Source organism: Ambystoma mexicanum, chromosome 13, assembly GCF_040938575.1.
Source record: "Ambystoma mexicanum isolate Mex_15411 chromosome 13, UKY_AmexF1_1, whole genome shotgun sequence".
Lineage (NCBI taxonomy): Eukaryota > Metazoa > Chordata > Amphibia > Caudata > Ambystomatidae > Ambystoma > Ambystoma mexicanum.
In genome coordinates, this window is record NC_090938.1 from 244197845 (window position 1) to 244269933 (window position 72089).

Here is a 72089-nt window from a genome sequence, read left to right on the forward strand (position 1 = left end):
CAAAAGATATGAGGTTGTACCAAAGCTATTGGGGGTCACAGGTTATTTTAGTTGAAGTGCTGTCAATTCTTGAGAGATTGTGAAGAGTTTTTTAATAGAGTTGTCTGCCTCGCCCACGCAGGTTTTAGCCATATTGTTGTAAGCTGTTACAAGCTATTTACAGGCATGCCTATATCTAACATACATACACACCCCTCACTCCAAGTTGATGTGCTGTGGCACCCTGGGTGTGCCCATGCAACTTTACTTCTCTGTATGCACCCATGCCCACACTTATCTGATATGAATGTTACAAGGCTGAGAAGACAGATTCCTCTGCATGCCCACTTCCACTTGTGGCAGAACAAAGTGACAGCATTCCCAGGTCCGACGCAATCCACACCACAATGAGAGTTTTGCTACAGGTTTTCCAACAGGATTCCAGACGCAATGAGTGGGACATTAAACTATATTTGCTATCTTATATGTCGTAGGTTTTGATGAGCTACTTACATGCATGCATATATTTAAGATGACTGAAAAGAGAACAGCATAGAATGTTTAGGCTTGTGTCTGTTCTCCCTTTAAGGAAAAGGTACATCACATTTGGATAAGGGGGCACTCATTGACATTCAGTTTCTCCAAGTTGCTCTTTCACTTTCGTGCTTATCCCTTAGCATGTACATGCTTTCCAGACATTAAAGTGTAGATATTAGCATGTGTTATCATTTCATATCATAAGTAGGCAGTTGCCATCTGATAGGCATGTTGGGTTTTCTATATCATTTGGCATCCTTCCATAATTAGTTGGGAAAGACTTTTAAAATAATGTTTGTGCTGAGCTTTTGAATTACTTCCATCTTTTCTATTGAAACTTCACATTTAAAATGTTATCGGCTACGGCTACTTTTGAAATAAGGTTCTGTGTTTGGCATACAAGTTCGCTTTCACATATCAACAAATAGTAAACTTGGTTGTGAAACTGTGAGCAACTTTGGAAAGCTGCAGTTTCTTTGTGCATATTTCTTCCACTAAAAGTAGTTAGAAAACAAAATGTTCGTTTATATTTAAATTACATTTTGAACTATTAAGTAATACTTGTACTATGAGAATGGAGACCAGGAGTTAATCTTGACAAACTGTTATTTGACCTCACTCACCCCCTCAGTTCCCCCTATTTATTAATCTCACCAGGAATACACATGCATATTTTTTTTTTTAAATGAGAGATGTCAATGGTTCAGAACACCAAATTTCAATATGAAAATGGAGCCACCTGGACCCCAAGGACGAAAGAATCCTTAATGCTTGTCTATTCGTAGATCAATCAGCTTCCTTGTGATCAGTGTCCTGAGGCCCCTCTTCACTTCTTGGTTTCTCAGGCTGTAGATTAGGGGGTTGAGCAGTGGGGTTCCCACACAGTAAAGGAGTGAGAGAAGCTTCCCACTGGATCCTGCTCCACCCCTCAGGGTCCCCAAGTACACCACCATGCTGGAGCCGTAGAATAGGACCACCGAGGTCAGGTGGGACCCGCAGGTGGAGAAGACCTTGTGCCGCCCCACCGAAGACTTCATCCTTAGGATGATGGAGAGTATGTTTACATAGGAGAAAAGGATCAATAAGAACGGGAGCAGGATTACAAAGACACCGTTGATGAAAAGTGAGATCTCATTAACATGCGTGTCCCCACAGGCCAACTGCAGCACAGGTGTAAAGTCACAAAAGAAATGGTTAATTTTGTCATTGGCACAATAGGTCACACTAAATGTTAGCAGAATCTGCTCCAAAGCCAGGACAAAGCCGATTGACCATGTGCATGTCACCATCACCACGCAGGTCCGCTGGGTCATGATGGATGTATAGCGCAGCGGGTTACAGATAGCAACGTATCGATCACAGGCCATTACCCCAAGGAGGAAGCACTCCGTTACCCCAAGAGAGGAGAAGAGGAACATCTGTGTTGCGCAAGCAATGAGAGAGATTCTTTGGCCCGGTGGCGTGAAAGTGGTAAGCAGTTTTGGGACAGTCACTGTGGAGAAGATGCATTCGAGGAATGACAGGTTCCTGATGAGGAAGTACATTGGCGTATTCAGGCGGAGATCTGACATTGTGATACTGATGATGAGGGCATTCCCTGCAAGGGTGCACAGATAGGCCATTGTGAAGAGCAGGAAGAGGAATCCCTGGAGTGGTGGTGATAGGTCTGAGAATCCCACCAAGGTGAACGTCATCACTGAGGTCTGATTGCTCGTGGGTGCGATGCTGCTGAAGCTCATCTGAGAGGGGAAAGAGAGCATATAAGTCACAAAGTCACAGGTACATCATGCCAACAGTACGCCAGAGCAAGAAGATCCACAAAGCATTTGACGCAGTGTACAGATATAGTCTGCAAAGGCAGAGAAAAATATTCATGGATGAGTAGATGAGAAGGGTCTGTAAGCTACTGTGCAGTGTCATTGTTTGCTCTTTGCAAATATTAAAAACAATAGTTATTCATCAACAATTTGTATTTTTATCAATTGGTTGTAATGTTCTCCTAATCATTAATGGAAATAATTTAACAGAAAAAAACAATAGTACAACAGACACATGTTGGAGGCTGGGTGAATGGGTGTACGGGCGAATGGATGAAAGGACCAGAGCAGGGCAGAGAGCAGTGGTGAAGAAGCACCAGGACCAGAAATGAATTGCTGGCCAGACATCTGCCTGGATGCACTCTTTTCTGGTAGGTAGGGTGTAACATATAAAGCTGGGTGGCTATAATTCAAAGAGGACCTATATCATCTGCTGAGCACCTCAGAGCTGCACCCTATCCTCTTTGCAGTTCTCACTGATTGCTTGTAAAAGCCGAATGAGCAAGCATGATTTAGTAAAGGGACTTGGCAGCAGCTTTTGTTAGAACCATCCCAAGAGCTTCACAACACGGACCTTTCACATCACAGCTCTCATCGCATTCAGATGATCACTCAGTCACCATTCTGAAATCAGATGCCCCACCCATGAAAATGAACTAAATGCATTCTAACCACCACATATGTTCCCCCTTGGCAATTAAGACCATTTCTATTCTGATACACCTGGAAGCCGAGCTCCTATCTAGACATTTCAACATTTCAAAGCTGAACAACTGCACATCTCTAAAAGCACCTGCTCTCTCAATGACCTATTGCCTTTGTTGTTTATATCACTTAGACCTTCTCTGTAGATCAGGGATCTGCACCCTTTGGCTCTCCATATGTGTTTGATTACAGTTCCCATGATACCTTACTATTAACTATGCTGGCTAGGAATAATGGGAGTAGTAGTCCAGAACTTCTGGGGGGCCAAAGGTTCCAGACACCCTGCTGTCGATTTTCTTTAGCTAAAATGGCTGCCAACACACACAAATCAACCTATCAGCTCTGTTGCAGTTCCTGCCGCCCCTCCCAGCACTTATTCCAACTTATCTTCAAACTATCACTGTTTATTTTTCTCTCTTACAGCCAAATGAGTTCAGAGTACTTTGACATTCCCTTACTTACATAAACTCTCAAATCTTTTCTTTGCGCTTTTTCCAACACCAATGCTATAAACATTTACGCCCCTCTTGTGATCTGTATATACCATATATATATATATATATATATATATATATATATATATATATATATATATATATATCTCATATTCCATCATTAAAGGCTCCTTTCACCTAATCCAAACAGATGTACATTTTTCTATTGTCCAAATAAATACAATGTATAAGCATGGATGAAAGCGTTCCACACAGAAGTTCGAAAAAACAAACAAGCCCATTTGTATTGTTGGCTGACATGTAATGTACCATATGCAGCAATGTGATAGCAAGGGCCTGATTCACACAGCGTTTTCCAATGGAACTGCGCCCTTATAAAATGATGCTATGCATTAGGCCCCATGAGTCTCAATGGACTGCCTCCCACCCACTTTTACCCCACCTCTGATACACTACAAGAACATTTACTGCATTTCAACACTCTCTCCATGATATGGCACCAGAGTTATAATTGCCCTGCCAATGTGCAAGGTGTTAGCCATACCTAACATGCCAGGTTAACGTCTGTCTCACAGAGCAGTCACTCAGTGCTATGCTCATGATGATGCCAGGTGTGCAGTGACATGCCACGCTGTGCTGCAAGTTATGGATTATGCTATGCGCCTCATGAGTACGACCTTAGTAATAGACTCTCAACTTCAGAGAAGAAGGGACGTGGCATTGGAAGCTGTGGTGGGACAAACCGCTACTCAAACCTCACAAGGGTGTCTCTCTACTGCTGCCCGACAATGCTGTCAACAAAAGCTTTTCTCCTGAGCCAGAGACCCCCATCTAGCTATTTGAGGAAGGATGTAGCGGACATTTGGATATTAAACCACTGGGCAAGTTGAACAGCCATCTAAGTATCATTCCTTTCAAAAGGAAGACCGGCTGGTGTGCGTCAAACGCTCCACAGCACCTGCAAAGATGCTTGAAAGTTTGCCAGAAGTGGCATTGTGCTGATTTCAATGTTTACTGGGCATGTTCATTGGATCAAGTCCTCTGAGTCTACATTGCATATGAAGAACGACCAGACTAAATGTGACCGTGTCTTGCCTTTCGAACTTCACCTCTACACTGCATCAGAGGGGTCTCAAGAGCAAATACACAATGTGAAAGGGACTTAGTTTCCTTTTAATTAACATTTAAGATGTTTTATCTTTGTCCCTCAATATTAATCCCAGGGACCAATACAGCATGGCCCTTTCAACGTGTTTATTGATAATCTGCCTAGTTACTGGGTTTTTTGTTAATGTTTTTCCCTCATGAATCATTTGTGTTGTTTTCTCAATTGTCTGCCACATTACTCTAAAGAGCATTGTTCTTATTATTTATTTATTTTGACATTTATAGAGCGCACCAAACCCAGGGGCATCTGGGTGCTAGTTTACATAAGGTTTGCTAATGGGCGAAGAAAGTCAATTCCTAATTAGGAAACATCCTGTTACTCCAACTGTGTATTTCTTACCCAAAATTCATAAAGGTTTTGAACTATTACCTGAGGTACACCCTATCATCAGTGGTATAGGATGGGCCACAAAAGGGCTTTCAGAATATATTGACACAGCGATTAAGCAGAGAGTTCCACTATTGACTTCATACTTGAGCGATTCAACCCAGGTTTTACCAATATTGCATGAGTTCAAAATGGATTTGCAGTTTTTATTAGCAACACTGGATGTTAAATCCCTTTACACTTCCATTGAACAAAGCCTTGCTATTCAAACTGTAGACTTCACTTATCAGAATTTTTCGGCTTCAAATATTGAGCATGTAAATATGCTCAAATAATTTCTTGACTTTACGAATGAAAGCTATTATGCACAAAACAGGGGTGTAGCCATGGGGGCTATGTATGCACCCCCATTAGACAATCTATTCATGGGCTATTTGGAGCATAACTATATATTTAATGACAAAGAATGTCATAGTGAGAATCAGCTCTGGAAAAGGTATAATGACGATGTACTGCTAGTGTGCAATGGAACTTTGGAGAGATTTAACAGATCGATTGAGTATTTGAATGAGAACATGTTTGGGATCCAATTCACAGGACACGTTGATAGTACCTCCATAGACTTTCTTGACCTTACGATTTATGTGTCAGCAGGACTTTTGGAAACTAAAACTTTCAGGAAACAAACTGAAGTGAATTCTACACTATTCGCCAGTAGTTGCCATAAAAGATCAACGATTGCTAATATTCCCATAGGAGAATTCTTTAGAGCAAAAAGGAATTGTAGCAGGGCAGAGACCTATGAACAAGACTGTGATCTGCTAACTAATAGATTTGTAGCAAGGGGGTACTCTAAAGAATGTGTGCGTCAAGCCTGAGAGAAGGCTAAGAGGGAGGTTATGATTAAGCCAAAAAGCAAAAGTATAGCCTTGCGAGAAACAGGGGTTATTTTCATTAACAGATATTCACATGTACCAGATGGTGCTATAAAATTGGCACCTATTGCTGATGGACATGGATTTGACGCACAACATTGAGGACAAACCTAGATTTGTATACACTCGTGCTACGACACTGTAACGCTCACCTGATTCCCACAGAGGCGCTGACCCAAACTGGACTGCTACAGTTGCTTCTATGACTATGATGAGGCGTAGAACTCGGAAGACGCTCTGGGCAGGACCTCCAAATATTGACTGTCTGGCTTGTAAGGTGAGTTTTCTGCAGGTGGAAGAAAAAGGGGTAATTACAAGCTGGTTGGATAAGTTCTCCCACCAATCTTCTGCTTTTCCCACTTCTTGGTTCTCGACTGGTCTCCACGAACTCTCACCTTTGGCTTAGTAAAGCCGAGCTCTCCATCCTGCTTCTGGTGCAGGGGCGCGTGGAATCCAGTTACGTCACTGGATGATTTCAGTGTTTAGGCTCAGTGTCCTTTTGTGGATTGTAATAGTCCTTCAGGTGCCGAGGAGCTGTTGGCGACACCACCCCTGCTGTGCAAGAAGAGGCTCGTGAGTATAGAAGATCTGAGGCCGCTTCTGAAGGAGCACCCTTTTATAATGTCCTTTTCTGTCTCTCAGGTGCCGAGATGCTGTGGGCGATGCCGCCGCTGTTGCACGTGCGGTGGCACGTAAGTATAACTGAATTGTGGCCGTTTCCAAATGGGCGCCTCTGATAATGTCTTTTCCTTCCTTTCAGGTGCCGAAATGCTGAGGGCGATGCTGCCGCTGCTGCGCGTGAAGAAGCGCATAAGTATTACTGAATTGTGGCCACTTCAAAATGGGCACCTCTAATAATGTCTTTTCCTTTCTTTCAGATGCCGAAATGCTGAGGGCGATGCTGCCGCTGCTGCGCGTGAAGAAGCGCGTAAGTATAACTGAGTTGCGAACCCTTCGGCTCAGACACCACTAACAATGTCTTTTGTCTTCCAGGTGCTGGGATGCTGCCGAAGCGAAGGCCGCGGTGAACTCTGGTGTGATCACGGATGGATAAGGTAAGCGAGCGCAGCTGCGAGCGTGTTGCCCGTTTTCTAACCTTATGTCTTTATTTGCAGGTTGTCGGAGACTGAACTCTTGTGGCTGAATTCTGTTGAGTAGATGTTCCTGTGCCTTTTCTTCATCCACAGGTGGCTGCTCGAGAAGCTGAGGGTGTGTCTGGACCTGGAATGCAGGAGCCGACTCGGTGAGCGTCCTGCTGCTGTTGCAGAATAACGCGAAGCACGTGAATTCTATCGGGCGTGGTTTAAATAGTGGAGAAGTGCTTTGGTGCGTATTCTTCCTCCAGCCTCACCCAGGGAAGAAAAGAGTTCCAGTGTCAGAGGATTAGCATCAGCCCCACCCAGGTAAGAAAAGAGTTCCTGTAACAGAGGATTGGTCCCTCCCAGCCAGTGGCTGGGACTTCACCCAGCTTGGATTGTTCTAGGTGAGTATGCAGCATGGTCTGCCACAGGTAAGTCCACCCAATCACTACTGCACACTTTAAGAATATGAGCCCGGCGCCCATGGCGCCGGGACTGTGGTTCCTTATGAGCCTGGCGCCAGAGGCGCCAGGACATGGTCCAAAGGGCCCCTGTAGAGGTCTGCTGGAACCGGGGGTGTGGATGATGAGCCTGCTTCCGGGGACGCTGGGCCAGTCTTGGCTCCTCGGGAGTAGCGCTCATGACAGACACTCAAAAATAGACTATGGGGGTGATTCCGAGTCGGGCGGGAGGGGATACCGGGCACCGGTAAGGAGACCGGTGGCGGTAATCCCCTACTGTCATGATGCCTACCTCCAAGGAGCCAGGCCCAGCCCAGCAACCCCAGAGGCAGACATCATTTTCCCCAAGGACGTCTCAGCGGGCCCAAGTTGGGGCCTTTTGGACGCAGTCCTGGCGCCTTTGGCGCCAGGCTCATTCTGGACCCCAGTCCTGGCGCCTTAGGCGCCAGGCTCATAAAGCAAGACATGTGTGTAAGTGTTTTAATGTGCACTTACCTGAAGCAGACCGTGCTGCTACATCCAGGCCCTCTTGAGGACTGAATGGGACTACTTTATCTTTTGGACTACTTTATCACTCGGGTGTGGCCTGAGGAAGAATACATACCTGAGTGGAAGGATACATACCTTGAACTACTTTACAGGCTATTTAAACCACACCCGAAGAGCAGCACATGCTTCGCATTGTTCTGCATCTAGCAGCTGGACGCTCACCGTGTTTGCTCCTGCATTCGACTTCTGCCACGCCTGCCAGCATCCTGATCACCTACAAAGGAAGAGAAAGAGAGAATAGGAGAAGGAAAAGACTTTACCTGCAAGATCTGCATTCCGGAGTCAGCTCGCCGACGATCCTGCAAAGGAAGACGCTTAATTTAAAAGCACATCGCATCGACCACCGCAGCGCCGCATTCCACTCACCTTCACAGGGCGCCTCCATGTTCAGCAGCGATCACCCGGATTCGCAGCCACGCTTCCACGCCTAGGGAGAAAAAGGCAAGAGCAAAGGTGAGAGAGAGAAGGGAATGAGGAAACCTAAACCTCCATGTTAAGACTTACCTGTTGGGTCATTCCCTCTTCATTTCGGGTCCGCGCCGCATCCAGGTGTTTCCGGACCCCGGCCCCTATGGGGAAAAAGACATTAGCGTCAATGAGCGAATGAAAAGACATTACCCAAAAACGCTCTTCAAGACTTACCTGATTTCTACAGGGATTGCATCTCGGGTCGGTGCCTTTTCCCCGGCATTCCGTACCCCGGCCCCTATGGGGAAAAAGACATTGATATTAGCATATTGATGCAAGGACAAAAGGGGAACCTTTCAAGGAACTTACCTGGAAGCCAAGCAAGTTTGGTTCTCATAAAACCAAGAATCCAGTGAAGTAACTGGATACCAACGCGCCCCTGCATCAGAAGCAGGAAGGAGAGCTCGCCCTTCAAGACCCTAAGGTGAGACACCACGGGAAGCACTGAAGGGTTTCGAGGAGGGTGAGAGGGGAAAGGGGGAGGCTGGTAGCATTCCCCGCAGACAGTTAATACCTTATTCTCGCCTACAGAAGGATACTTTTGCAAGCCTGACAAGCAGGAGTTGGGAGTCCGGTCCAGTCCATCTTCTGAGCCCCGCGCAACACCTTAGAAGAGGTCACAGCAGCACGATCCTGGCCAGCGCCTCCGTGGGAGTCAGGTGAGCGTAACAGAACGTGAAGCCTACCCACAATTTCCCACCCGGGCGCTATGGAGACTTCTGAGACAGACCAGCTGGCCCAGCTGTTGGGGGAATTAAGGGCAGAGGTACACTCAGCTCGCAAAGAGACTAATGCCCTCAAAAGAGAACTCATTCTCTCCAAGGAACAAACTGATGACCTGGCCAAACGATTGCTACAGAGTCAGGCTGGACAAATTCCTTTACCTAGTCCCGGGGGAATTTCCACTTCGTTGGGTTCGAGTAACCCTGTTAAGATCAATCTGCCGGGATCCATGCCTTTAGCACCGCCTGAACGTTTTGCGGGGGACCCAAAGAAATATGCCATTTTTATGAACCAATGTCGCTTACATTTTATATGCAGACCAGGAGCCTTCCCTGATGATGGGACCAAAGTGGCCTTCGTGTTATCGTACCTAAGTGGCTGTGCTGCCGATTGGTCTGTTCCCTTGGTGAACCAGAACGATCCAATTCTCCAGGATTTTCAGGGCTTTCAGGCCATCATGGAAAGGTTGTTCGCTCGACACTCGCAGGGACAGGCCCTTGACAACGAACTGCTATCTCTACAACAAGGTAGTCAAGATCTTTTGTCTTATATAGCCTCCTTTAACAGACTGGTGGTGGAAACCGGATGGCCTGAAAATAAAAGGATCACTTTATTTCACCGGGGCCTGCGCGGAGAGCTAAAAGACATTCTGGCCCAAGTAGTGAATCCACCCCAAGGCTGCGCAGAATATATTGACTTTGTGGTACAACTGGATCACAGACTTCAGAATAGGAAAGCAGATCGGTCCAAGTTTGAAACCCGAGTACCGATCAGAACCCTCATAAACCCCAGGAATACCGAAGCTTCGGAACCTATGCAAATAGGGGAAGTTAAGGGGCCGTTAACTCAGAAGGAACGTGAGAGAAGGCGACAAAAGCAACTATGCCTCTATTGCGGGGCTTCCAGTCACTTTCTTCGTGATTGTCCAGTAAAACCACCTAGGAAGGTGGTTGGTGCCTCTGACAACAACTTAATGGAACCTGTTTCGGGAAACGACCTGGCTCGACAAGCGTAGAGGTCCGCTTGCCGAGCTTGAAAACAAACTCTCTGACCTCGCATTTTGTCTTGCCAATGGTGCTCGTGGATCCAAAAAAGCCCCAACGGTTGCATGCCATCAAAGCATACGTCGACAGCGGAGCTATCGGAAACTACGTGGACCGCGAATTGGTCTCCAGGATGAACCTTCCTCTCCACCCAAAAATAAACCAGGATGTCATTACTACGGTTGATGGTACCGAAATAGCCTCTGGGCCGGTAACGCATTCCACCACAGAAGTGACACTTGTGAGTCAGGATGGACATCGGGAAGCAATAGTGTTTGATATAATCAAGGCTCCACAATTTCAAGTAATCCTCGGAATTCCTTGGTTAGAAACACACAATCCTCGAATAGACTGGCGAGCAAAGAGAATAACTTTTCCAGATTGTGGTCCCACTTGTTATCCTAGAAATCCAGCTATTGGTTTAGCCACAGTAACCCCCGCCACTGTTCAACTACCGGCAGAATACCTTGAATACCAGGACGTTTTTCAGAAAGAACAGGCTAACACGCTACCCCCTCATCGTTCTTACGATTGCCAGATCGATCTAGTTCCCAATGCTCAACCGCCGTGTAGTAGGATTTACGCTCTCACTGAACCTGAAAACCAGCATTTGCGTCAGTATTTGGATCAGTACCTTGCCAATGGCTTTATTCGCCCATCAAAGTCCCCGGTCTCTTCCGCTTTGTTCTTCGTGCCTAAAAAAGAAGGAGACCTTAGAACTTGTATTGACTACCGCGCTTTAAATCAGATAACGATAAAGAATCGTTATCCCCTGCCTCTGATCCCTGAACTTCTTGATCAAGTAAAAGATGCTCGTATATACACCAAGTTAGATCTCCGGGGAGCTTATCACCTAGTGCGTATAAAAGAAGGTGACGAGTGGAAGACAGCTTTCCGCACCAAATACGGGCTCTTCGAATATCAGGTTATGCCCTTCGGTTTGTGCAACGCGCCTGCAGCTTTTCAATTCTTCATGAATGATGTTCTGCGAGAACTTATCGATGTTTGTGTCATCCTATACATCGACGACATCCTGATGTACTCATCTTCTGAGTCAGATCATCGAAAACATGTTCGAGCAGTTCTAGAGAAATTGCGCCAGCACAAACTATCTGCCAAGCTGGAAAAGTGTGTCTTTCATACCACTGAGGTTGAATTCCTCGGATTTGTTCTGACTCCTAAAGGAATTCGAATAAATTCACGAAAGGTGGACGCCATCCTCAAATGGCCATCTCTCGGTTCAGTGAAAGGGGTTCAGAGTATGCTTGGCTTTGCCAACTTCTATCGAAGATTCATCCCGGAGTTTTCACGAATAGTCCAACCCATTACTGCTCTTTTACGTAAGAATAAACATTTTGAATGGACTCCAGAGGCCGAACAAGCCTTTCAAGACCTAAAGACCAAATTCACTTCTGCACCTGTGTTGAAGCACCCGCGTCCTGATCTCTCGTATATTGTTGAAACTGACGCATCCAGTTTAGCCATGGGAGCTGTCCTGTCGCAAAGGGATCCGAAAACTAACCAGCTACACCCTGTAGCCTTTTGGTCCAGGAAATTCTCAGCTCCTGAAATTAATTATGCAATTACCGACAAAGAGTTGCTGGCCATTAAATCTGCTTTTAAGGCTTGGCGTCATTACCTCCTCGGTGCAAGACACACCATCACTGTAATTACGGATCACAGAAATTTGCAGTATTTAAAGACGGCCAAAGCCCAATCTTCACGACAACTCCGATGGGCTTTATTCTTTGCAGAATTTGATTTTGTAATTACCTATCGCCCTGGCTGCAAGAATGGCAAAGCGGACGCCTTATCCCGAATTAGCATGGAAGAACCCAATTCGTGTTTAGAACCTGTGCCGATAATACCTGAACAAAGAATCTTAGGTTTGACTTCATTGCAAACCATCGAGGACGTTGAAACTCGAGTCAAACTACTTTTTGACCCTTCAGCCTTACTGGAATGGACTCAAAAGGGTCCCCACTTAACCGTTAAGGATAACTTACCGTACTTCCAAGAGCGGTTATTTCTGCCAAGTAAGGAATTGCAAGAACTAGTTATTGCTCATTATCATGAATCGCTAATGGAAGGACACCCTGGTATCGCTAAAACGGAAGAAAAGATCAAACGCCAATTCTGGTGGCCTTCTTGGAGAAAAGCCATAAAGTCTTTTGTGATGTCTTGCGGAGTTTGCGCCCAAAATAAAGGTCAAAGGAACAGGCCAGCCGGCCTACTTCAACCCTTGAAGATTCCACCGGCACCTTGGCACACCTTGTCTATGGACTTCATTACGGACCTGCCTCCGTGTGGTGGTTACAACACTATCCTAGTAATCGTGGATCTGTTCTCCAAAATGGCCCACTTTATCCCTCTAAAAGGATTGCCTTCAGCTTCCATCCTGGCCAAGGAATTCCTGGAGAATATAGTTCGAATACATGGTTTCCCTTCCGTACTAGTCTCAGATCGCGGAAGTCAATTCATTTCCCATTTTTGGAGGAAGTGTTGCCAACTAGCACAAATAGATATGCGATTATCCACCAGCCACCACCCCCAGACTGACGGACAAACCGAGAGGACAAATCAGACTCTCGAGCAATATCTTCGGTGCATGTTGCACCAATCCGAGTACAATTGGAAAGACATTCTTTGGATCGCAGAATATGCATACAACAATTCTATGCATTCTGGAACCGGTCAAACTCCTTTTTATACTTTGTATGGTCACCATCCTCGAACCTCTGACCTAGATCCACCTCTGACCCTGGAAATGCCCGCAGTAAATCATCTGCATTCCACAATAACCCGAGCCTTCAAAGAAGCTACAACTCATTTACAGCAAGCCAAGAAAAAGTACAAAGAAAACGCTGATTTGCACCGAAGTAAAACACCTCCTTACCAAGTAGGAGACCAGGTTTGGCTAGCAACTAGACATTTATCTCTCAAGGGCCCACGAACTTTCAATCCCAGATTCATTGGGCCTTACCCCATCAAAGCCATAATCAACCCAGTGGCCTTTAAACTGGATTTGCCTTCCAACATGCGTATTCATCCCGTTTTTCACGCATCACTTTTGAAACCGGTACAACCAGGAACCCGACTGTCCAAGCCTCCAGATCCTATTCAAATTGATGGGGAATTAGAATTCGAAGTGAAAGACATTTTAGACTCCAAAATGTTAAAGTCAAAACTCTTCTATCTTGTTGACTGGAAGGGTTATGGACCTGAGAGATCGTGGGAGATCGTGGGAGCCTAGTAACCATATTCATGCACCTCGATTAATACGAAGGTTCCACCGTAGATTCCCGAACAAGCCAAAACCCCCGGAGGAAACAACCTTGGGAGGGGCCTTGTGGGGGGGTACTGTCATGATGCCTACCTCCAAGGAGCCAGGCCCAGCCCAGCAACCCCAGAGGCAGACATCATTTTCCCCAAGGACGTCTCAGCGGGCCCAAGTTGGGGCCTTTTGGACGCAGTCCTGGTGCCTTTGGTGCCAGGCTCATTCTGGACCCCAGTCCTCGCGCCTTAGGCGCCAGGCTCATAAAGCAAGACATGTGTGTAAGTGTTTTAATGTGCACTTACCTGAAGCAGACCGTGCTGCTACATCCAGGCCCTCTTGAGGACTGAATGGGACTACTTTATCTTTTGGACTACTTTATCACTCGGGTGTGGCCTGAGGAAGAATACATACCTGAGTGGAAGGATACATACCTTGAACTACTTTACAGGCTATTTAAACCACACCCGAAGAGCAGCACATGCTTCGCGTTGTTCTGCATCTAGCAGCTGGACGCTCACCGTGTTTGCTCCTGCATTCGGACTTCTGCCACGCCTGCCAGCATCCTGATCACCTACAAAGGAAGAGAAAGAGAGAATAGGAGAAGGAAAAGACTTTACCTGCAAGATCTGCATTCCGGAGTCAGCTCGCCGACGATCCTGCAAAGGAAGACGCTTAATTTAAAAGCACATCGCATCGACCACCGCAGCGCCGCATTCCACTCACCTTCACAGGGCGCCTCCATGTTCAGCAGCGATCACCCGGATTCGCAGCCACGCTTCCACGCCTAGGGAGAAAAAGGCAAGAGCAAAGGTGAGAGAGAGAAGGGAATGAGGAAACCTAAACCTCCATGTTAAGACTTACCTGTTGGGTCATTCCCTCTTCATTTCGGGTCCGCGCCGCATCCAGGTGTTTCCGGACCCCGGCCCCTATGGGGAAAAAGACATTAGCGTCAATGAGCGAATGAAAAGACATTACCCAAAAACGCTCTTCAAGACTTACCTGATTTCTACAGGGATTGCATCTCGGGTCGGTGCCTTTTCCCCGGCATTCCGTACCCCGGCCCCTATGGGGAAAAAGACATTGACATTAGCATATTGACGCAAGGACAAAAGGGGAACCTTTCAAGGAACTTACCTGGAAGCCAAGCAAGTTTGGTTCTCATAAAACCAAGAATCCAGTGAAGTAACTGGATACCAACGCGCCCCTGCATCAGAAGCAGGAAGGAGAGCTCGCCCTTCAAGACCCTAAGGTGAGACGCCACGGGAAGCACTGAAGGGTTTCGAGGAGGGTGAGAGGGGAAAGGGGGAGGCTGGTAGCATTCCCTGCAGACAGTTAATACCTTATTCTCGCCTACAGAAGGATACTTTTGCAAGCCGGACAAGCAGGAGTTGGGAGTCCGGTCCAGTCCATCTTCTGAGCCCCGCGCAACACCTTAGAAGAGGTCACAGCAGCACGATCCTGGCCAGCGCCTCCGTGGGAGTCAGGTGAGCGTAACACCTACTGCCCGATTCCGAGGTCCCCTAACGGGACCCGTAAGGTATGTTTGGTCGGACCAAACGTACCTTACGGGTCCCGTTAGGCGACCAGGGTGCAAATAACGGGCTTGCCAATCACGAGCCCGTTATTTGCGCCCTCCCCATTCCCATTGAGCCCTATGGGGGCTCAAATGGGAATGGGGAATGGTTTGGTCAATGGGGACTTACCGGTCCCTCCAGGGTCGGAATGGACCGGTAAGTCCCCATTGAACCAAACCGGAGTCGATACCAGTATGGGAGGCAGCCATGGAGCTAATTGCTCCATGGGTACCACCATACTCGGAATGACCCCCTATATCCATCTTTCTTGAAACCAATCATTGAAATTGAGAGTGGTAGTGATTGGTTAAGATCCCTGCCGAGCGGTTTTCATAAATGTGGAATGTGCAGCGTATGTAGGTATGCATTATGCAACACCACAACGTTTATATGTCACAGAGGAATCAAACAGAGATACAAGACTTTATCAATTGCAGATCCAAATACATAGTGTATGCGATTCTTTGTGTCTGTAATAAGGTGTACATCGGTAGTACTATCCGCGAACTGTGCATACGAATAAGAGAGCACTGGTACAGTCTGGGGATTCAAGATCCGAAACTGCTGTTAGCAGAACATTCTATGGTGAGACAGGAAGCAAGCATTATGCTTTTCTTCTTTATTACTGCTCCCAAAGCAATTCAAAATATAAAAACATTTCTCTTTTTTTAAAACTTGGTAACATTTTTTGTTTCATTCCAGAACATCTGGAAGTAGAACACAAACAGGGTATCATAGTTTGAAACCTTGCAGGAAAATGTCTCCAAAAACTACCAGTCCCCACAATCCTCTCTGCTCTTAGTTCTGGTCTGCTCTCTTTACCCAATAATGCTCTATATATATCTATAAGAGAGGCCCCCTATGAGACCAACTCCTCTTTCTTTGTTGCTGTCCCACAGATGACTACCTTTCTATTGTTTATCACGATTTTGTTGTGGTAGTTATAGAGGGATACAAGATGTTATGCACGTATAGATTAAAGCGCTAGTGCATGTTTTAATACTGTATACAGCGCACGCATATATATTTGCAGGTATTGCGGGTTATTGCCCGTTTTCAGTATAACACGGAGGTCTTTACCTCAGAGGGTTCAAGCGGTCATACCTCGTCAGATCAGGCACGCCCCGCAGAGCATCCACCTTCCGTCTTTCGTTTGCAGCCACACGTTCGTTTCCACTGCATTGTCAGCATAGGAGCCGGGGCCGGAGCTGCGGGCGAACACGCTCACGTGAGGCAAACGGCCTGCCTCCTCATATGAGCACAGCAACGCTTTCTCGGCAGGGCGTTAGGACCCTGTGGATATGGCTCAGGAAAGAGCTCGCCCCATTAGCCACTGCGCCATTGCGACCCACGTTTTCAATGTTGGAGGCTACAACGGCGCAGCACGGCTCGATCAGAGGCCCTTATTGCAAGATTTACATATTAAAAAAACAGAGCAGATAGTGTGGGTGACATCAAACCACTATCCAGACCTCGTGGCTGTATAAAAAGTCAGCCCAGGGGGTCCAGAAGCATATTACCTGAGTGGAGCTCAGAAGAGTGGGCAGAGGAGCCCACAGGAGAGGAACAAGACCCCTCACTCAGCTTTAAGAGGGTCCTGGGGGACTCACTAACACAAGCTGTCTCTGAAGGAGTTTTACCACTCACTCAAAGACTAGACCAATTAGAAGCCATGCTAAACAAGCAGAAGGCTGAGAATGAAAAGTCCAAGAAGAGGAGGGCACTAAGCCCCGGCGAGGGAACCTCAGATTGACACCACGAACCCGGGGTTGGACAACAGAGCTGTAAGAAGGCTCGGAAGAGTAAGAAATCTATGACGCCCCAGAGCCTGCCAGAAAGGGTAGGTTTGAGACCCCAAGAGCCAGTCGATCCGGTGAGCAGGCTAAAAGAAGCCTTTTTGAGTAGGGTGACAGTGACAGGCTCTCGACCCCCTGCCCCAGGGGTGTACAATACAGGGGATAGAGAGGATGCCGGTTATACTCCGCATGATGAGAGCGGGGAGGAGGAGGAAATCCTTCTACAACCTGATAGATCAGAGCAACCTTCAGATATGATATGATATGATAGGTTATTTATAGCGCGCTTAATACCCAGAGGTTTCTAAGCGTGGACCCGGGGATGGAACCTGTGTTGCTCTGTGTCGTCTTGCTTCCAAAGTGAGCACGTTGCCCCTGAGCTATCCTCCCGAGACTATCAGGAGGGTCTTGGAGATATGTTTGACCCGGAGGCAATACGACATCCTAGGTCCAAAGACTGGGTGCCTTCCTCCAGAGTGGCTCAATACATGACGCACCACATAAAGAAGCCTCTGGACGGAGAAATAAGGTCCAAAATGAGGGTGGAGTGTCCCAAACCTGAACTCCCAGGTAAAGAGACCAACACCCCAGACCTCGACCCAAAAATGGTGACCTTTGTCACAAAGTCATCTAAGGATGTGCGGAAAGGGTGGACCGAGCATGGCGAGGCTGCCAAGATAAACTTTTGGACCTCACAGGCCCGCTCGCCAAGATTATGGATTTGGCAGCGAGGGCCATGGACACGAATATGCCAGTAGGCCCACAAGCCCTGGCGAACTGGGTCCAACTCGCAGTTTGCTTGTTAGGAAACGCAAATCGCGCTCTATCCTCAGAGATGAGGAGAGGCATGCTGTTTAAGTTTGACAGCAAGTTGAGCGACCTCTCGTCGTACGAAGCAGGGGAAGGCGCAAAAGGTCTATTATTTGGAGACGCCTTTGCCAAAGAAATGAATCAATTCATAGGCACATACTCTGCACTGGATAAAGCCCAAAGTACTATAAGGAGAATATTTCCCAGCCAGGTTTTTCCGGGTCCGGACGACAAAGGGGTTGAACGTCCGGTCAATTTAATACACACAGAAGACCCCAAGGGCCCAGAGTGCAGTACTGGGAGAACCGCCAGCAAGATAAATTCTTCCCAGCGTGAGCCTGTTTCCCTAGGAACAGGAGAGGGAGAGGTGCCTACAGTCAACAAAACACACCGGGCAGTGAGTACAGTTCCTTCAACTTCCAGAGCAGGGGGCCGGAAGGCCCCATTTTCTCAAGCTTGGCGCGAATTGTCCAGCGATGCTTGGGTATTGCAAGCAGTGTCCGGCATAAGACTAGAATTTATAGGTACCCCCTCTCAAGTGCAAGCGCCATCCTCGATTTTCATGCCGCAGAGCTAGCAAGCACTACTCAACAGCAAATTACGCAATCTAGCAGCCAACAGCGCAATAGTTTGGAAGGGTCAGGACGATCCAGGGTTCATCAGCAACATGTTCCTGGTCCACAGAGGAGAAAAGGTTCGAACAGTGATAAATCTGAAAAGTCTGAATGAATGGGTCATTTACAGACACTTCAAGATGGAGGGTATCCACCTTCTCCGAGATCTACTCAGGACAGAGGATTGGCTTGTCCGACTAGACCTCAAAGACACATACTTGACTATCCCGATAGCGGCAGAGCATCAAAGGTATCTTCGTTTTAGGTGGGGCAGGGAAGTGTGGAAGTTCACATGACTCCCCTTCGGCCTAGTGTCCGCGCCATGGGCCTCCACCAAGATTATTCACCCAGTGACAGCAGCCATTCACGAGAGAGGGATAAGGATAATAATTTATCTAGACGATATCCTCATTTTAGGACAGAGCGCAGATCAGCTAAGGAGCAACGCCCAATGGGTAGCAAATCTAGTATCCTCCATCGGTTTCGTCATAAACGCAGACAAGTCGGACCTTCGACCCATCCAAAAAATTGAGTTCCGAGGGTTCGTGATAGACACGAAGAGAGCCACGCTGGAATTGCTGGAAAAAAGATCGATAAAAAATTGAGTTCCTAGGGTTCGTGATAGACACGAAGAGAGCCACGCTGGAATTGCTGGAAAAAAGATCGATAAAAAAGGAGCTAAGAGCGGTGATAGCAAAGAAAGTTATTTTGCTTCGCAATCTAGCTCGGATAGTGGGTCTTTTAGCAGCCTCCATACAAGCAATTTTCCCGGGGCCGTTGCACTACATAGCTCTTCAGAGGTTGAAGATCAGGCATCTCAGAGGGGGAATTGGCTATCACCAATTCATCAACTTAGATCAAGAAGCCATTGCAGAGTTGCAATGGTGGCTCCACAATATGGTAGCCTGGAACGGCAGAGCCATATTTGGGGACATTCCAGAGCTAGTGATAGAGTCTGATGCCAGCAGGGCAGGATGGGGGGCTTGATGCAGAAGCCTAGAAACAGGAGGCAAGTAGTCAGAGCAAGAGCTACGTCTTCATATAAACTGTCTAGAACTCTTAGCAGGTCCGTTCGCGGTCAAAGCATTCATCAGCGACCGCGCCAGCTGTTGCGTCCTTCTCAAGATGGACAACATCTCAGCCGTCCGATATATCAACAAGCTGGGGAGGACATCCTCCAGGATGTTGGCGGAGTTGGCAAAAGACTTTTGGCATCATTGCCTGCATCAACAGATATCAGTATCAGCAGAATATTTACCAGGCGCTCAAAACTTGGTTGCGGACTGGAATTTGCGATATCTGGTAGACTCCAGCGAATGGAGGCTTCTCCTCTTCGCTCAGATCGAACAACTTTGGGGGGTCATGGATATCGACCTATTTGCTTCCCGACTCAACGCCCAAACCTCCAAGTTCTTCAATTGGAGGATAGACCCAGAAGCAGCAGGGACGGACGCATTCCTGCAAAAGTGGACAGGAGCAGTGCACTATGCGTTCCTGCCGTTCGTCATATTGACCAGAGTGTTAGCGAAACTTCAGAGAGAGGGAGCGGAGCTAGTGCTCATAGTTCCGCTGTGTAGGTCCCAGCCGTGGTTTCCAGTAGTGATGGAACTTTCTACGGATTTCCCGAAAGTGCTCCCTCACAGGGAGAACATTCTCCAGGACCCGAACGGGCAGTTTCAACCGCTAGTAGGAGAGGGAACCCTACGCCTGATGGCTTGCAGGGTTTCAGGCAACAATGGCACTTGCCAGGCATTTCGCAACTCGCTGCCGACTGTATTAGGGATTCCTGGGCGCCTTCCACCATCAGGAGCTATGGTGGCGCGTGGGGGCGCTGGGCCGCCTACTGAACAGGATTCAGTAATAATCCCATTTCAGCCCCTTTAGTGCATATATTGAACTTTCTAGCCCAGAGGTTTAGCGAATGCTGCACCTACAGAACAATAGGTGTCTACAGATCTGCGATTTTGGCGGGTCATGACAAGTTAGAAGGAAAGCCAGTAGGAGAACACCCAGCAGTGATACGCCTTCTGAAAGGAGTGAAGATGCGTAAGCTCCCCAAGCCCAAATATTCAGTGCTCTGGGACGTACGACTCGTGTTTCAACTATTTCTGGCCTGGCCCGACAACAAACACCTGTCGCGATCCCAATTATCAGGGAAACTGGCCATGCTGTTGTGCCTGGTAGCGTGCAGGAGAGTTTCTGACGTAAAAGCTCTAGAAATTGATAGGAAGATTTTCTGCCCGGAAGGTGTAGCCTTTAACGTAGCGAACTGAACTAAATCCGACTCTACGATTATTTCTTATCCATAGTTTCCAAGTAATCCTAAGCTTTGCGTAGCGCAATGCATTAAAGACTATGAGAGTGTCACAGCAGAAGTGAGACCGAGAGGAGTCACTCAATTGTTAATTGCACGCAGGAAGCTTTTCCATGCAGTTGGGACAGCCACCATTGCGAGATGGGTTAGAAAAAAAATGCAATGGGCAGGTATCGATTTATCTCAGTTTGGAGTATATTCAGTAAGGGGTGCCATGGCGTCTAGAGCATTTGCAGCAGGCGTTCCATTACAGGATATAATGAAGTCAGCCAAATGGTCTAATGAGAGCACTTTTAAGACATTTTATTTCAAGCCTGTGTTGCAGATAGCTAATAGCGTGATTGATAGCTTTGAACAAGCATAATGCTTGCCTCGTGTCTCGCCATAGAATAAAGATTGCCCAGGCTTACAGCGCAGGTCATTCTTGATTCTGTTAAAGACAAGGAGGCGAGCATTATATCCCACCCAGATGTGATTTGAACATACATGTAAAGTATTGATGAGTATGTTAATATAAGAACCACCCTTATAATAGCTTCTCCCTTCCTTCCAGGAGAGGAGCAGAAAATAACCTGAGTGAGCGAGAGAATTATGCAGAGTTCAATTTGCAAAGATCTTCTCGCCATCGCAAAGCCAAGGTTTCGGCGCATCGAGATATACAAGTTGTCCAGTTGATTAGAGTGGACTGTTTGAGAGTTTTGTTACATTGGTTGCAGTGGCCAAAGAAAGAGGAGTTGGTCTCACAAGGGGCCTATCTTATAGTTATGGACAGAGCCTGATTGGGCAAAGAGAGCAGACCAGAACTACCTAAGAGCAGAGGATTGTGGGGACTGGTAGTTTTTGGAGACATTTTCTTGCAAGGTTTAAAACTATGATACCCTGTTTGTGTTCTACTTCCAGACGTTCTGGAAGGAAACAAAAAATGTTACCAAGTTTTAAAAAAAGAGAAAAATGTTAATATTTTGAATTGCTGTGGGAGCAGTAATAAAGAAGAAAAGCATAATGCTCGCCTAGAATCAAGACTGACCTGCGCTGTAACCCTCGGCAATCTTCATGGGCAGCGACAACATTAGAAGAATAATAAGGCGGATATCAAATTTGTTGGGATACAGAAAGTCTTATGTGGTAAAAGAGGTGGGGATATGGAGCAGCATCCAAGACAGTTGAAATCCAAGGTGATATGCAGATTACGATGTACAACCCTGGGACTTAACAAGGAACATGAAATTAACGTGTTTTTATAATTCTGTTTGTTCAGTTTTTGACTGTGTTACTCTGATTTTCTTTTCTTTTGTAGATGTATGACCGGTAGTCTCAATGCATTACTGGATTGTTGTTTGTTGTAGGGTTTGGGACTTTGTACCGGTTATCAATATGTTATCAGCCCATCACTGCTACTTATCAACAAAATAGAAACATAGGACATACATTGAGGTGATATGATACTATCTAAGAGAATTTAGAGATGTATTTGGATCATATTGGAACAATATGTATACCATTAATAATATCATGAAATCAATCAATGCGAGTGGTTTAAAATAGAGATAGTCTAGAAATGAAGCAATTACATGCTAAGTATGTTATGATAATCGGGATACCCTCTATTCACATGTATGAGCAATATCATGTATTGTCTATAACAACTTTCATTAGAATGCATTAGCCTTTGCGCCAGAGAGCATGATCAAACTTAATTTAGTAATTTGGACTACTATTAACATTACTACAATTTTAAATCCCAATAGATTAAATAAAGGAATGCTATTTCAGCATAATATTTACAAAAGACATATTATGGATGCATGGGTCTATCCTCTTTTGTTGCATAAGGTCAGTACCTTACATTATTTACTACTATTTTCGTGACATTAGCCTAAAACGCGGGAGTAAGATCAGATTGTATTAGGCTTAATTTAGCCAAGTCAATGACGTAGTCATACATTGACGCATTAGTTCTATGAACAGGATGATATCCAGTTACTTTCTTATGGTATTGTTTTTGGACAAATCCGCACTGCATGAAGGATGCACCAGAAAGAGGTAAGAGATCATAAATATAGACCAAGTTGATGTATTAAAAACATTAACAGAGGTGATTTGTTATTCCTTAGAACACGGCAACAGAATATACCGACATGAAGGTTGGTTTTGTGAATTGACAATAGTTTAAATATATCGGCTAAATGTTGGATGCAACATGAGAGCAAGTGTGTGTAGGTAATAGTGCGCTGTTTCCCTAAACAACACAGCGATCAGGTAATCGAGGTGGGGCCATCACTGTTAGCGTCACACACAGGTGATTATCCACATGACGTTTGACTTTCTATTTAAAGGTATGCTAAAATGGCGCCCGTGAAATTTGCTTGCGGTTGCCAGATGAGTGCAGGGACCTTGGGATGAGAAAGGGCCCTTGATAGTTCTATTCAGAATTGTGGTGTAAGGCAAGAGTATTAATAAACTAAGAACTAGTCAATGTGTTACAGACACTTACATTATGATAGATTAGTGACCACTCTAATGGTATTATAACTGTTATAGGTCAACAATTATCAGATGTGGGCTGGGACCCTGGACTGAGCAAGAACACACAACAATATCAGTCAAGCTAATCAAGTTTGGGGGTAAGCACTCAGAACTAGCAGGTAGTGATTAACTGACACTGATGCTGGTGCACAACCTCCTGGTGATTGAATTATATCATATACTTATAATTAGTATCCAGCAAACCAGCAGTTTTTTATTCTATACAAAATTGGGGTAAACAAACCAAGCTTAAAAAACACTACTATTACAACCTCTCTATCTAAGCAGTTGCATAGAAAAGGTTAACAAAATGAAGAATCTTCAAAATGTGTATTCAAAGTCTATTAAGTGAATTTTACACTCCAGTGTCCTTACTTTACAGAGAGCCAAGGATGCCTGAATGTCAATTGGAAGGTGCTTGAAGGTGCTTCTGTGTCCTGGGCCACATGTGAAGGGTGGCCCAGCGCAGCAGCAATCGGAAGGGGGGCCCCAGAGTCCCCACCCAAGATGTGTCTGTCAACCCAGGGGTTTCTTGGAGTTGTAGGGTGGTGACTGCTTACAACCCACCAGAAGCTGGACTGCATATGCCAGTAGTGGCCTGGCACACTCAGCAGCGGGGCCCCAAACGCTGTGTCCTTGACGGGACGCATATGCCAGAAGTGACCAGGGATTTATGGCAGCAGCAGCAGGAGTGCCCCGTGCAGTTCCTGCACCTGGGCCGCATGGCTGGATATCCTGTCGCCCCGGGCTGAAGAGCATGCCCACCTTAGCAAGGACTGGGCCCATTAGATATCATGCATGCTCGCCTACCTGACAGGGAGCACGCCTAGTAGGGTCCATGCGGCCCTTCCAGCAACAGTGCCACAGTGCCAGCGTTGAAGGAAGTCGGGCCACTGCAGTGAAGTTTGTGGGTTAATCCGAGCTGCAGTTGTGAGAGCAGTGATACACTGCGCCTCCTGTCAATTCACAAAAAGTGCAGCCGGGTGTAAACCCAGGCTGTAGCACTTACTTTAAAAACAAAATATGATGACTCTTAAAGTCCCTTAAAGGAGCTGGATTTACAGTTACAAATTAACCAAAGTAAAAGACATCCTTCTCTTTGAACACCCTCAGATGCCATAAACAACGCGCTGACCTTCCATGTCTTCATCGTTCTCTCTTGGTATTTCTCTAGCCACTTCCCTCGTATTTAACCACAGATTAGTGGTGTTCACTACCATGTTCCTGATCCTTCGGTTGAATGGAGTGAAAAATGCTTCCGCCACCCTAGTCTCTCTGGAGTGCCTAGAACATGCTTCTCCACACGGGGAGTGAATTGCTTTTCTCTCTGGGGTTCACATCATTGGCACATCCTACAATTCTAGCCCAGATATGAAGCAAATCGAGTGCAATTCGGAGTATGCTCGATACTCCGAGAACGAATTAGCCAAACTTGTACTCACTCCCTAAGTGAACAGCTCCAGGAGACGACTTAGCTACCTTTGCGAGCTTTATAAAAGCTCCAATTCATGCACTCATATATGTATTAAAAGATTGTCTGCATAGAGGAATACCTTTTTCTGCCTGTTTTTGTTGTGAAATGGGATTATCTCTGTAGACTTATGTTTTGAGCAAGTGGCTTGAAGTCTAAGGCAAATTGTACTGGAGAGATTATAAAACAATGTTAACATCACAGCTTTCTTGAGCTAAGTAAAAGAACATAATAATAATAATTTAAATTTATATAGCGCTGCGAACCCTCAGGTATCTGAGCCCTGCTTATTATTGCCCACGGTGTGTGGTGCTCATTTATCGATCTCGGAAGGATGCAAGGCTGAGTTTGGCCCTGCTGGGATTCGAACCTGCATAAGCAGGCTCTGCACAGATGTCATTATCGATCTCGGAAGGATGCAAGGCTGAGTTTGGCCCTGCTGGGATTCGAACCTGCATAAGCAGGCTCTGCACAGATGTCAAAGCAAGCACTCTACTCTCTGTGCTATCAGACCGGCTAAGGTCCGTGCTACACATCCCTCATTGCCTGTAGTATTTATTACAGTTGAACATTCGGCTGTAATTTAGCATTAATCAATACTTTGGGGTGGCCGACTTGGCCAGTAACAGACTGTTAGCCCGAGCCAGGGTATTCATGAGTGAAGAAAAAACAATATTCACACCCTTTGAGATGCTTATATTGTTTTTTCTCCAAGGAAAAAGGAATTGCTTCTACAGCAAAGGCCCAATTTCCTTATAAAACAAGCTTTGACAATGCCAAGAGTCTGGGCTTTTGTGTAGGCAAGGGAAAGTCACTTGCCAGGCAAATCCATAGTGGTGTTAGCTGGCCATTGATGGTAGCAGGTGCATAATGGTGTGAGTGCCTGGTCAACTAGTAGCAGTGCCTGGCAAATGCGTAATACTTATAGACAAGTTAAAACTGTTGGCTTTGTCAATGCTTGTTTTTACCAGGACTTCAGTGAAGGCCATGCATAGTGTTTAGAAATTGAGTGGCTTAGGCATACCTGGTTTAGAAATTTTTATTAAACAGTAGCAGGTTTACAACTCCAATTAAGTCAGTATCTCTCAGAAGACTGCTTTGAAAAAACACTAGAAGGCACTTTGTGTGCAAATAGTTTCGGCTTATAGGTGTCACAAGCAACACCTAATAGCCCAAACTAAAAAACATGATGGCCACTGTGCACCATAGAAAAGGGTGTAAAAATGCCCACATATGTATGCAAAAAGGATTTTGCAAATGACCTTGGTGTTCCAGGAAAATCTTTAAAGAACATAGAAAAAATATGCACAAGCACAAATATTATCCTATCTGGTCTATCAAAAAAAAAAGCAGGGGCAGCGCATCATATGGCTGAGGGGGCGTTGACCCACCGGGTCGTGGCCAACTCTCAGACATTATGGAAGAGCCAGCCCAGTGAAATACGAGTACTACGCCAGCAGTTATTTTCAGCTGAGGGAGTGCTCTTAACTGTCAAAGGGAAACTCTGTTTCCATTTAACAGTTAAAGATCCCTAGCCATGCAAGCTCAATGAGCAATGCAAGGCTGGGGGCGTTTGCGTCCCCAACCTCGCATGGCTCATTGGAAATGCTGGCTGGGGAACTGCATGTCTGTATATGCAAGGGGGCGCTCCTGCGCTTCCTCGCACATACAAACAGAGCAGGCTGGAGTGGGGCGTCTTGTCACCCATGCTCAGGCCCCTCCACGCATGAGCAGAAACCAAGAATCTTCCTGATTCCTATTCATGGTAGCAGGGGCCTGAGCGCTGGTGAGGAAAGACCTGCGGCAGAAGGTACGTTTGTTTATGTTCTTTTTTTTTAATTGAATTTAAATTATGTCTATGTGTGTGTGTATGCGTGTGTAGTTAGCTGAATAAATGTATGATGATTGATGCAGGTGTGCATGAGAGTGTGATTGCTGTGTGCATATTGTGTAAATGTGTGTGTTTCTAAGTTTATTTAAATATGTCTATAGATGATGCATGCATGTGTTAGGAGTGAGTGCATGAAGAGTGCTCATGTGAATGAGACAGAGAGTGCTTGTTGTGTGTATGTTGTGTAAATATGAGTGTTTGTATGTTCTTGTATTTATTATTTAAATATGTGTATGGATTCATGTATGTTTGTGTTATGAGTGCGTGCATGATGGATGCTCGTGTGACTGAGACAGAGTGCTTGCAGTGTGTATGTTGTCTAAATGTGTGCATTTGAATGTTCATTTATTTATTTACATATGTGTATGGATGCGTGTATGCTTGTTTTATGAGTGAGTGCATGATGGACGTTAGTGTGAATGAAATAGGGAGTGTTTGCTGTGTGTATGTAGTGTAACTATGTGTGTTTGTACGTTTATTATTTAAGTATGTCTATGGATGCGTGTATGCTTGTTTTAATAGTGAGTGCATGATGGGTGCTCGTGTGAATGAGACAGTGAGTGCTTGCTGTGTGTATGTTGTGTAAGTGTGTGTGTGCGTGTTAGACCTGTTCTGAGATGATTTTGGCGAGTGGGGGTAGGAGGTTTGTACAACAAAGGCAATTCAAAATCACCTCTTGTGTGAGGTGCTGTGGGGCCCAGGGGTCAGGGATGGTATTTGTTTAGTAGAGGAATAGGATAGATGACCAGTAAAAATACCATCCCCGCCCCGTGGGTCCCCAGTGCCTGGCAAACACTCATAACCACATTGATTGAGTGCATGTGTGAGGAGCTCGGGACCCAGGGGACAGGCATATCATTTATTTTACTGGACATCTAAGATAGATGTCCAGTAAAAAACACAGCCTTACCCCAGTTTCCCCCAGTGCCTCGCATACACACAATCACATTCAGCGTGTGCGTGTGAGGCGCTGGGGCGCTGGGGCCCTGGGGCCCAGGGTGTGGGCATGGCATTTTTTACTGGGTAGGCCCAGTAAAGAATACCAGCCCAGTCCGCTGGGATTCCTAGCAATGTCAAGTCTGATTTTAAGCCCCCCCATTGTCTCGCATGTACACACAATTGATTATCTGTGTATTTGAGGTGCTGGAGGGCAATGAAGGAGGAATGCTATGTATTAATAGGAATTTGATAGATGCCCAAAAACAAATACCATCACTGGGCCCCCCAGAGCCTCGCATGCTCACAACTAGGAGGCGGGCATGGCTGTTTTTCCTTGGCATTTATGCCCAATAAAAAATGCCATAACTGCACCCTGGGACCCCAGCTTCTGAAACACATCTGCCCTCTGGGGCACCTAGCCCCTTGTAATCACACGTAATCACATTCATCATCAATGTGATTATGTCTGACTGCAAGGTGCTGGCACGCCATGGAGCATTTTACTGTGCATGTTTGATAAAGCAAGCATGATAAGTGTTATTATGTAGCTCGACTGGCATTTTAGTACAACCAGTTTGGACATGTTTTCATACTTTGGCATGCATATTTAATGGTATAAAGCCAGCTGGAGTATGTTCTTACGTAAGGATACTGCCATTTATTGGCCAAACAAACATGGACATGTATTCTTATGGTATCATTACTGGCATTATGCACAAAGCAAACATGAGTATGTTCTTATTTGGGAATAATAGGGTCTAAGGGTGCAGTCAGCATGGAAATGTATGGGCACAGCCAGTGTGAACATTTTTTATACTGGCACATGTTGTGGGAAAATGCATCATGAAAATGTTTTGGAGAAATGCTCCTGTGCACTGTTGGTGACTTGCATCTATTGGATTTTTTTCATGAGTTACCCTACACAACCCAATTGCAAACTGTTTGGCTTTTTACCCAATTTTTCTAAAAAAGTGTGCTCTAAAATGCACCATTTTCGCCCATTATGCCCCGTCTCTACACTCGGTCTGGCATATCTGGGACAAATATTTACGCCCCTCAAGTTAAAATTTCACCAGCTGCCGCTAAAGTGGACACAATAACAGTTTCTTCCTTTTAAGGCTTTCTTGACACTCCAGGAGCAGAGACCATGAAGAGGACACTCACAGTGCAATACATTGTTGGCCATCATGTTGAGTACTATTCAATTGGGTAGTTAAAGTACCTTTTATTACAGTGCTTAGAAAAAGGAGGAATCCAAAGTGCCACGCTAGACCACAAATTATCATTATGAGCCTGCGTTTACCCTTGAATAACTCAGTGATTTTCACAATCCTTGGATGAGAAAGAAAGAGCACACTCTCAAAAGGCACTAGTCTATAGATAGCTTGTCTCAGTGAAATTCACCTATCTGGTACAGTTGATGATTTCTAAGTCTGTCTACAATCCTTCTGCAGATGGTTGCACTGCCAAGCAAAGTTTGGCCCTTTTTGGCCAGAGCTCTCCTCTCGTGGCGGATCATTATCTGACAGAAGATGGCTGAAAGTGAAAGCAGCACAGGAATGTCTGGTGATGCCTATGAGTAGAGAGAAACCTGCTCAAGATCCATCTTTTCAGAAGCTTGAGGATCTAGGAATCCCAGAGTAGGAAGTTTAAGGCGGGGTTGTGGCAATGCTAGTGTACTTGTGCTATTGTGCAAATAGAGAATAAGTGGGTGAGTGAGTTTCTTTGGGTGAATAAGTGGGGAAAGGTTTAAGGACAGCTCCTACATCCCCTTGAATTTCATGTGATCAAATGCAACGAATTAAATATTTATTTAAGTCAGGTATTGGAAGAGCAGCAGGACCCTTTATTTTTTTGGTGGGTTCACGTAGTGATGTAGCAATAGAGCTCAAAACGAACCAGACAACAACAGTCTAGATTATCTATAGTTAGGAATTGCTAGTCTCTTTAAAGGAAGAAAGGAAAACCCATGTAAACTGGATAATCAACATATGTATTTTCAAATGACTATTCATAAGATAGCTGAACATGTGCAATACATATGGGATTTCACTATTGGGAGGGGAGCTGTTTTTTATATATATTGACCTCTCACTGTTTGCTCACCTTATCTAGTTTTTCTCCTCAGACTAATGGGAAGTTCTAGGGAGTTTAGGGTCCTCATTCCAGTTTTGTTCTTATCCCGACAGTAAATTCTGGTGGCCGATATCCCAGGATTACCAGGATATTCTACGCAGCATAGATGCCAGACCATTCCCATTCCATCGAGTCCTATAGGGCTCAATGGATGGGATTACAGTAATTACCGGCACAAGTAGTATCAGTGATGGTGATTCCGGCATATGTTTGAGGGTAGGGACCTGAACTCCTGGCAGGTCATGTCTGCCAGTAGATCACTGCCTCCACCGGCAAACTTGTGTTTCTCCAGGCATGACAAAATGCTGGTGCCAGAATTGCCAGCATTTTTTCCAGACAGGGGCACATAAACATTTATTTTTGCTATGAAGGCGCAGGTGAGGCCATAAGCACTAGGGGCCTTTTCTGGAGAATGAAATCCATACCAATTCCAGAGGTCGTTGTTCCCAAATCATTGCCCTCCCATTCCATCCCCAGATCTCCAGTGATGAGGTTCCAGGTAATGTTGTCATCCATCAATAGTAGATGGGTAGCAGTAGGTCTTTCTTATACATATTTGCAACATTGACAATTATTAAAAAGGTATGACACTCACAATTACTTGTATGTCTTTAGTTAGGAGCCTAGTACAGTGCTGCATGTACAGCAAAGAACTTCAGTGTGCTAAGGCTCACAACAGTGAGACACCTTTCTCACAAAAATGTGTAGAAATAGAGTCTGACTCATGAGCAATATTCTTCTACAGAACATCATAGAAGGAACGTTCTTTGTCTTGCTATCATTATTTGATTGTTTTGAATATTGCAAAGGGATTTTTATACTGAGGAATTAAATCTCATTTGTCAGTGATACCTCGGTTGAGTAACGTCCAGTCATTCCTCTCAACAGCCCTTCTGAATCTCAAAGTGGGTAAATGTAAACGTATAGAAAATGTTACCAAGAAGTGAATTTAAGCCAAACATTATCTATGTCTGCAAAAAAGAGTAACAGACACCCTGGAAGCCCTTGTCGGGGATCCTTTCACCACATTTTGCAGAGGGGGACCTATTATGGTATCAGCCCTTCCTTCTTCAGAAAGTCAAGCTCTTGCTACCTCCTGACAGCTTTAGATCCACCATTCAAGCACTGCTCCTATCCCACCTGGATGGGGGGCAATGCCCTCATCAAAGGCCTCCCATCGTCCTCCCTTGTGCCGCTGAGAAGTGTCCTACACACTGTTGCACGCCTCATCGAGGGTCTACGCAGGTACGACCACATCATCCCGGCCCTCATCAATCTTCACTGACTCCCACTGCATGCATGAATCACCTTCAAGTCTTGCTGCCTCGTCTATAAGGGTGTGGCCCTCAAGTCACCCAGCTACCTTACAGAGAAACTCAGCGTCTCCAGAGGACAGTGCACCACCAGAAGCCAGGACACGTTCAGACTTTAAATCTGCTCATGCAAAAAGGAACGGTCCAGAAAACAAGCCTTCTCTGCCTACGTCCCAATACTATGGAAACTTCTGCTCATCAGCATCAGACTTGCCCCCCCCCCCATTCCTACAATTCAAAAAAGTACTCTAGACCCCCCTCTACAAACAGTCTCTTTGCTCAACACCGAGTATGGTGACTAGGTGACTAGGCCATCACAAAATCCCTGCGCCCAGTCGTTATACGCCACCCGCACATCTCCTACCCACCACACTGTACAGCTGTATCCCTCCTCTGAGCCCCTCTGTATCCTACCCCTCCACTGTATATCTGCACTGTTGTACACCTCTGTAAAGTGCTCCATTATGCATCTGTTCTGTTTTACACCTCTGTAAAGTGCTCCATTATGTATGTGTATTGGTGTTTACCTCTGTAAAGCGCTCCATTGCTTCTCGACGCTAGGTCCCTGCTCAATAAATACTATTATTATTATTATTATTATTATTATTATTATTATTATTATTATTATTATTATGTGATAGACTACCTCTTCTACATGTGTCTTTCTTTCTCTGACCCTTCTGATAGCACAAGTATTCAGATGTGTTAGTAATGGGCAGTTTGTTTTGGTTCATGGTAGCACAGAAACGTTTTAGGGAGGTCTCAGAAGATCCATTTGTGTGTCAAGGTATACATCAGTACAGAAGGCAACAGTGACAGGGTTTAGAGCATAATTCTAGTTGGGGGCTCCCCGCCCGTATGAAGAGGGAGGGCAGGATCTGGACCTGTGCAGATGACATCGAAGGAGAAAGGTAAACTTCAGGAGGATCTGCATCTCTGAACTTGATCACTATCAAGCGTTGTACAACACACCATACATTAAAATGTTCGATTCACAGGAAAATGTTTGCAGAATACAGCGTACAAATGTCGCCTCTCCTAGTGCCCTAAATGACTTAATTCACCTATTTGTGTCCAGGAAATACTTATTGTTTTGAATTTGAAAAATACTTTACCACTACAAGGGGGATAATTTCACACAAAAAATTACAGTGTGTAAATCTCATTTTCTTTGGCCGACAGGTGAATTACTATTTCTGACTCCACAACATATCGCCCATGGGCACCTATAATTATTCCCCATTGCTCCCAGGGGTGCAAGCCTTTTCTTGGAGGAAGGAATGGTAGGTCATTGTGCAACTATAAACAACAAGTTATTTCTATTACATTGACAAGGGGCTAGACCGGAGCTAAGCAAGCCCAGTCTCCAGATGATCCAAGGCTACTGAACAATCACAGCCACCGCCAGGTCCAAACCCGGGCAAATATTTAGAGGCAAACACTGCACAAAAGTCATGTTTTTGTCTCCCCAACCAAAGGTTTTAATAAGCGCACAGTCATTATCAGACATCAGTAATGAACAGAAATGTCTGTTTGTTTATACTGTGCTCTATGACTATCTTACTTTGATTCACACAAAAGTTAATAGTAATAACTCTGCTTACTCTTGCCATACTCCTGGAGAGTATTAGATTCACAGGAAAATTATCAGGACTAAGGGCCTCATTACGACACTGGCGCTAATGGGTTAACAGCGCCGTAAAAGGCTGCGGCGCCGTTAACCCATTAGCGCCTTACTACGAGGTCCCTTTGCGGGACCCGACCTGAACAGCTGGTCTAGACCAGCCGTTAAAGTAGGGACCCGCAAAGGGACCTTAGTGCTAAGTACGGTACTGCAATTTGCGGTACCGTACTTAGCGCTTTCCCCATTCCCATTGAGCCCTATGGGGCAAAAATGGGAATGGGGAAGGGCCATGGAGAAAGGGGGAATTACCGCCCCGCCAACCTTGTAATAGGGTGGTAATTCCCCCTTTCTCAATGGCGGAGTCGGTAAGTTACCGGCATGGACCATGGTGCTATTAGCACCATGGTTTTCCGCCTGGGTCGTAATGAGGCCCCTACCTCTTATGTACTCCTAACTCACACCTAACTTACTCCTCCAGTGAGACTATTCAATTCACAAAGTTCTTACCAGAAGTAACTCTGGCTTACTTCTGACCTAGTCTTGGAGAGAGGCTATTGGACTAACTGATATGTTACTGGATCCCTGGCTTACTTCTGGAAAGAGTCAGGTGTAATTCAGTGATATCAAAGTAACTTCTTTGTCTACGAGAAACTTCTCTATGGGAGTAACTCACAGTTACTTTTGGTGACTTGTTTCTGTATCAGAGTAAGAGGTCATTGGTTGACTCCAAGATATCTGGCAAGATGTCCCAAGTGATACACCACATCGGATAGCTAAGTGGATCCCAGGGTTTGAATGACAACATGGCTGAACATGTGCATTCATACTTTCTATACATTAAGAACAATTAATTTGTGTTAAATCCTCACTTACTATTTGGGTGCTTAGAACCTGAATTCACTCTGTACCAAGTTTTATACATAAGATGAAGAATGTAATCTCACTGTATAAAAAAGTATTTTGACATCACGTTTTTTAGGTACTTTCTTATTTTACGCAATAATTTGAAAGAGTATTTGTACCACAAGGATTTAGGTGGAATAGATCAAATATCCATCTCCTTTATTATTTTGATCCCCTGATCTCCTCAACCTGAGTAGTCCACCTTACGCTAAGGATATCACCAACTTACCCCCTAGCCTTTGGCCCTTTGCCTTCTTGCGCAGGATCAGTTGTGAATGGAACAGGTGCCTTTAAGTACTATTTTCAGGCTAGAGGGAGCTGGTCCCTACAGTGCAGAGGTCATTATCTACAGTGCCAGACAGAACATCCTTATGATGTATGTGTGTTCTTAATCTATGTTGTGAACCTATGTATTTTAATTGTATGTTACTTCTATTGATTTGTTATCATGTTTGCTAAAGATTATATTTGTTAAAGACTTGTTTGCCAAATAACAATAAAAAACCTATTATTTATATAGTCATTAAAACGTCATGCTTACTACATTATCAATCAGGCATTTTTTTAAATGTGAATTTGACAATTGTACAAAATGCAACTAACCCTAACCTTGGTATGGAACAAACTCTAAAAATGTACATCATTAATTTGCTGTGAAAAAAGTACTTTACTGTTAGTCGATATAATACTGTAGCTCTCATGAGTGATCCAGTAGATATCTCCGTGTGACGTGCTGATCACACACTTCAATTCTTAAAGGATAGTTCCGGGACTTTTTTTTTATTGTTCCTATGATTCAGCCATGTGTTTTTAAGCATAAATCGGTAGATCGTAGAAAACTTTCCTATGGACCTTACCCGACTTTTCGTCCATTAACGCACTCGAAATAAGCCGCCATTTTCTGATAATCCTATAATTTCCCCCCATCGCCCTGGTTCACCTGCTTTTGCGGCACTAAATCAAATCCCCCGCCCCTGAGCCTGACATCAGCAGACGCGTACCGCCCATTTCCCAACGCCAAAGCACGTTTTGTGTCAACAATCGCTGCGCCTCAGCTAATGAAGTGTCGCCATGGAAATGGCAGGACGCCTCTTTCCTCAATAAGTATAAACACACCGTTTCACAACACACAGCAGCAGATTTTCGATTCCATTCCTCTCTCTGTGTTACTTTGAGTATTCTGTAACTCGTTTCTGTGCTCTGGTCAGCTACCTTCGCCGCTTCTAGGCCTTGTGAACACCTGTACCATCTCTGTAAATTATTTTACTTTCTTTACCACACAATGGATACAATAATGCCGTATATGTACGAGCCCGAGTACACCGAGGAGGAACTACTGGAAAGGCAAGCACGCGGAAACGATGGGGATTCGGACGGCAGTTGGGAGGACCAGTCAACGGATGAAGAGCCTGGACCATGTCGCATGGACGGCGTCTCCACCTGGTGCACGTGCAATCGGTGCGAGCTAATGCCAACTGAGGAGGAGAACTGCTGCTGCCGTGAAAATTCCGGGTGCTTGGCCTACATTTCGGAAGGCGAGCCAAGTCCGCAATGCATCACCGAGCTGCCAGAGTTCAGGGAAGCCTGCCTCTCACGGACCGTGTTGAGGATGATGATGATGCTTATGCACGAACTTCGCGGCACTGTTCGTCCGCGTAATCCGAGTAACGAGTAAGTATACTCTGGTTGTGATGTCAGTGATGCCACTACTATGTCATGGTCGTCTCCCACATATAAAATTACATCTACATATCATTCGAATGCATGTAAATTGGTTCCATATTGTGCATTTTCTAGATAGAATTTTTTTCAAAGCAGAATGACATTTTTTTCCTGAATCGACAGTGATAAGAAAGTTTTGTCATTTTAATACAGTTTGCATCTTTCATTTTCACAGGTGGTACAGGCTGGTGGCCTATCGTTGCTTCACTTGGTGGCTTCACGGGAGGCTCGGACACCGCGTTCGGAGAGTAATACCTGCCTGTGCGGTACTTGCCATTAGACAACATTTCCCCAGCGACAGTGGACAATACCGCGGATTTTCCCTGGATGTGCTGCAACCGGAACTTTATAATGTGTAATGTTTATTATTTATGTTCAATTGAAATTAAGATCTAAAATAAAACCCAACATATATTTTAACAATGGTTGTTTTGATTTTTTAAATTAATCTGGTGTGTCTCCATTGAATAGTCTTCCTGTTCCTTGTCTTGTCACACCACATGTCTCATTGAACACATATGCAGCAGACATACATGCAGTTAGATGGCCTCTCCTTGGTGAGGCCCTGCGGCAAACGAGTCTTGTCTGCACGACCACCGCCCCAATCCACACCCCCCACCGCCCTATCAAAGGCAGTTCGCACCGGGATACTTGCGCTGGCAAGTGGAGCTGTCAGGGAGCGATAAAGGCCAAGAGGTGCCAAAGACCATGTACACTTCAAAGTGGTCTATAGAGCATGGGTTGTTGTTCCCATGTCTACCTCCAGACCCCGTGTCTTCTGCCAAGCATCCCCCTCACGCTGGACGCCCCCCTGCAATCCACATAAGTGTGTCTCCATTCACAAGTCTTCCTGTGTCTTGTCTGCACGACCACCGCCCCAATCCACCCCCCGCCCTATCAAAGGCAGTTCGCACCGGGGTACTTGTGCTGGCAAGTGGAGCTGTCAGGGAGCGATAAAGGCCAAGAGGTGCCAAAGACCATGTACACTTCAAAGTGGTCTATAGAGCATGGGTTGTTGTTCCCATGTCTACCTCCAGACCCCGTGTCTCCTGCCAAGCATCCCCCCCTCACGCTGGACGCCCCCCTGCAAACCGCATAATGCCACGACATATACACGTCATTCATTCACAAACACACCCCTGTTTCGAATCCTTTATAACCCACTTCATATTTCTAATGAGCACTTCTTTGCGCTTTGCTAGTCAACCCGTGAAGGTGCTGGTTATCTGCTCTTCGTCTCTGTGAACTTCCGTGACCACTTCGAGGAAACTCCTCAGTTTGCAACCTGTGAACTGCTCCCTGTTCTACGACAATAAACTACTCTGATCCTTGCATCTAACTGTTTGTTCGTCAAGGTAAGGCCATGTACCATAATCATTTTGCGTCCAATTTCTTTTCGTTCAAGACAGTACATGCAAGGAACTAGTCATATGTTCTGAGTTCAGTCAAATTATTTTGCTATTTTTTTAAAGTTATTCAAATACTTATCCGCATGTGAATAACGTGTATAGTTCCAAGAACCAAAACGAACCTTGCATTGAACCTTTTATGTGTCATTTAATTTTTTAACACATTGGTATTCATAGAGAATTGTTGATCTTTACTTTTCAGAATTTTCCACAATGCCTGCCTGTTCCATTGGCGGTTGCCCTTCGAAGACCCATAATAAATCTGAAGGTACTATAATGCATGTTTTCCCTAAAACAATAGATCAGATAAGAGAATGGGTCCGATATTGCGGATATCCACCGTCTGAGCTTGAAAGTAGAGTCCTAGAAGTCTTTGCGGACAAGAGGGGTGATCGATACCGCATCTGCAGCAGGCACTTTAGCTCAGACATGTACTCCACATCATTGCTAATAAAGAAGAACACACCGCGAGCGAGGCGAAAATTGCTCTCAACCGCTATTCCCACTCTATTCGTCCACATCCCTCCACTGGTGAGTCAAGTTTACGTATTTATCTCTCGGCCTTGCGGTAGTGTGTAGCATTAGCTAACAATAATTTCCCCATTTATGTATCCACTCAATATGAAGGCGGAAGATTCTCCATCCGTGTTGTTATTGCAGTCATCAGCCACTTCAAGCGCCTATCGGGTAATTTTACTTAGCTATTCTGCCACTGACTTGTTTTAGGCATGTAAATCAATAGTTTTAATTTATCGTGTGATTATTTTACCTAATGGTACACCCTTGTACTCGTCCTCTAGTCTTTGTTTTCAGTTATAATTATTGTTATCCAAAATAATGCAAGTACTGTCTTTCAGGGAGATGCTGAGGAGTCCAACGTATTGACGACAACCGTTGATGTCACTCAGATGCTCGAGGTACGTTTCCGGACAGTTCCATCGATGGAGATCATCAGATCTTGCATTCTTGTAGCGTGATTGTTACACACAATGTTTCTTTCGTTTTTAGCCATTGATATGTCCTTCTGTCGTCGCGCTCCTATGTGTCTTCTTTTTTCAATATTGTGTTCATTACTAATGAAAGTGCTATGTTTCAGGGAGTCGATGGAGCATTAGTCCAAGAAGAAGGGGGAGCATGCAGTTACGGGTTGGCGCAACAGCTTGCAGAAGTGTGCACCGCAGTTACATCGTCCCTTGATGTTCTTATGCATTTCGAGGTATGGATACTGACAGTTCGATCAAGCGAAATCATATGACGTGATTACATCCGCTATACTTCCTTCTTTATTAACGCAAGTACTATGTTTCAGGGAGATGACGGAGCTTCTTCTACAAGAACATCACCCCTAGTAGTTGATGCAGATCTCTGGGTGGTGACACTTCCAACGATCGAGCAAATCGAATCATATTTACATATCCATAATTTATTTTAGACAACTGATCATTTGTGCAGGTTTATTTAGATGAGCCGTTGACGCCTGCACAAAGTTTATGTTCTTTTTAACAAAATAGAAAACCATACTAATGCAATTACTGTGTTTCAGGGAGTTACTGAAGCATCATCTTCAATAATATCATCAATGGAAGTCTATGAGGAGCCCGAGGTATGGATCTTGACAGTTCCATCTAACTAGATCAACAATGCGTGAATAATTGTCGTTTGAATGTTCTACAGAAAGCGTTCATTCGTGTTTTGCTATTGAGATGTACGTGGGTATTGGTCCCCAAGTACATTTTGTGTTTTCAATATTATTATACATACTAATGGAAGTTCTATGTTTCAGGGAGTCGATGGAGCGTCAGTGCGTGATGGATGTGCTTATCATGAAAATATAGTCGTTGCAGCGCAAGAGGAAGTGGAGACATGCACACACGAGTCGGAGCAACAGCGTCCTGATGTTGAAGTTCGAGGCAAGAAAGTTTCAAAGAAAAGAAAGCAAAAGAAGGTTAGTGTCCTGGACACTATATTATGTTGTTTTTCACTGTTAATAGTTCAATACTGTTAAGTTGTGTTTAAACTGAACATCCCTTTTCCAATCTGTCCTCTAGTTGCGAGTGGGTGTACGAACTAGATCTACACAGACAGTGAAGCGAACGAGAGATGTTTCTTGTCAAACCTTTTGGCAGGGACTTGAGACTGGAGATGCATCGTGCCAATGGGAAGAATATGAAGTGATTGACAACGGAGCTATACCACAACCAGCCATTGATAGTGAATGTCCTCCTGGTAGTTCGGATGCAGTCGGAGATCAATTCACAGAATCCACACCCGCAAAAACTAAGACCGCGAGAAAGTTGAAGAAATTGTTTTATTCACCCATCGCCGCAGAAGGAACAGATGTTGCAATGGAAGAGAATGAAGTGGACGACAATGAAACACCATCAATATCACTGAACATAGCGGAAGACGATATCAGAGGTTCTACCTTTCATGTGAGTGACATGTCCTCAACGTTACAGGCCGAACCAGCTGGGATGCAGAGTGACAGTATAAGGAAAGAGGCAAATTCATTGTATTCGATAGTTGTTTGATTGATATTATTATTCGGATGAAATGTGGGCATTCGGTTGGTGGGGAAGTATGTGGGGAGCCATTGATTAATGTGACTCGTGCAATTCGAGGCACTAACCTTAAAATACATGCCACCTGTACAAAATATCATCCTTTCTCATGGTCTGCACAACCCATGCTGGGGCAACTGCCAGCAGGCAATCTACTTTGTGCAGCGGCTGCACTTTTTAGTGGTTCAAGTTTTAAAAAGTTAGAGTCTTTCTTTCAGTTTGTGGGAATCCATTTCATTGCGAAAACTCAGTTCTACAAATACCAAACCGATTATCTATTTCCAGCCATTAGCGAAGCTTGGAGAATGGAAAAAATGTCTATTGATAGTACATTCGCGGGCAAACGGTTCAGGCTAGCCGGTGATGGACAGTGCGACAGCCCAGGATTTTCAGCAAAGTACTGCACCTACCACTTTCAGGACATGGAAAGTAAGAAAATTGTGAGTTCGGTGGTCGTGCAGGTGTCACAAAGTACATCCTCAGTGGCCATGGAGAAAGTTGGCTTTGTAGCATCATTGCAAGAACTACAATCGCGGGGAATGGTGATCGACCTGATAGCCACGGACAGACACGTTTCAATTGCCAAGACAATGAGAGAAGAGTACAAAAATATAAATCACCAATTTGACGTTTGGCATCTTGCAAAAACAATCAATAAAAATATGTCGGCTGCAGGTAAAAAAAAAGATATGCAAGGTATTTCACAGTGGTCCAAGTCAATCAGCAACCATCTTTGGTGGAGCTCAAAAACATGTAGAGGGTCGTTGGAAATTCTACTGGAAAAATGGCGGTCAGTAATGTTACACTGTAGCAACGTTCACCGCTGGAACACGAACCAACATTTCCACAATTGTGAACATGGCCATTTGTCCACAGAGGAGGCACGGAAGAAGAAGTGGTTGATTCCTTCATCACCCACTCACAAAGCCATTGAAAAGATTGTATTTGATAAAACTATAACAAGAGATTTGAGGGGACTCACGGAATTCTGCTACACAGGAGATTTGGAGGTGTTCCACAATATGTGCCTAAAGTACAGACCAAAACGATTGCATTTTGACATGGAGGGCATGATAAATCGGACTCTTCTAGCGGTCTTGGCACATAACCATAATGTTGGCCGTCAACAAAGTAGGACGACCGGAACTTTAGGGACGCTTCGCTACAATAAGGCCTTCACTAAAAGAAGTAAACAATGGGTGATCAAACCAGTGTTTGAGGATATGCAATATGAGTTTATTGAGAGACTTATTGTTGATGTTATAGATAGGCACATACATGGAGTTGTGAACGAACCTGTGCAGGGGACAACTGCATTGCCACCCAACATTGCCTCTGTTCCATGTCCACCTAAAGCAGAGCTCATTGAGAAATACACATCACGGTTTAAATGATTGTAATTTGATTGTCTGTTCTCTCGAGTCTCCTCATGTTGCAGGCCCATTGAATATGTGTATCTATGTAATGTGTAAATAAAAGTGATTGCTCAGTGTACATGCAATGTGTCTCTCCACCCTTGCCCCTCCCTTCACCATGCAGTAGTGCGAACCACCCGGGTGTCACCTGTGACTTTGCTCTCGAGTCTCCTCATGTCGCAGGCCCATTGAATATGTGTATCTATGTAATGTGTAAATAAAAGTGATTGCTCAGTGTACATGCAATGTGTCTATCCAACCTTGTTCATTTGCGCATTAAATTAAACCAAACAGTAATATAAATCTTTTTTCAAAAAATATAGAATGTCTCCGTATTTATGGTTCTCTGGGGCTGCAAAGCACGCAGACAAAATGCAAAGATGGAGTGTAAATTTCAAGTCCTGTGAGATGGCCTTACACTGAATGTAGCTAACTAGGAATGTGTGCTCGTTCAAAGTGAAGGTCAGCTGCTTTGATTTTTTGCTCGGGTGCCGGAATGGCCCACGACTCATTATAAGGTTCTATTGTTATTTGACCTTGACAGGCCGGGACCATCCCGAAAGACTTCTTTTTGGGGGTGTGGTGCAATAACGTAAGAAACGATAATGAATAAAATTTCAGAAACGATAGCCACGTTCATTAGAAGAAATAACGTCGGCATAGAAGGAGTGGTATTTCGGGGCTGCCCTACGCACAGACACAATGGACAATGCAAATATAATGTAAGTAACTCTTTATATGAGTTTATACCGCAATTTAATTACTATACAGTAGCTTTAAAGACGGGTTAAGTTGTACTTGTTCGTTCTATGTGGCATATTGTTTTGTACCGCGCACTATCTTGAGGAGAACCATCTCCTTTTACGGAAGCACCTCAAAACCTTCCTCTTTGCTTCTGCTTTCTCTCTCCCTCTCCCCTGCTACAACTGGTCCACTGTCTGCGACCTCGGTCCTGGGCCCTTCCACTCTCCACCTGCACTGCCTCCCTGTCAACCCCTGCACTGGGGGACTGTCTCAGTATCCTACAGCCCCCCCTTGACGTATAATACCCAGTTGCACTGTCCTAGCTATGAAATAATTTCCCGACCTAATATATAAAATGAATAATTTTAATAAAGATCTGATGGTGAGACTAATTTCATTTTTTATGTTTGTCAAACAGGTACATCATCCATTATTGTCTGTGCCACGAGTACCAGACACCGGCGGATGGGTTTTTCAACCGCCAGTTGCTTCTCCGCGTGAACAACGTTACCACCCTGACCATTTTATGGGACGATCGCCAAGTACAAGTATGCCCTTACGCGGTACTAACGGCTAGATGCAACATACAGACCGTTGTGGTGGCCTAGTGCCTCGTTGTTGGAACAGCCATGCGATTATCAGTGCGACCGCTGAATATTCAAATCGCTGAATATTCTCAAAACATTTGATGTAAAATAAATGTACTTTGCCAAATGTACAATCTTGCCGTTTGCTTTTAAACCACAGTTTCATATTCCGAATTGTGGCGCTGTATTGTGAGATGATCTAAGACCCTGTGTACAGCAAAGGAACATCGTGTGCCTCAAAAACGAACTTTTTGGAACGTGAGCAAATAAAAATGCAAATCGCTGAATATTCTCAAAACATTTGATGTCAAATAACTGTACTTTACCAAATTTACAATCTTGCGGTTTAATTTAAAAGTACAGTTTCATATTCCCAATTGTGGCGCGCTGTGTTGTGTGAGCTCATCTGTGTTGATTTCCTGGTTCTGTGTGGAGTCGCGTAGAAGACGCCTGGGCGCGTTTGCCTACGCAGCTCAGTCACGTCACGGATAGAGGCGGGGAATATGAATGTTTTGATCAAGTCTGTTTCAGGGGCGGGGGATTTGATTTAGTGCCGCAAAAGCAGGTGAGCCAGGGCGAGGGGGGGAAATGATAGGATTATCAGAAAATGGCGGCTGATTTCGAGTGCGTTAATGGACGAAAAGTCGGGTAAGGTCCATAGGAAAGTTTTCTACGATCTACCGATTTATGCTTAAAAACACATGGCCGAACCATAGGAACAATAAAAAAAAAGTCCCGGAACTATCCTTTAAAGAGACAACTCAGCCTTTCACCTTTCCAAATATATTAAAGAAAGACTAAGGAGTTGGGTAGAAATAACACCTATCATTATCGTGCCAAGAGACATATGAGCTTATGATTCGCTCAATAAATGGTTATTTGAGTTTATTTATTTATTTATTTATAAGCAGGGACGAACAACACTCCTTTGATCACAAAGAACGTACAATAGATAACAAATCAGTTTTGATGGGAAGTAGTGAGCTTGAGCAACCTTTGTTGTGGAGGGGAGTAAATGGTACATATGCCAAGGACAAATCATGGGTGGACTGTGCGTAGGGCAGCCCCGAAATACCACTCCTTCTATGCCGACGTTATTTCTTCTAATGAACGTGGCTATCGTTTCTGAAATTCTATTCATTATCGTTTCTTACGTTATTGCACCACACCCCCAAAAAGAAGTCTTTCGGGATACATAGATTAAGGACAACCAACATTCAACCAATATTCAACATGTTTAACTGCAGGTAGGCGGTAGGGACAGTTGTGTTACGGATGTGACCATGATGGATGAAGTGCTAGGTGAAGGCAGAGCAAGTGAGGGTCAGAGAAAGCTTTGAGGGGAGGGAAAAATATAAGCTTGAAGGTAGATGAGAGGTAGGTTAGGAGGGTAACTGGGATGCGAGGAGGTAAGCTTCCAGTTTGGTTTTGAGCAAATCCGTGTGGACTGTTTCTCGGATGTCCGGGAAAGAGAATTCCATGCAAGTGGAGCAAGAAGAAACAAAGTGTGGAAGCGAGAAAAAGCACGGGGAGGGTTAAGTGCCACAAGGGTAGTCAAGAAGGCATAGCAGATATTACGAGAAGCTTTGTAGAGTTTGATAGAGATATAGTGGTGCCTTACCATGGATAGATTTGTGAATAAGGAGAAGACATTTAAATCTCGCCCTGTTTTGCATTGTCAGCCATCCAGTCTGGTGACAGTACGAAGAAGTAGGTGTGAAGTGAGGGAGTTCAAAGAGAGTCCTAGTAGCGGAGTTAATGATCTTGTCGAGAGGACAGAAACTATATTTGGGGAGACCAGTAGTCCAGTTTAGAGAAGACAAGAGTTGTTAAGAGATGCTTGACGTGCTGAAAGGAAGGAGTTGCCTGATTTTCAGAATATTTAGGAGGTTGAGGCATGCCGATGTTGCATTTTGAAGTTTTCAATGCGCATACGAAATTCGTACAGTGTAGGAGGAATAGTGAGGACCGTGAATGAGAACTGGGGTGAGACACCTGCAACACCATAGCGTTATTTTATTTCATTACAGAGCCGATTTATGGTAGAGGCCAACTCTCTGGGATGTATTTGGTGTTGCTAAATGGTAGTATTCTTCACTTAGAACCCTTGGTGAATAAATGAGCAGTGGACATGTGGGAAGGGCCAGACTCAATATGGAGTACACTGTGTGCATATGTATGAATTTCTCACATAACGCAAAGTGGAAATTGATTTGTATACTTTCATGCATAGGGCATACCTAAAAAGTGCCACAGTGCTCAAACTTAATCCCTTAATCTGGATTATGTCAAAGATGTGGCATGGGCAGAGCAACCTTTCTCCACATGATATTATTGCCTGAAAATACAGGAGTGTAAGGGTTGGTTACAGAACAAAGTAAAGGAGCTTGTAGGACTAAGGGGGGTGGGGGGTCCACAAATGTATATCTTGAGCCTGATCACAGAGCAAATGAGAAGCAACAAACTCTGTAGGTTTGCAAGTTTAATGGTGGTTTGGTGACCAAAAGAAAGAGTGTCTATTCCCCAGAAATCCACAATTGGCACAGTTTTCACACAATGGCCATGGGTCAGATCAAATAGATCAAGCATTTGTATCCCCAGATGCAAGACAATTGAGAGTGCCATAGTTATAGAACTGGGGAGATTAGGTTATGAACACGTTTTACTGGGATTTTCGATGACTCTGCTAAAACGTCCAATGATGTTCAGCATTCAAAACAAAAAGTTGGAAGCACGGAAGCATGAACCTGTGATGTTTGTGTCATGAACCGTCGCCTACGTCCTTTCTGGACTTCGTGGTCCCTGACCCATAGGGGATTGAACACAGTAATCCTTCCAACATGGCCCCCTGATACGGAACGCTGCTTGCCAGTCCTTGCGCTCCACGCTCTGCGTTCTACTAAACAGACACGCCCTGCGGCTCTGCGCGTCTCAACGCTACCGCTTGCTGTAGTTGGACGTGTGCTGCCGGAGTTCGCTTGGGGCTTTCTTCTGTATCCTGTTTCCCGGTTCCTTGAATTCCCCTTCCTTCCTTCCTTCCCTTCCTCAAAAACTTACCTTCGTACTTCCTGGATTTTCGCCCGCGCTCGGGTCACGGTGTTCCGTGTCCCCGAGTTCGGACATTGTTTCTTCCTGTTCACCGTCCTGGACATCTGAACGTATCCTGGAGTTGGGTTCTCATCCTCACGCTGGAATTCCGAAGACCAGCACACGGGTTTATACAAATCCCAGACTGTGCGAAAGAAGTCACCAAAGAAGGTGTCAAGCAAACAACAAAAACAGGTGAGAAGGTGAGAGACTTGTGACAGTATGTTATCAATCTGCTACTCTTCAATTGAATTCCACTGAGACATGCCTAACTCAGTCAGAGGAAAGTGAACAAATCAACAGAGGTTTAGTGGGGTGGAGGGTGGGAAGAAGTAGAGTGGTGAAATTTAAATGGTAGAAGGCATGGCATGGCCGAAGGAAAGCATGTCAAGTGAGGTACAAAGTAAAGTGAGTAAGTGAATAAATCAGAGGGGTGAAGGAAGAATGGATTAGTAGGTATTAGAATCAAGTGAGAGGCTGATATTGGTCAAAAGTGGTATTAGTGTTAATTAGATACATTAAAGTGTCATGGCATTTGTGTAGCGCAATAGGTTAAGACAGTAAAAAGAACCGTGAATAGGGAGCAATTATCTCAGACTAAGAGCCAATACTATTTGAAAACATTGCTTTATGGGTTCTTATATACACACAGCGGTAGAGATGGATAAGGTTGGGGGTAGGAAGAGTTGTAGTCTTGGGCCTTACGTGGCCTGAACAGGTTCTAACAGGATTCACTCTTGCTTTAGCCACTCTTCCCTTCAGACAAGCGGGAGAAGCACCGCTTGAGGGTCTAACTTAAGTGGGTATGTCATGTAGTTATTGGGGTTGAATTTGATTTCCCCCAGCATATACTGAACTTGAAAGGGGAATTTGAAAACATTGTGCTTTTGCATCTAACATGTCACCAACATATCGCGGCACTAATTTGAACCCAATTCATTTCCCAAACACACTTACACAGCCTCAATTATTTCACCACCACATGGATATTTGTCATTCAATGGGGTTTGTAGCAACTCAACCAGCCTCTGCATGCACTGGACTTGGCCACAGTCACACTGCAAAGAGGATAGTGTGACATAGGCATCCTTTCAAGCACATAGGCGTTGTGGCACGGTGGTGTGCTGTAACATTTCTGGCCAGGTGATTGAGTACCTGCTTAGTTTACCTTTAATAGAGTGGGTTATTGGTGAATGCCTCATCTACCAGGACAACTCCTCATCAACGGGGTGTGACCACTCAATGAACTGGGCGTCAGGTTTGGATCCACTCCACCAATTATATCTTTAAAGAGTTTAGAAAACAGCACATTAATAAGATGAGTTATTTATTAGTGATTGTTTTCAATTTTCCACAGCTTTTTTTGTGGGTTCATTTATCGAATAATTTTTTGGTGCAGGAATTAAGTGCAGGCTACCGCTGAAGGCATTTAGTAGTTTTATTATGTACTTATTTTATTATGGGTATTTATTTAGTGGGGACCTAGCTTAGAGAAGCAGTGGTGCACTTAACAAAAATGGTTTACTAGTAGTACAGGTAAGGGGCACAAGATACAGCAAGGCAGTAACACATTTTAATTAAGCAACAGAAGCAGTAATTCATTAGGGGTGAGGTGGGGGTCAACCGGAGGGTGGGATTGGGGGTGTCTACAGTAAATGACGAAGATGCTCCTTAAAGAGCAGGCTCTAGAGCCCACTGTGTTTAAACATTCTTTGCTGTTTGTACTGTATATATTGTTATAAATGTATTGAGATACAGCCACTGCAGAACCTGTTATGCGTCAAAATGCAAGGAAATGCCGTACATTTATAAGAAAATGCTTGCCAAAATAACGGGTCGAATATCACATCAAAGGGCATATCATTTATTTATTTTAGCATTTTTTACGGCGCACATAACCCATAGCTATCTAGGGTCTAGTTTCATTGCAGGTTATTTATAACGCACTCAAGCGCGGGTCTGGGATGCGAACCTACGTTTGCTAAGCAGGGTCTTGCTTCCAAGACCCACGCGTTGCCACAGAGCTATCCTCCCGTCCCGTTTGTATGCCCTATTGCATGACAAATTTTGATCAGATTGCATCTAATGTTACTGTACACTAAATTCAAAAACAAAACAGAAAGCACTATGTAACCTTACAGTAGGGCACTGTTAATGTTTCATTTTAATTCATGGGGCCACTGGGAGATAACAGAAACTCAGGCGGTCACCATTATGTGTCTTGCGGCAGTGCCAGATTAGTGGCTTCCACAGCTGCATTTCTTTTTGCCCAATAGAGATAAAGAATGTTATGTCTCAGAAGGCATTGAGCATACTGGCATGTGTGATACACAAAACACCCTTTCTGTAAGTTGCAAAGTCAGTTGGAAATGCATCCCATCTGCTTACAGAAGCAATCTGTACTTCTGAATTAAGCTCCTCCTTCCTATCTCCAACAGGAATTCTCAGCGAGTCTGAGATGCTTTCTTACTCAACTTTATAGAGGAGTATAGGCAAAAAAGCAGAGCAAAGCATACTTAAAACGGGGATTGTGAAGCACCTGTCTCCTGGTAGAGGAATCACTGCATTGAGTAAGAACTGTGATGGGGTCGACGGACATAGAGGTCATGGATGATACATAGAACATGCTAAAATTGTATTATCTCACTGTCTAGTACTGTGCTAGCGTCTGTGAAAAAGTGTGTCCTCTCAGTTTTTGACTGAACTTTAAACCGTTATCCATGCTCTTTTTTTGTGAGTAGGCCATTTGAGGGGAAGGGATTTTGGGTAGGAGTAATCAGCACAATGTAAAAGGCCTCTGGTGTTTCTATGTATTTAACAACAGCAACGCATTCAACAGTTTGCATTGTGTACAATTTCAAATTTTCTTCTGCACATCAGAAACAGCATTCCACAAGCATGTGTGTGTGGAGCGTATTCCAAACCTAAAAACAGTAGAAATTCTCAGATGAGATATTTTTGTCTGAAATCGATATTTGTTTGGTCACTATTATACTGTAGTTTATTAGATGGATGATGAGTTAAAGGTACACTCATTTTACAATAGCCATCTCTTTGAAATCAAAAATCAAAAATATTATCAAAATTGTTTATTATGTGATTTGTGTAGTTTACAAGTCATATTTATCGAACAGGTAAGTATTGTAGTAAAACATTGACACATTTCTCCTTGCAGTAACAACAGATGGGAGATTAATGTGGTCATCTGACCAATTTGCAAGCTCAGCTGAAATTCCATTTTCACCTCATAACAACTCTAACTCTCTGCAGATCAGATGCTTTTCCAAGCAGAGCGTGGGGGTTAGATATCTCTCCTCCGTAGGTGCCTCCCTCTGGAATGGCCTCCCTGTCCGTCTCAGACTTGAGCTGGATCTCCTTAAGTTTCGGAAGCTTCTCAAGACCTTCCTTTTCTCTTCTTCCTTCCCTCTCCGCCTCCCCTACTAATATCCCTGTCTGCCTCTTGACTGGATGCCTGGTTCCTTCAGAGTCTTACAGGGCACCAGGCCCCCATAAACCAGTCTATCCCTGCACTTGGTCTGCCATGACCTCCCCCCTCAAGCTGCACTGGCCCTTCCAGCCCGCCCCCCCCCCAGAACTAGTCTGGCTGGGCCTGCATACTTGTAGCCTTCCCAACACCTTACCTCGCACTTAGCTTGTTGATCTTCCTTCCCCTGCACCCTCTGCTTTCCCCTGGCTTGGTCCACCTGGCCTCCCCTGGCATTGATTTTTCTCACGGGCCCTTCAGCCCTGACCAGCACCACCCCCCCTCTCCCCTGAACTTCTCTTACTGCACTTGCACAATCTGAATGTCACAAGGCCTAGTAGGATCGTTTTTGTTTTGCGCCTTGAAACACATTGTGTATAGGCACATTATAAATACCCAATAAATGAAAGAATTAAAAACAAAGGTGTATCATTATGTGCTACTCATTCAATCACAATGTGCTCAAGCGGCCTCAATGATCACTCACTGAATATGTACTAATAGTCACCACCAATGAGTGAAAATGTTGCCCAGCTAAGCTAGCAATAATAACATCACCTTATTAAGTTGCTTCCTATACAATAGTGATAGTTGATATTCTTCAAAGAACAAACTAACAGGTTTGTTAGATCTTTTAGGGAAACACCACTTGAAAAGCATTTCCCTCTGATGTAGCGATAAAGAACATGACACAGCTGAGAGGTAAACCAAGTTATTATTAGAGAAAGACAAACAGCATGATAAAGTAATACAGAATGACAAGGGACAGGTGTCGGAGAGCTCTCCCGGTGTTCGGTCAGAGCTCATCTTATATAGCCTGGCAAGTTTCCATGACGTTTGCAGACATTTGGTAATACTAGGAAGCAGACATTTGTGAAGAAACCTGGCAGTTATATGCATGGTACATTGTGTCACAAGATCAGTACGCAACTTGGCGTAAACACCGGAATACTCCTTATAAGGTGGTATTTGTACACAGCTAGTGATAGGTACGGGGAGAGGGGTCCCGAGGGCAGCATCAGGTCGTGGCCTGCTGAGCCAAGGTGGGGTGTGGGCATGCCAGGAGAGCCGGGTGTAGCAAGAGGCCTCAGGCTAAGCTATGGTGAAGGATCTGGGGCCTCGCAGGGGATGGTAATTGCGTGGAGGTATAGTATCAGGACAATCCTGCCACACACATAACCTCTTATAGCCTGTATTCTGTGTGTATGCTGGTGTGTTTACTCCCTTAAAGTAACTGCTGAAATGTCTCTTGACTCTCTACGGACTTGAAAGAAGGACTAGTGCACCTTCAGGCTTTTGTCTGAGGGGCTCTGCTGAGAATGTTCATGATGTAGCAGTTGTTTGAAGAAGACAGGCAAAGCAACTCGTGATGGCTCTTGTAGCAATGATGGTGAGCAAGACTCAAGCTCAGCCAGAAATCCATGGGTCTATCGGTTCGAGGCTGGAGTGGGCATAACCAAAAGTCATCACATCCTTATTTAATCAGAAATTAAACATTTTTGTTGAGGTAAAAACGGAAAAAAAAAATAATTCTCAACAATAACATTTTAGAACAGTGTTAAAGCAGTACATCAGAATTCCCTCGAGTCAGCACCATGCCTACCATAGCAGCTTGGAACTACGCAAGAAGAAACAGGAGCGGTACATAACGCAATGATACTGTTAAAGCAGTACTCAGTCTGATTGCCACAAATACATATTTACAATGTGCCATGCATAATCAATGAAATTCGCAATCACTAGTCTAATGTTAGCTTAGCTTGCAGTTTTAAAAAGTACCTTTGCATCTCTGATCATTTGGAACTCGTTAGCTGCCAGGACGTGGAATATATTTCCTTATAGCCTTGGTGTATAGAGGACAGCTACACCTAAAGTGCATGTTACATTAGATTGAGTTTGTGCAAATAAAACACGTATCTGTGCTGCTCACATTCCATTTTACCATAAAAGAAGCTCATGATTAAATGTTGTGTCTACATTTCATTTCTCGGATCAGGTAGCCATGTTAGATAATTTTCACAGTACCAAGTAGTAAAAGGCAGCTATTGCATGGCTAGTGTTGTAAAGCACACTCGCTAGCATCTCAGGTAAGTCTTTACAAGTGCCTTAGTAAGGTTACGTAGTGACTTCAGCAAGTCCTTAAGATGGTAGGAGGAGGACCCACCGGTATCTGTCACCCAGGTGTCCCATCTGCCCAACTGTAGGGCATGGAACACTGTCTTAGGCATTCTAAAGTTCATAACAAATGTGGTTAATTTTGCATATGCTATTAAATATATATATTGCGGCAGAATTAATATTGTAGCATAAACAGTGATAAACGTTCTACTTTTAATTGTTCTGGGGAGAAGCCATCAATCACATTATAACTGCTCAGATGAGATTTCAAATATCACGTTTTGACATTTATGGGAAAATGTGCCTTTTTGATGGAAGACAATGCTGAGTGTGCTGTATAGAATAGTACTCATGTAAATGCATTGTTTAGCAGTCAAATTATATAATTTGGATTAAAACACAAAACAGCAATCTGGGAGGGATGCTGTATATCTGGCAGCCAAAGATCAGTACCGCTGCATGTTAGTGGAGTATTCTGTCCAAAAAGTGGCTCAGTGTGATGTGATAGCTAGGAACATCAATCCCACAAACCTGTTGAGAGCAGAGGGATGGCCAGAACGCTACTAATGAGAGCTTGGGGAATCCTGTGATGGCACTCAGTGCCTGCCGTATGCCACATGATTTGTCTAAGGTGTAGAGAGCAGTGTGGTGGCTTGTGGCTTGCACTCGGCTCTGAGACGGTCCCACTGTTTTGTTGCGGTTTATTATGTGGTCACTCTCAACTCAAGGAGTTTCTTTCCTCCCAATCAAGGTGGCACACAATAAAGCACTCCATTCAAGTTCACTTTGGTGAGACCTCCAACCCATCTCATACCCAACCCCAACATATTCCCTGTGTCACCAATGGACTAGGAACCAGGCCGGTGCATAGTACGAATATCTATTAATTTATTTAAGGTTGGAACAACGGGCTAACATCAGCCACCAGTGCTATGGCAACATCCAATGCCACAACAATAAGTCTATTCTTCAAACAACACAGATGAAATTTTTAAACATGCAATCACAACTTACAACATATTTAATTTCGATTTAACCAATGGAAAACATTCACAATACAATACAGGGTCCAGAGGAATGACTTAATTTGAAACAATCCTTTTCTCCCAGCAACCCCCACCCTCCAGGTCTCAATTAAATATGATCACATTTGATTATGATATGATATGATATGGTATTTGTAACGCGCCTATACACAGGTGTTTCAAGGCGCGACGAGGCAGGGAGGGGAGGAACAAGGGGAGACAGACAACGATCCTACTAGGCCAGGTGTCATTCAGATCGCGCAAGTGCAGGGGTGAGGGAGGGGGAAAGTGCAAGGGGAAGGGGAGGGGGGAAGTGCAGTACAAGGTAAGTGGCGTAAAGTAATAAATAAATAGGGCCAGCTGGTGGCAAGTGCAAGATAAGTGCAGAACAAGTGCTGGGGAAGGGGGGGGCTGTAGGGATACAGAGACAGTCCCGCAGTGCAGAGGGGTTCCAGGGCATCAGTGCAAGTGGAGAGTGGCTGGGCCCAGGACCGAGGCCGTTTAGAGTGGTCCAGTTGCAGGATCAGTGCAGTTTCAGTGAATAATTAATTAGCTGTTCAGCAGGGGAGAGGGAGAGAGAAAGCAGAAGCAAAGAGGAAGGTTTTGAGGTGCTTCTGGAACCGGAGATGGTTCTCCTCAAGTTTCAGGGAGGCAGGAAGGCTGTTCCAGAGGGAGGCCCCTGCCGCGGAGAGAGATCTACCCCCAGCTCGTTGCTTCGAGAAGCGGCTAACCCTGAGGGAGATGGAGGCGGATGAGCGAAGGGCTCGGGAAGGAAGATATTTGGGAAGAGAGAGTTGAAGGTATTTAGGACCCAGGCCCCAGAAGGCCTTGTGGACAATGCAGAGGGTTTTGAACTTTATCCTCGCAGCCACTGGGAGCCAGTGTAGAGATTTCAGTCCTGGAGAGATACGGTCCCTGGGCTTGAGGCCAAGGACAAGTCTCGCAGTTCTGTTCTGGATGAGTTGCAGAGGGCGGAGAGTGGAGGCAGGCAGATTAAGATAGAGGCTGTTACAGTAGTCCAGCTTCGAGAGAACCAGGGCTCGGGAGACAGTGAGCTTCTGGGGGAAGGAGAGGAAGGGAAGAATACCTCTGAGGAGGTGCAGCTGGTAGTGTGACCTCTTGGCGACGTCGGAAATATGAGGAGAGAAGGAGAGTGTGGAGTCGAAAGTAAATGCAATATTGGGGAAAGGAATACAATGGGAAAAATAGTTTTTGTTTGTTTGTTTGTTTGTTTATTTGGTATTGTGGGCCAAACCCATTAGGTAGCCGGGCGCAGTAGAGGTCAAGACAACTTAAGCTTAGTTACAGAAAGTGTACAGAGAGGCATATAATATACAAAACAGTTGGAGAAGTAAGTGCTGCCAGTATGGTTACATTGGCATACAGACAGAAGCACGGTAAAAGGCATGCAGCAGAGACAGGAATGTGAGGTACCGACAAGGTAAACTAGCAGTCATTTTTTCGTATCCATTTAATTACATTGAGTCTAAATTTGGGATACGGTTGTTCCTTTCTGGGGTCGTGTGGTAGTGCATTCCAAGTTTGTGCTGCAATAACTGGGAAGCTAGATCCTCGAGCTGTAACACGTTTAAATCTAGGTATTTCCAGGGTATGGGCATTGGCTACTCTAGATGGACGTGTGGACGATCTTCTGTTTATCCTTTCAGCAAGGTAGGGAGGGGCTAAGTTGTTTAAACATTTGGAGGTGAGGGAGGCTGTTTTTAGGAGAATCCTGTCAGATATTTTTAGCCAATGGACCTCTCTTCTAGCATCTGAAATGTGTTCTCTCCTAGGGATATTCAGGTCTGCTCTTAGGGTGTTATTTTGCATTCTTTGTATTTTGTCGATGATATTTTTGTTGGCGTCTGAGTACAGAGCATTACAGTAGTCTAATCTCGACATTACGAGGGCATTGGCCAGGGTGATGCAACTCGAGGTGGAGAGGAATGGTCTACATGCTCGGATAAGCTTACAGGTATAAGCTGTGGAGGATGCGAGTGAGTTAACTTGCTTCTTAAGCGAGAGAGTGGCGTTGAGGTAGAATCCTAGAGTTTTGACCACTGGCATCACCTTGATGAGATTGTTGTCGATATTGAAGGCGGTATAGTTTTTTTATGTTAGTTTCAGAGCCTAGGATTAGTATCTCAGTTTTATCGTCATTCAGGCAGAGGCCATGAGATGCCACCCATGCCTGAATGAGGAGGTATACTCTGTTTACTAAGGCTGTGTCCTCCAAAAAGTTGTCCTCCAAAAAGTTTTGTGCTTGTTACTGTAAACGCAATATTAGGTAAAGGAATACAATGGGGAAAAATCGATGTTCAACTTTGATCTAAAATGCAAGGTTGGGAAAAGGGGAGTAAAATGAAAATCGTTTTACAAAACACATGAAAATAAAAGGCAGGACTTGATAATTTGAGGTCAGTGAAAATGAAAACAACAAGAACATTTCATTTTATAACACACAAGCAGATGAGATGCACTACTTTGTAATTCTGATTTAAAATGAATGGGGAATTTCATTTTGCAACACACTCCACACTGACTTGAAAGGTGGTGTTTTGTGGATTGCTTCTTTTTGGGATTATGGACACCCCCTCCCCCTTTCTATGCAGAAGTCAAGGATTTCAGAAACAGTCAACCAAGTCTTTATGGGCTATATCGGCTATAACACACTGAGCATGAGCTTTGTTAGTTTCGAATTCTAACAACACTCAGCTTGTGTCTTTCTATATGGGAATTCATTGATTTACTTTCATCAAATGTGCTAAGGATCCACACAGATTCCTCCTCCCCACACTTTAATGGAAAGAATTAAGGCTGGCTGCTCCCAAGAGAATGCAGTTTCAACAAAGAGGTGGTTTTCTATGGGGGAATACTTTTGTGTGAGAGTTAATAAATTGTGAGAAGGGCCTATCCAGTTTCACCCCCCCTTTTTTACCTGGAAAGGGATTAAGGCAGGTGGATGCTCACGCAATTGATGGCTTTGATATATCTACTTACATGGAAGGCTTTGGTCAGGGAAAACAGCAGGGCTCCTCTAAGGACAGCACAGGTCAGGTCAAGGACTTTCAGTCAAGGATTTTCTCCTGCACCCAGACTACTTCTGCTCCACTGATTTGGGTCCCAGCTAGCTTCTCTGTTTCCTAGTCACTGGGCCTCATTACGAGGTAGGAGGTAGCCATGGTGCTATCAGCACCATGGCTACCCCTTACCGCATTCCGGGTCCGGGTTCTCGAAATAGGGACTTACCGGGTCATTCCAACCTTGGAGGACCCGGTAAGTTCCCATTCCGAGAACCATTCCCCATTCCCATTCGATCCCCCATAGGGTTCAATGGGAAAGGGGATGGAGCTAATAAAGGGCCCGCTAATAGCGGGCCCGTTATTAGCTCCCTGGTCCCTTATCGGCTCCCGCTAAGGGACCTCGGAATAGGGCAGTAAGGGTTTCTCGGCACCGGTCTCCTTACCGGTGCCCGTTAACCCTCACCGCCAACCTCGTAATGAGGCCCACTGTCTCCAATGCAAGAATTGAGGCCTCTCTGCTAGTTGTTCCTCGCTAGTGAGTCCAGCAGCTGCTCTCTCCTGGAATAATTCACAAAAAGCCCAGTTCTGATGCAAATCTGCCCTTTTCTAGGGCTAGAGACACTGCAACCTGGTAATAATTCCTGCGGTCAGAATTAGCTAGCTTGCTCCCTTCACCTCCCACCAAGACACCCACTGGCTGATGATAGGACCAGAAGGTTGGAGATATGTATGATGTAGGCTGAGGGAGGAGAATAGATACATCATTTCAAAATGACAAGGAGTTTCTAAATCTTTTGTTCTGAAAAACCCCATACAGTAATAACTCCCTTAGTCTTTCAAATAACTCCATGAACATGGATATTTTTGAGATCTGTATTTTATGGCAAGTTGGGCCATACTAATTTTATTTCGACAGACCCTCCATTCACTTCTGCAGGACATGTTATCAGCATCTAATTGACAACCAGACATTCTTCTTGGTGGGCCCATCCGCAACAAGTTCAGATTTCAAAGGGTCTTTGTTCAGAACTAAATTCACTTTTATGGGCAACCTGACCTTAAAGGTTATGTCTGTTGGTTGTGTTATCAGCAATTCACCACAAATTTGATCTCCAGCTTTGTATTTATTTATATTTATATTAAATTTGCAGGCCGGTTGCCTTGGTGAACCCAGGCCCCAAAGGTTGGGGTCACAATTCCAAATACCCAGCAGCTCAGTGGAGGAAAACAACAGCCGTCATTTACCTTCATGGTCCTAAAGGAATAACATTTCCCATTGGCACTGTAAGTTTAACATGTTGCATTTCAGATTATATTTAGGCCTGATGTTCAAAAATACTATGTTTCTTTACATACTGTATAAACAGAAGCAAGTTCACTCTCTCCAAACAGATTGTCCAGTTACTTAAGGGATCAGTATTCAAATCTACACCAAAAAAAATAGGCACTTCTTTGTTCATGCTGTCATTTTATATGATGGAATTAATGTCTCTTTCTTCCTGATGAATGCACTCTGTCCTTCATTTTATTTCTTAAATGTCAGGTACCATTCCTTCTTTTTAGCTGCCAAATGTACAACCAAATGTACAACTATTTCTTCTCATGCCATGTGTAAACCCGCAGTTTTTAATTCTTTCCACATGTAATGTATTTCCATGTCAGTTTATTTGTGAAATGTAAGTGCCTTTCTCCACTTGCACCCTTGTCCATTGCAGTAGAATATAACTGGGCCCATTTCTTTCCATGTCACTTGGCCTTAAGTCAGAAAAGGAAGTGTTTTGGACTGGCCTGAATTTTCCATTGGATAGCACCAGCCAGCTTCACTCTGACATCTTGGCCTGGCCTCTTTATTTCCGACATTCAGGAGCTATATTTTTCCTCACAAGATCTACCTATATTGATTAATTGCTAGCTCGCTCTCATTCTAACACAAGTTATGTATGCTAGTGTTATCATAAGAAGGGTTCCACCTAGGTGAAGCCTTGCCATTGCTGTTCCATTCATCAAGAATGGTGATGGGGTGGATCTCAGTTGTTACTATCCTATCTCTTGCCTTGATTCTACCTTGAAAATCATGGACATAATTATTTTTGGGTAAGTGCCAATAATGTCCTGTCACATAAACAATATGTCTTCCACGTGGGTGTGTACTATTAAGCAGATCCTTACTCTACACCTTATAATAGTAATAATATTTATTGCACATGAGGAAGGCGTATGCCGGACATTTACCAACCTCTTACAGGCATTTGGCTGTGTAGACAGGAAAATCTAATCGGAAGCTATAGAAGTCTAAGTACAGAATTGTCCCTGAAACATACACACCAATCTAAACATCTCTGTTTGCTACGAAGGTGCAGGTGAGGCCATCAGCCGATTCCTGTGTAGCTCTGGGGCTAGACTGGAATCTAGCCTGGCCTCATTGCCTTATAATTTGTATAGCAATGGTTTGATGAGAGGCTAACTCTAATGACCGAGTGCGATGTCAACTATTTCCTGACTTACAAATAAGGAGGGCCCACTATGAACATTTAGAACATATTTCCAAAGGGATAACTACATTCTTATCCCTTTGAACAAGAACACATTTGTATTTATTTGTTTTGTTTTATTGTGGGTTACGTGTTAACATAGTATGTGTCTATTTCATAACTGCATACACTTGTACTATATTGCATACAGATTTGTTTTTTAGTTTGTACTTAGAGTTTTACACACACTCATGTAGTTTTACTCAACAGACATTAAAAACCAACAAACACAAATATGTTTGATCCAATTATTTGAGTTAGTTAATAAATATATTGCAGTACAATACATATTGCAGTCAGTTCATACAGTTGATCATAACCAATATGAAATATCAACCTATTGAATTAACTTTGTTTTGATTGTGTTATTGCTTAAACTTTGCTAACACATGTTTCAGTGTGCTTTCTTTATGTCCAGGATCTCAAGCCATAACCACCCTCCTCTGTGTTCAATATGTTTTCACAGTCTGGAAGAGTGCTGTGGGCGAGTGCTGTCTCACTGTGTCCGTCTGCATCTTGTATTAAAGGAATAAGGTGTTGGATATAAGAACCTACAAGAACAGTAACATGCTGGGTCGCTGCTGATTGGCCCTGTGGCATGATATTCATTCAAACTACTGGACACAAGGGTAAGACCCACCTCCAACAACCAGAGGCCTACTTAAATAGCAGGCTTTGCGCAGTCTGTATGCACACAGTAGGGAAGAGTGCTGTCTCGCTGTCCTGCGGGACCAGTGGCTGATTGAAGATCATACGAGGAGCGGGCTTCACCTGCTGCACTAGAAGTAAGTGGATCAAGTCGGCCTTGGGCTCTTACCCCAAGCTGTTTAACTGAATGGTACTCTTAAGAAAAATGCCATACAAGAGCAGAACTAAAACTAACAGATACAACTTGAGGAGTTGGGCGGCTGTTTTAAGCAGCTCAATACTACAGGCTGAAACCGAACCTGTTAACAAGGCAATTGTGGGAGTTGACACTCATATGCTTGCCCTGGTAAAACATAGGGGCACGATAACCTATTTTTTTCTAACTGAGTCAGCAACTAAAGCAGTGATTCTCGAGGAACCTGTAGCTCCTCTAGTGCACCCACAGGAGGCGATAGTATCGCATTAATCAATTACTTTTGCCTTTCTATACAACAGAGCATGGCAGGGGCTGCAGAGGTGCTTGTACCTGTAACTGTTCAACCCATGGTTGTGGAGGCTCAAGTGATTCGACCTGAGTCAAGTCCTATGCAGAAATTAGAGTCCAATCGCCTGTCTGCCGCTGATAATTTGTTAATCGATGTTAGTGGGGAGGCCCTGTTGGAGGATTTGAAACGGCAGACAACACCTTTTCAGAGATGCAATCATTTATGATACCTATACAGTTTGCAATTAAAATCTTGTTAAAACTGTGTGGCCTAATACATGATAAGTCCTCACCAGCAGATGTGGTCACACAGGTGGTCCATAAAGATAGGCCGTCCTGTGTTAGTGTACACGCTGAAATCCCTATGAGCCAAGTGGATGATCTTTCCATACTTGTTGAAGTGTTAGAAGCAGATCCAGCTAAAACGGCGAGATCGTCGGATGTATCTGCAACATACTTCTCAAGAAAACAACGTTGATTAGGGAAACGTGCAGAGGCCCGCAAATTCTGTGTCACTGATGCTGTAGCTATACCTTCTGAGGAAGTCATCATGAAAAAAATCTAAAGGACCTCGTAGGGAGGCACGCTGTAAAAAGCGTCAAGGCAAACAGAAGGGCAATCGAACGAGCTGGCTGGTTGAAAAGTCGGTCGAGTAGATCCCTGTCCAGACGGGCTCACTTGACTTAAGTGTGGAGATAAATGCCTCACAGAATAGTGCGGAGGGGCTGGATTACAACTCGATCTCTAACCTGTCACGTCAGACTCTGGCTCTTAGAACGTCTGCTAAGAAGGGGCAGCTGCAAGTTGCCGTCTCCCCAGGAGCAAGAGTGTTGGAGAGCACTATTCTGTTGTTGAAAAAGTCTAACAAAAAATCCAGAGGAAAATGGCTCTGCCACGCAGCTTTTATGACTCTCCTTCAGCAGGTTTCACAACTTTGGTTCTGGTGTTTAAGACTTTGACTTTTTTGAGCTGTTAAAGTGTGTCAATTCTAACGAGTTGGCTATCCACTGTAAGCACATAGACACTGTTCATTTGCTACTCAAGTTTTGAAAAAACGTATTGATCTGTGGGTTTAGTTGATGTAAAGGCCGAAGCAGTGGACCCGGCCCTACCACCTATCGAAGAAGCTGGCAGTTTTCAGATAAAATCAACGTCACAATTGCCGGGCAAATATAAGGTTTAGTTGTCTGACATACAATGTATGTTAAAATGGATTGCAGAATCTCTGCCAGTGGTGCTTACTAAACAATGAATACCCTCCCTCATTTCTTGGAACACGCAAGGGTTTGATCACTTATTATCCTAAAGTGGATCCTTGTCCTACGTGCTTCAACATCCAATCATTTTACTACAGGAGACTTGGTTCACGTCAGCAATATTCATGGACGGGTACACAATCCACCAGTCTCTAGCAAATAAAGGCTTCAGGAGCAGACGTTTTGGGGACTTGGCCATTGGAGTGACTCACCAACTGAAGTCTCGCAAATGAACACATGCTGGATCAGACAATCTGTAGGCGGTGGAGGTGGATATTGCCTCTAACTATAGGAACTATCACACTTTGATAGTTAACATATATAACCCTCCCAGTGCCTTATTAAGACAAGATTCAAAATGCCTTGCACAAGCTCTTTAGGCCTCATCACGAGTTGGGCACGAACCCCGGCGGTATTACCGCTGGGGCTATTAGCCTTGCCGCCAAACCCCCAGCGCTATTAGCGCTGGATCATGGGTTTGACAGAATGGGGAATGTTCGGCGCTTTTACCGCCAGCGGTGTTACTGCTGGTGATAATAGCACTGAAAATCTCCAAAATCGCGGCAGATTTGGCCCCAGCTCAGAGCTGGGGGAAAATCTGCCAAGCCTATGATTTGGCAGACCCTTAAATGCAGCGGTAATAGCCGGTCAAGTGGCACAGCGAGTAGAGCGCTCAGCCCGCTAACGCAGGTTCGAATCCCGGCGGGGTCAAACTCAGCCTTTCATCCTTCCGAGGTCGATAAATGAGCACCACACACCGTGGGTAATAATAAGCAGCACTCAGATACCTGAGGGTTTGTAGCACTATATAAGTGCCAAATTATTATTATTATTTAAGGGTTACCACCAAACTCGTGATGAGGCCCTTTGTCTCTTGGTCTTGAGGAAATGCTGTTGATGGCATTATTGTGGGTGGTGACCTAAACTGTCATTCATGAAGGAACGCAAGTTGAAGGAGTCTTGACTAGTAAATGTATTCTGAAGCAGTCTATCCCCGATGTTGAGGGTTGAGATGGACAAGGTTTTTCCAGCGCTGGGACCATGGAATCTTAAATTGTCGCAGCAAGGGGGACACGCCTGGTGGCTATACATAGAAGAGGGGCAGCTCTAAAGCAACATTAGATTAACTCTTTGTAAACTCAGCAGTAGTGAGTAACGTGACTGGCATGCATGTGAGTGTTAACAAATGGAGTGATCATGGGGCATTCACTTAAAAGTTAAATGAGTCTGTTAAAGGCATGGGGAACCTGGACGTTAATCACCCAGGTAATCGAATGAAGTGGTCCAAATGTAATATACATTGGGCTACATTGTCTATTAGGACCATGAATGCTTCATTCCTCCTAGAATTTAAGGGTAAGGACATGGAGGAATTTGACAGCTGAATTTCTTCTTTTGTGGGCCACCACGCCTCCAGTAACCATTGATTGGTAATTCGAGAAGATAAAGCTATTCCCACTTATAATAGAACCATCAGGGATGGGAAATGTAAGCTACATGGGGACCTGCCTAGAGCTAAAGGTAAACAGCAGACCCATGTGACTTAGCTCCAGGAAAGGAAAGCTATATAGAACTTTTACCATAACTTGCTACATTAGCGGTGAAATTCATCTAGGTGTGCCCAGTGGCAACGTTGATTGCTGTCCTTAGTAAGGGCAACTCAAGGGGCATCTTAACAATGCTAGGGGGGCCAAAGGAAGTAGAAATCTTCAGCTAATCAATCCCATAAATAAATACCAATGGCCAGCATTTTTAACACACTCATATTCTGTCCATGATTTACCCAAAGGAGCAAATGGCCACAAAATCTACCAACTGGTCAGTAGAAAATGATAAGGAGGACATTGGATTGAAGATTGTTAAATTAAAATCATCGAGGGCCCCAGGGCCTAACGGCTTCGCCAACGTGGTGCTGAGAAAAAACACTACATTTTGGTCCTCCTTGCTAAAGATCCTTTCTGACAAGTACATAAAGGAAGGAAGAAAACCTACCACTTGGCAAACAGCAATGTTAATTCCTGTACTAAAAAAAGGATGTTCAACTGGCTAGATAAACTATCATCTACTATTTATGTTGTACTGTACAGGCAAGCTGTTTGCTATGCTTCTTTTACAGAAACTACAGAGGTGGGTGGATCCTATGCCAGGAAGTGTCAATTAAAGACAGACCTGGAGAAAACAGGAACTGAATAACATAAAATTAGAGAATGAAAAATTAATGGGGCATATGAGACAAATAGAATGTGACCTAAAGCAGACAATACAGACCAAAAATGTGCAGAGTGAAGAGATTAGTCTCCTGCAACAGAATGGTCTGAGTATTCCCTGACAATACAAGAAGCACAGAAAGAAAATGAGGCCCTTTGTGATGAGAACAGGGGACTCCAGGGAACTCCATGGCCAAGTAGTAGCACAAGGTAAGGTCGTAGAAGCCAGTCAAGCCCTAATAGCAGAGCACAAAGCTCAGGGCTTGGCATACTATCAAGAAATAGGGACTAAGAAAGAGAAATCAGAGAGATTAGCGATGGAGTGTGCTAGGTTTAGTAAGGCGTTGGGGAACCCAGAAATGCGCATTTTCTTTGTCCCCTGGAGGAGAAATGGTACAAGGCCAGTGTGTCTTTTCAGCACTGGCGGATACAGGATCCCAAGCCACCGTTCTATTCAAAAAGACATTTTAGCAAATCAATTCAGTAAGGGGGGAGAGTCATAAAATTCCCCTCATGCCTCTTCCTGGGCAACTCTAGAACTTCGACGGGAATGAGGGGACTGCTGATCTAGAGATCAAAAATGGGCAACAAAAGGTGAAACACCAGGTTATAGTCATTACGCCAGAGGGAACACCCTGTCTCCTAGGCAATGACCTTCTTCTGAGGTTGTCACCCCTAATAGACTGTGTGAACAAGGTCCTCTGGACCCAGACTAACCAGCCAATAAATTAAAACAGAGCACCAACTATGTCACTCTAAATGGCACATGCCATATGGTTGAGCAGTGGTCTGACAAAATAGAGTTCCACTTTAGGAGAAATCAAGTCCCCAACATAACTGTAATTGCTGTATGGGAACAAATTGGTGATGGGAACTCCTCTCCATGCTTGAAAATCATCTTTCCTTCCAGTTTCAAGTGGCATTCCACACTGGAAGGAAATACTCCGAAATGTTATACTGATCCAAAATTTGAAGAAAACCCAACTCCCATGGCAAGAGGTGATGAAAAACCAGCTCAAAACTTGGCTCATATTCAGAAAACGGGTGAACAGCAGTTCCTCCCCATTCAGGTAAATTCGGTAGGAAGCCTGTTCTTGCCAGAGTATGCCTGAAAATGGAAAAAGCTTCATCAGTGAAGTGTTATTCAGAAAACTCCCAAAAGATCAGACCATTCCCACAATTTAGTTGATTTATAAGTGGGAAAGGGGCCTGGAAACTCCCAATTCCCAACATCTCCTGCCTAGCAGGTGCATGCTAAAAATTCCCATTGGTGATAAAAGGATAGAGCATAATTGTTGGGTTGTGTGAGATGTCCCCTCTGCCTTCTACTTAGACACTGACATTCTCAATCGATTTGCAATTAATTTGGACCTCATTAATTACAAAGTCTGGTCCCGACTTGGGGGTATCCCCATGGGCTTTGACAATCCTGAAAAGGCATTACGGTCAACTCAATCGCTATCGTATGCAGTGGAAGTTCAAACTGGAGAAGAGTTCACCATCCCAGGACTGGGCCGACAATCCACCATCCCCCTAAAAATTAAGAGAGCAGGACTTGTGGCTAATTAAAGAACACAGTGAGGGTAGAGCCCAGCAATCCTCCGAGGAGTACAGGTAAGGAAATGGAACTCGGATGAAGAAAATCATATATATATATATATATATATATATATATATATATATATATATATATATATATATATATATATTCAGTGAAAAAACTTTGTTAAAGGGATGTTATGGTTCCGTGATGTCATCAATGACATTTGTGATGTCATCTTTGATGTCGTGGGTGTTAGTCTTAGCAGTGCACGGTGGTGGCGCGAGTTATGGTTGCTTAGCTTACCATAACTGGCGAATTTCAAGGGTTTTTCGGTTTTACTTGGAACCATAACGTCCCTTTAACAAAGTTTTTTCACTGAATTTCATAGGTTTTTAGTAGCGCAACTTAACTATAACGTCCTTTTAACAAAGTTTTTTCACTGAATTTCATAGGTTTTTAGTAGCGCAACTTAACCATAATGTCCCTTTAACAAAGTTTTTTCATTGAATTTCCTAGGTTTTTATTAGTGCAACTTAACCATAACGTCCCTGTAACACATTTTTTTTACTGCATTTCATAGGTTTTTATTAGTGCAACGTCACCATAACATCCTTTTCAATAGATGAAAACCACTAGCATCTTAGGTCCTCAAAGTGGGAACCCCGGGTGGTAAAAAAAAAGAATTTTCTTCCCAAACCGGGACGCCTGCGGCGTCCCGGTGTAGGAAGGAAAATCTTTGACCAAGATGGCTACCATGGAAAGGGAAGGCGGGGTGTATAAAGAGAACACAACAGGGAATGAGCGGGGGTGGGGGGAACAGGACACACACGGGGCATGAGCGGGGGGTGGGGGGAACAGGGGAGACACGGGGCATGAGCGGGGGGTGGGGGGAACAGGGGAGACACGGGGCATGAGCGGGGGGTGGGGGGGGGGAAAGGAGGGAGACACAGGGCATGAGCGGGGGGAGGGGTGGAACAGGGGAGACACGGGACATGAGCGGGGGGTGGGGGGGAACAGGGGAGACACGGGGCATGAGCAGCGGGTGGGGGGATCAGGGGAGACACGGAGCATGAGCGGGGGATGGGGGGAACAGGGGAGACACGGAGCATGAGCGGGGGGTGGGGGGGAAAAGGAGAGAGACACGGGGCATGAGCAGGGGGTGGGGGGAATACGAGGGAGACACGGGGCATGAGCAGGGGGTGGGGGGAACACGAGGGAGACACGGGGCATGAGCGGGGGGTGGGGGGAACACGAGGGAGACACGGGGCTTGAGCGGGGGGTGGGGGGAACACGAGGGAGACACGGGACATGAGCGGGGGGTGAGGGGTACACGAGGAAGACACGGGGCATGAGCGGGGGGTGGGGAGAACACAAGGGAGACATGGGGCATGAGCGGGGGTGGGGGGAACACGAGGGAGACACAGGACATGAGCGGGGGGTGGGGGGTAACACGAGGGAGACACGGGGCCTGAGCGGGGGGGTGGGGGCAACCGGGGAGACACGGGGCATGAGAGGGGGTGGGGGGAACAGGGGAGACACGGATCATGAGCGGGGGCTGGGGGGGAAAAGGAGGGAGAGACGGGCATGAACAGGGGGTGGGGTGGAACAGGGGAGACACGGGGCATGAGCGGGGGTGGGGGGAACAGGGGAGACACGGATCATGAGCGGGGGCTGGGGGGGGAAAAGGAGGGAGAGACGGGCATGAACAGGGGGTGGGGTGGAACAGGGGAGACACGGGGCATGAGCGGGGGTGGGGGGAACAGGGGAGACACGGAGCATGAGTGGGAGGTGGGGGGGAAAAGGAGAGAGACCAGGGCATGAGGGTACACGAGGAAGACACAGGGCATGAGTGGGAGGTGGAGAGAACACGAGGGAGACACGGGGCATGAGCAGGGGGTGGGGGGAACACGAGGGAGACACGGGGCATGAGCGGGGGGATGGGGGGTAACACAAGGGAAACACGGGGCATGATCGGGGGGTGGGGGGACCACAGGGGAGAAACGGGGCATGAGTGGGTGGTGGGGGGCAACATGAGGGAGACACGGGGCATGAGCGAGGGGTGGGGGGCAACCAGAGGGAGACAAGGGTCATGAGCAGGGGGTGGGGGGAACACGAGGGAAACACGGGGCATTAGCGGGGGTTGGGGGGAACAGGAGGGAGACACGGGGCATGAGCGGGGGGTGGGGGATAACACGAGGGAGACACAGGGCATGAGCGGGGGGTGGGGGGGAACAGGGGAGACACGGGGCATGAGCGGGGGGTGGGGGGAACAGGGCAGACACGGGGCATGAGCATGAGCAGGGGGTGGGGTGCACAGGAGGGAGACACGGGGCATGAGCGGGGGTGGGGGGAACAGGAGGGAGACACGGGGCATGAGCGGGGGGGTGGAGAAAACGAGGGAGACACAGGGCATGACCGGGGGGGTGGGGGGCAACAGGGGAGACACGGGGCATGAGCGGGGGGTGGGGGGGAACAGGGGAGACACGGGGCATGCGCAGGGGGTGGGGGGGAAAAGGAGGGAGACATGGGGCATGAGCGGGGGGTAGGGAGGAACAGGGGAGGCACAGGGCATGAGCGGGGGGTGGGGGGAACAGGGGAGACACAGGGCATGAGCGGGGGGTGGGGGCAACAGGAGGGAGACACGGGGCATGAGCAGGGAGTGGGGGGTAACACGAGGGAGACACGGGGCATGAGCGGGGGGGTGGGGGAACAGGAGGGAGACACGGGGCATGAGCAGGAGGTGGGGGGAACAGGAGGGAGACACAAGGCATTAGCGGGGGGTGGGGGGAACAGGGCAGACACGGGGCATGAGCGGGGGGTGGGGGGGAAAAGGAGGGAGACACAGAGCATGAGCGGGGGGTAGGGAGGAACACGGGAGACACGGGGCATAAGCGGGGGGTGGGGGGAACAGGGGAGACAGGGCATGAGCAGGGGTGGGGGGCAACAGGAGGGAGACACGGGGCATGAGCGGGGGGTGGGGGTAACACGAGGGAGACACGGGGCATGAGTGGGGAGGTGGGGGGAACAGGAGGGAGACACGGGGCATGAGCGGGGGGTGGGGGGAACAGGAGGGAGACACAGGGCATGAGCGGGGGGTGGGAGGTAGCACGAGGGAGACACGGGGCATGAGCGGGGGGTGGGGGGGAACAGGGCAGACACGGGGCATGAGCGGGGGGTGGGAGGGTACAAGAGGGAGACACGGGACATGAGCGGGGGTGTGGGGTACAGGAGGGAGACACGGGGCATGAGCGGGGCGTGGGGGTACAGGAGGGAGACACGGGGCATGAGCGGGGGGTGAGGGTAACACGAGGGAGACACGGGGCATGAGCGGGGGGTGGGGGGCAACAAGAGGGAGACACGGGGCATGAGCGGGGGGTGGGGGGCAACACGAGGGAGACACGGGTCATGAGCAGGGGGTGGAGGGCAACACGAGGGAGACACGGGTCATGAGCGGGGGGTCGGGGGAACACGAGGGAAACACGGGGCATGAGCGGGGGGTGGGGGGAACAGGAGGGAGACACAGGGCATGAGCAGGGGGTGGGGGTAACACGAGGGAGACACGGGGCATGAGCGGGGGGTGGGGGGTAACACGAGGGAGACACGGGGCATGAGCGGGGGGCGGGGGGCAACACGAGGGAGACACGGGGCATGAGCGGGGGGTGGGGGCAACACGAGGGAGACACGGGGCATGAGAGGGGGTGGGGGGAACAGGGCAGACACGGGGCATGAGCGTGGGGGTGGGGGGCAACAGGAGGGAGACACGGGGCATGACCATGGTGGAGCTGGGAGGAACAGGGGAGACACGGGGCATGAGCGGGGGGTGGGGGTAACAGGAGGGAGACACAGGGCATGAGCGGGGGGTGGGGGGAACAGGAGGGAGACACGGGGCATGAGCAGGGGGTGGGGGTAACAGGAGGGAGACATGGGGCATGAGCGGGGGGTAACACGAGTGAGACACAGGGCGTGAGCGGGGGCTGGGGGGAACAGGGCAGACAGGGGGCATGAGCAGGGCTCGGGGGGCAACAGGAGGGAGACACGGAGCATGAGCGGGGGCTGGGGGTAACACGAGGGAGACACAGGGCATGAGCGGGGGCGTGGGGGAACAGGAGGGAGACACGGGGCATGAGCGTGGGGTGGGGGGAACAGGAGGGAGACACGGGGCATGAGCGGGGGGTGGGGGTAACACGAGGGAGACACGGGCATGAGCGGGGGGTGGGGGGTAACACGAGGGAGACACGGGGCATGAGCGGGGGGCGGGGGGCAACACGAGGGAGACACGGGGCATGAGCGTGGGGTGGGGGCAACACGAGGGAGACACGGGGCATGAGCGGGGGTGGGGGGAACAGGCAGACACGGGGCATGAGCGTGGGGGTGGGGGGCAACAGGAGGGAGACACGGGGCATGACCATGGTGGAGCTGGGAGGAACAGGGGAGACACGGGGCATGAGCGGGGGGTGGGGGTAACAGGAGGGAGACACGGGGCATGAGCGGGGGGTGGGGGGAACAGGAGGGAGACACGGGGCATGAGCAGGGGGTGGGGGTAACAGGAGGGAGACATGGGGCATGAGCGGGGGTAACACGAGCGAGACACAGGGCGTGAGCGGGGGCTGGGGGGGACAGGGCAGACACGGGGCATGAGCGGGGCTCGGGGGCAACAGGAGGGAGACACGGAGCATGAGCGGGGGGTGGGGGTAACACGAGGGAGACACGGGGCATGAGCGGGGGGTGGGGGGAACAGGAGGGAGACACGGGGCATGAGCGGGGGGTGGGGGGTAACACGAGTGAGACACGAGGCATGAGCGGGGGGTCGGGGGGAACAGGGGAGACATGGGGCATGAGAGGGGGTGGGGGGGAACAGGGGAGACACGGGGCATGAGCGGGGGGTGGGGGGAACAGGGCAGACACGGGGCATGAGCGGGGGTGGGGGTACAGGAGGGAGACACGGGGCATGAGCGGGGGTTGAGGGGTAACACAAGGGACACACGGAGCATTAGCGGGGGGTGGGGGGCAACATGAGGGAGACACGGGGCATGAGTGGGGGGTGGGGGGCAACAACGAGGGTGACACAGGGCATGAGCGGGGTGGGGGAGACATGGGGCATGAGTGGGGGGTGGGGGGATCGTGAGGGAGACACGGGGCATGAGCGGGGGTGGGTGGGACAGGAGGGAGACACGGGTCATGAGCGGGGGTGGGGGGGACACGAGGGAAACACGGGGCATGAGCGGGGGTGGGGGGAACAGGAGCGAGACACGGGGCATGAGCGGGGGGTGGGGGGTAACACGAGGGAAACACGGGGCATGAGCGGGCGGTGGGGGAAAAAAGGGGAGACACGGGGCATGAGCGGGGGGTAGGTGGAACAGGGCAGACATGGGGCATGAGCAGGGGGTGGGGGTACAGGAGGGAGACACGGGCATGAGCGGGGGTTGGGGGGTAACACGAGGGAGACACGGGGCATGAGCGGGGGGTGGGTGGCAACACGAGGGAGACACGGGTCATGAGCGGGGGTGGGGGGGACACGAGGGAAACACGGGGCATGAGCGGGGGTGGGGGAACAGGAGCGAGACACGGGGCATGAGGCGGGGGGTGGGGGGGTAATACGAGGGAAACACGGGGCATGAGCGGGCGGTGGGGGGGAAAAGGGGAGACACGGGGCATGAGCGGGGGGTGGGTGGAACAGGGCAGACATGGGGCATGAGCAGGGGGTGGGGGTACAGGAGGGAGACACGGGCATGAGCGGGGGTTGGGGGTAACACGAGGGAGACACGGGGCATGAGCGGGGGGTGGGGGGCAACATGAGGGAGACACGGGGTATGAGCGGGGGGTGGGGGGGCAACACAAGGGAGACACAGGGCATGAGCGGGGGTTGGTGGAAACACGAGGGAGACACAAGGCATGAGCGGGGGTGGGGGGAACAGGGCAGACACGGGGCATGAGCGGGGGTGGGGTGTAACACGAGGGAGACACGGGGCATGAGCGGGGGGTGGGGGGCAACACGAGGGAGACATGGGGCATGAGCAGGGGGTAGGGGGCAACACGAGGGAGACACGGGCCATGAGCGGGGGTTGGGGACAACACGAGGGAGACACAGGTCATGAGCGGGGGATTGGGGGCAACACGAGGGAGACACGGGTCATGCTCGGGGGTGGGGGGAACACGAGGGAAACACGGGGCATGAGTGGGGGGCGGGGGGAACAGGAGGGAGACACAGGGCATGAGCGTGGGGTGGGGGGTAACACGAGGGAAACACAGGGCATGTGCGGGGGGTGGGGGGGAACAGGGGAGACACGGCGCATGAGCGGGGGATGGGGGAACAGGGCAGACATGGGGCATGAGCGGGGGGTGGGGGGCAACAAGTGGGAGACACGGGTCATGAGCGGGGTGTGGGGGCAACACGAGGGAGACACGGGGCATGAGCGGGGGGTGGGGGGAACAGGAGGGAGATACGGGGCATGAGCGGGGGGTGGGGGGTAACACGAGTGAGACACGGGGCATGAGCGGGGGGTCGGGGGGAACAGGGGAGACATGGGGCATGAGAGGGGGGTGGGGGGGAACAGGGGAGACACGGGGCATGAGCGGGGGTGGGGGGAACAGGGCAGACACGGGGCATGAGCGGGGGGTGGGGGTACAGGAGGGAGACATGGGGCATGAGCGGGGGTTGAGGGGTAACACAAGGGACACACGGAGCATTAGCGGGGGGTGGGGGGCAACATGAGGGAGACACGGGGCATGAGTGGGGGGTGGGGGGCAACAACGAGGGTGACACAGGGCATGAGCGGGGTGGGGGAGACATGGGGCATGAGTGGGGGGTGGGGGGATCGTGAGGGAGACACGGGGCATGAGCGGGGGTGGGTGGGACAGGAGGGAGACACGGGGCATGAGCGGGGGGGTGGGGGGATCGTGAGGGAGACACGGGGGATGAGCGGGGTGTGGGGGGTACAGTAGGGAGACACGGGGCATGAGAGGGGGGCGGGGGGACAGGAGGGAGACACGGGGCATGAGCGGGGGGTGGGGGGATCATGAGGGAGACACGGGGGATGAGCGGGGGTGGGGGGATCATGACGGAGACATGGTGGATGAGTGGCGGGTCGGGGGCTCGTGAGGGAGTTAAGGGGCATGAGCATGGGGTGGGGGGAACAGGGGAGACACGGGCATGCGTGGGGGTGGGGGGAACAGGGGAGACACGGGGCATGAGCGGGGGTGGGGGAGAACAGGAGGAAAACAGGGACATAAGCATAATGTGCAGGCGGCAGATCCCGCTCCTCGGGCCTCCGCAGGCCACCGTGAGCCTATGGTGTGAGCGGGGGCTGGAGGAACAGGGGAGACACGGGGCATGAGCGGGGGTCGGGGGGACAGGAAGGAGAAACGGGGCATGAGCGGGGGGTGGGGGGAACGGGAGGAAGACACGGGCATGAGCGGGGGTGGGGGGAACGGGAGGAAGACACGGGCATGACCTTACTAGCAGGCGGCAGATCCCGCTCCTCGGGATAAACAAAGATGGCGCACTGCACGCTGCACCGCAGCCAATGGGAAAGCACGTAACATGTCCGCGGACACCACGCAAGCCGCTTGCCCAATCCCTGTGTTCTCCGCGGAGCGAACAGGGAAGTGTGTCTGCGAAGCGGACACAGATATCACAAATTTTTTCTGACCTACTTTTTGGTCATTTTTTTAAAAACTACAGGATGGATTTTCACCAAATTTGCAAAAGCACGCTTTCGGGACCAAGCCGCTGCTCCTAGTCCAAATTTGGTGAAAATCCGTCCAGCGGTTTGAGCTGTAGGCGTGAGCAAAGTTTTTTTCCCATTCAGTCTATGGGAAAAAAAAAATTGGGACCCCCCTATAACTTTGCCCCCCCTGGACCAAACCTCACCAAACTTTGCAAAAAAATTCAGAATTGCCATGTACTTTTTTTGCAAAGTTTGGTGTGGATTCGTCCAGGGGGAGCGAAGTTATAAGCCGCCCAAAAAGTGCTCTTCCTATGGAAACAGCAACTTAACCATAACTACATGGCCACTACTGTGGCCATGTAATATAGATACATATATATATATATATATATATTCAGTGAAAAAAACTTTGTTAAAGGGACGTTATGGTTAAGTTGCGCTACTAAAAACCTATGAAATTCAGTGAAAAAACTTTGTTAAAGGGACGTTATGGTTCCAAGTAAAACCGAAAAACCCCTGAAATTCGCCAGTTATGGTAAGCTAAGCAACCATAACTCGCGCCACCACCGTGCACTGCTAAGACTAACACCCACGACATCAAAGATGACATCACAAATGTCATTGATGACATCACTGATGACATCACATGTCTGGCTCACTCTTTTTTCTTTTGCTGACATATCTAGGCAACATGGTTTTCTTCAGTAACAGTCAGAAACTAAACATTTTTTTTTTTTTTTAGACATATTCTTCAAGTAGGTTCTTACAGTAATTCCCTTAGAGTCCAGTCACATCATATGAAACATATACATAGGGGAAGACACAAGCTTGAAAGACAGCAATCCTTTTTGTGCATAAAGATAATCAATAGAGTTATCAGCACTTTCTGATAGTTCTGTTGTGTTTTTATGGCTGTACTTTCCCTGTATATGGTCATATTTGTATACATTGTACTCACACTACTTTCCTTAGGGTCCAATCACATTAAGTGATACATATACATAGGGTAAATGGCAGCTTTGAAACAGAGCAATCATTTATTTGCATGAAATAATCAGTTAGGTTATGAATTGTTTCAGCTACTACTTGTGCTTTTTTGCTAACTTCACTTTCCCTGTATATACCCATATTGGTATGTGTTCTT

The 72089-nt window shown here is 46.6% G+C and overlaps 1 protein-coding gene across 1 annotated transcript; it reads right to left on the minus strand.

Moving 5' to 3' along the window:
- Positions 1-1280: 1280 nt before the first annotated feature.
- On the minus strand, positions 1281-44995 carry LOC138520297 (olfactory receptor 10A4-like). Its single transcript, XM_069632739.1, has 2 exons — positions 44930-44995; positions 1281-2255 (listed from the first exon to the last, which is right to left on the minus strand). The coding sequence occupies exons 1-2, from the start codon at positions 44993-44995 to the stop codon at positions 1281-1283; spliced, it is 1041 nt and encodes a 346-aa protein (XP_069488840.1).
- Between the last annotated feature and the right edge of the window lie 27094 nt (positions 44996-72089).

Excerpts from the sequence above, each read along its gene's own strand:
- LOC138520297 (XM_069632739.1), bottom strand. The coding sequence starts at position 44,995 with ATGTCCGAACTCGGGGACACGGAACACCGTGACCCGAGCGCGGGCGAA. Across the intron at positions 2,256-44,929 it reads AAAATCCAGGAAGTACGAAG|ATGAGCTTCAGCAGCATCGC; the intron begins GTAAGTTTTTGA and ends TTCCCCTCTCAG.